General features: G+C 38.7%; 3 protein-coding genes and 1 long non-coding RNA gene across 6 annotated transcripts; 2 read left to right on the forward strand and 2 right to left on the reverse strand.

Moving 5' to 3' along the window:
• Positions 1–2,418: 2,418 nt before the first annotated feature.
• On the reverse strand, positions 2,419–28,923 carry PPP6C (protein phosphatase 6 catalytic subunit). The gene is made up of 7 exons (XM_010956144.3): positions 28,668–28,923; positions 14,296–14,391; positions 9,236–9,301; positions 8,088–8,229; positions 5,471–5,550; positions 5,096–5,305; positions 2,419–4,196 (listed from the first exon to the last, which is right to left on the reverse strand). Exons 1-7 carry the CDS (start codon positions 28,740–28,742, stop codon positions 3,948–3,950), a joined length of 918 nt encoding a protein of 305 aa, XP_010954446.1. The 5' UTR covers positions 28,743–28,923; the 3' UTR covers positions 2,419–3,947.
• A 181-nt stretch (positions 28,924–29,104) lies between these two features.
• Positions 29,105–46,619, forward strand: RABEPK (Rab9 effector protein with kelch motifs). 3 transcript variants are annotated; one of them, XM_045517542.2, is made up of 8 exons: positions 29,105–29,124; positions 34,754–34,812; positions 37,245–37,402; positions 38,737–38,889; positions 42,874–43,119; positions 43,870–44,019; positions 45,888–46,037; positions 46,308–46,619. In XM_045517542.2, exons 1-8 carry the CDS (start codon positions 29,110–29,112, stop codon positions 46,595–46,597), a joined length of 1,221 nt encoding a protein of 406 aa, XP_045373498.2. In that variant the 5' UTR covers positions 29,105–29,109; the 3' UTR covers positions 46,598–46,619. The 3 variants fall into 3 exon arrangements, with proteins under 3 accessions (XP_045373498.2, XP_045373499.2, XP_045373502.2); XM_045517543.2 differs by having other exon boundaries at positions 29,106–29,124; positions 42,874–43,035; XM_045517546.2 differs by lacking the exon at positions 29,105–29,124 and adding an exon at positions 33,218–33,303.
• Positions 46,620–47,738: 1,119 nt separating this feature from the next.
• Positions 47,739–52,174, reverse strand: HSPA5 (heat shock protein family A (Hsp70) member 5). The gene is made up of 9 exons (XM_010956142.3): positions 52,028–52,174; positions 51,726–51,945; positions 51,396–51,627; positions 50,841–50,978; positions 50,394–50,506; positions 49,909–50,299; positions 49,554–49,791; positions 49,072–49,239; positions 47,739–48,643 (listed from the first exon to the last, which is right to left on the reverse strand). The coding sequence occupies exons 2-9, from the start codon at positions 51,845–51,847 to the stop codon at positions 48,081–48,083; spliced, it is 1,965 nt and encodes a 654-aa protein (XP_010954444.1). The 5' UTR covers positions 51,848–51,945; positions 52,028–52,174; the 3' UTR covers positions 47,739–48,080.
• Positions 52,175–52,322: 148 nt separating this feature from the next.
• On the forward strand, positions 52,323–55,362 carry LOC141577497 (uncharacterized). The gene is made up of 2 exons (XR_012506548.1): positions 52,323–52,819; positions 54,247–55,362. It is a non-coding gene; the product is annotated as an uncharacterized LOC141577497 (long non-coding RNA).
• The last annotated feature ends 2,500 nt before the right edge of the window (positions 55,363–57,862 follow it).

Below are 57,862 nucleotides of genomic sequence, written 5' to 3' on the forward strand. Positions count from 1 at the left end.
TGGGATGCCCTAAAGGGGTTCAAGTTCCAGATCTCCTGTGTAACCTTGGGCAAGTTACCTATCCTTTCTAGACCTGTTTCCTCATCTGAAGAAAAAAGAAGGAGAGAGAGAGAGAGAATAGTCATAGAGCCATAGTAAGGACAACATAAAATAGGGCACATACAGCATTTAGCCAAGAGTGCTCAATAAAGGTTAGCTGCTATCACTGCCTGGCAGAACTGCGGGTTTTACCTAGATTGATCCTAAACCCTATATTCTTTCCACTATTCCATAATGCTTCCATGCCATCTTCTATATCCCATTCCCATTTGTATAAAAAAGCAAAATGCTGAGAATAGTGAGTGCCCAGGAATTGAGTGGAATATACTTACATAATAAGTATTTTTGTTGACACACACACAAAAAGTTAATAAATTTCATGCATTTCAGAATCAAGAAAACACTTGAATGATCCAAGCCAACATAAGCTTACTATCATGAGGGTAAGAAAAGCACATATTCACCAACTGATCAAAAAGGAAATAGAAAATTAGTAAGAGGGAAATAAGGAACTAACCTTCCCCAAGCATCTCCCGTGCTTGGCTTCATGCTAGGGGATTTTCCAAATGCTTCTTTTTGATGTTTTACTACTGTATATTTCGTTAACATGACTGCACGCTATTTAAATACACAACTGAAAGAGTTGAGACGATCTCATGCAGCATGGTTCTGGGCACTGGATCCAGGACATAACAGTGAATATTGCTTTAAAAGAACTGGAACACTCATCTGAGTCAAATGCAGAACAACAAAAAGTTTCATTTCTGTTTACTAGTCAAGCAACCAAGTGAAGGAATAAGCATTTTTTAATTTAAGCTGTTATATAAAATGCTAACTTCTTGTCGGGAAATACTACAGACTATGCATTAGATAAAAATTTTTGACAAACTTCCTATAATCTTTTTATTAATTTACACTGAGAGAATATAGCACCTTTCATTCAAAGAACTGAAGGTGCTTTACAAACATCAGCATTTAGAAAACAAGTACATTAAAAAAAATCTGGACTCTTGCTGTTAAATCTCTTTGACTCCAGATACACAATTTTTTGGAAGCTGATGGAAAGGAATTCTATTTCCGACAATGAAAGAGGCTCAGAAAGAGTTCGGATTTGCTTTCACAGTACAGGCATTTTCCAAAACCTGGTGCTGGGCTTACAAAGCAAAAACACACAAATCTTAATGCAATGAACAATACTTCAAAACTTATTTCAAAATCAAACTTCAGGGTTTAAGACATCAAAATCTTCCAACAGTTCTAGACATCCAGATGCAGTAAGAGCTGGTGCAGGTTGCATATCAGAGATGTGCTCTTGATCCAGGCTTTTTAGGATCACACCCAAATGAACACATTTTAAGTGTTGAGGTTTTTCAAGAAAAAACATTAACCTATAAAAAGCTAGCCAAGAGCACATCACACAAATGAGAAAAAGGGAGTAATTGGCAATTAAAAGTAGACAGTTCTCACTAAAGCCTAGGACATTTTATTAGAAACCAAGTATATCATAGGCAGATAAAAATAGTTATTACTCCCATTAATACAACAAAAGGGATTTTACATTCAGCCTAGATACAGGGAGTAACAGAGCCTCCTGCCTACAAATCTGCGACTTGCAAGTACCTTCCGCCACATGATTACTCTGTATAGTACATAGCCCTTATTTATCAGAGGGATCCAAATACTCCTTTTAGGCTTACAAAGTCCAATACATTCACTCTCTCTTCCCTTTACATGTCTAATAGTAGAAACTATTTTCTTCCATGCAAAAAGCCGTTATTCAGTCAAAAAGGAAAAATCAGACAAAACAGAGATGGCAGTTAAGGAATGGACAAAATATTATTGGCACATGCCCAACTAGTGACAAACAAACAAAGTACACCATGACTTAAAAATGAAAGTCACATTACATGGATAACTAAAACAACTCCATCAATCTAAGCTAAGAAGTGTCAAATGGGAAGGATGGGCTGAGGGTTACCGATTGTATTGGTACAACTTAAAAGCAGAAGAGCGCAAGCACTTAAATACAATTTATGGTAACAGGAAAAAAAAAAAAAACTGCAGAGAGCTGTTCAAAGACTACACCAAGTTGTCTGCATCAATTTCCAGTGTTTCACAATTAGTAAAATACATAGCTACATATCCCTGTAAGACAAAAATACCTTTCCCCCTGAATTACACTGGCATCAGGGCAGCAACACAAAGCTACTGACCCAACAGTTCAAGTGTGTGCAGCAAATGTCTTAGCCACTTCTTTCATCTAACTATACAATTAAAAACTATATAAGGAGCTGGGTAGTTGGGGAGGTGGGAATCAAAACAGTATTGTGCTCATTCAATAAAAGAAAATCCCTGATGAAAAATTATGTGCCAAGAAGCTTAGACTATAAATTTTATTGCATTTTAGGTAACCTGGAAGTTCTTATCCTGAAGGGGAAAAGTTGGTTTTCAAAACTACCTGAACAGATGCTAAAGTGCTTTATTAATTGGCTGGCTTCACAAAGATTTCCTGGAATGACAAAAATTAATTATAATAGTAAAGGGATACCAATTATTTCACAAAATGGTAAATTCCAACATCATTTATGACCACAGTCATAAGAGACACTGGAACACTCGTCCTTATTAAGTGGACAGTTGCATATCAAGAACTGATCACCACAACCCTTTGGATAGTCAAATTACTTACACAAAGCCAAAACATGGTATCACAGACCTTTACAAAAAAGGACAATTTGTTTTTTTCTACACTTTAAAAAATCTGCTTCAGATTACAATTCACAAATACAAGAGTCTTGACTTAGCAACCTTTCCAGTTTCAGTTAAAAAAACGAACACTTTCTAAAAGTTAAGGTCAAGTGTTACAGCAAGAGAAGAATGATTCCTATTGAAAAGTACATATATTTTACTTAATGATACTCATGATAGATTGTAAACTGGGTTGATCACATTCTACTCAATTGGTATCAAATGAACACATCAGCATTACAAGTATTAAATGTTTTCCTGTTACTAGAGAGGATATAAACCAAAACATTAATATGGCAGTTATTTCTTTAGGCACAGTTTAGTGATTTTTTTTTTAAATAAACAGTACTGAATCTCAGTTGAAGTTTTAAACTTAATAACCAAAGGGTCAAGAACTCTGATTAGGAAAAAAGAAAAAGTAGTAACTTTAAGCTAACAATGTACGCTGTTTAAAATTTCTAACACTTTAACCTATCTGGGCTTTAAGATTACTTTATTAAAAAATACAAGGAATCTGCAAAAAGATCAATACAATTATCTTAACGTACAAAGTCATAAGCTGTAGCAGTTTTTAACTAAAATTTAAAAACACAACAAGAAGGGCAGCCCTTTAGACCAATTTATTTTATATCCATTTAAAATATCATCCAACAAAGGACAATGAAGTTTACAGCCGGGACAGGTATACAGAACTCGAGGCATTTGCAGTCCATCGTGCCCACTGAGTAACAACTTTGCTGCTGAAATTTCTTAAAACTTACCAAACTAAAACAAAAGGCTTAATAATACAAAAGGAGGAGTATTTCAGTGTAGCCTGTCTTGTCAATTGGCTTTTTAAAAAAAGGAAACACATCCTGTTTCCCTCAGACCAGTAAATAAGCAAGAGCCACATGCAGCAGTGTGAGTATTAAGACATTTCTCAAGTCTTCTCAAATGAGTCCAAGGTGGGGACGGGATGGGGGGAGAAAATTGATAGAAAAACATTGCTATAGACACCATAACAAACAATAAATTTAGATAATTTAAAATTAAAAAAAAAAAGGCAAGAGGCAGCATTTCAGCAGCAAAGTGCTCAATAAAAAGTATATTGTAGAGGGTAATACACAAAAGTTGGGGTAAGAAGAGGGTAGGAAAATGGGTCAGCAGGATGGGCGAAGGCCTCAAAGGAAATACGGCGTCGTCGTTCTGGGCGGAATAACACGTTCTGAATCTGGAACTGCCCGGAATAACTTTGGTTCTCTTGTATTTACGTCTTTGAAGACCATTATTGAAGCAATATTTCCACAACGATAGCAGTAATTAGGAGCAGACCATACTGTTACCAGCTTCTCATCAAACATAAATTTATAGCCTTCATGCACTAGTTGGTGTGCTCTGCAGATGAGTTTTAAGTTGTTGATATGAACAAACTGCAATTTAGAAAGGTTTTGTTAAGTATCCAGCATTTTTTTTAAATCAACCTACGTAGATAAGAAAATCATTTAAATAAAGCATAAATCCTTTAACTACTAAAGTTCTCGTGATTATAGAACCCATTCTACAGCTGTCCCCACTAATTTCCATAGTTATAGGCAAATAGAGCCATTTTGTCCTGACTTACAGAAATAACAGTCACATAAGTAGTTAGAAGTTTCTGAAAGAAAAGCACTCTGTAAATACTATCAGATATGAAATAAAGTCTTTTCATGACTTAATAATAAATATATGACTATCAATATCTATCATTTATTGAGGGTTTAGTATAGTTCTTACAAAACATCTGAAAGATTTATTATCTTTCTCTTCCAACTTAAGGAAAGAGAGGCTTACGATGAATAACTACCTAAGTTATGTTGAACCTAGCTCTCTGACTCTTATGCTGGACTACCTCCCAGTGTAAGTTCACTGTGTATGTATATATATTTTTAACGGAAAATAGATGAACCTCAGAAAAATTGCCTATTCACTATACATACATACATCAAATCATTATGTTGTACACCTAAAACTAATACAATGTTATATGTCAATTATATCTCAATTGAAAACATATGTACTAAAATACATATTCTTATGTATATATAAAAGTTGCCTACCCTGCCCTTGCTATCTCATTACTTAATTGCAGTATTTGAAAGAAAAGGAACATTTATTTTATACATACTACCAAGTGGATGCTAAAGGAGGTGATCTATCATGTGACCTCATTTAACTACTAAGGAAAGAGATACATGATAAATACACAAGAAATCTGATAGCCACAGCCACCAGTTCTTTATGAAGTCTATTAGCAACCAACAAACTACTTTTCCAAAAATGTTGGCTTTACCTCATTTGTGACCTTTGCGCCAAAAAGCCAACCTGCTCCTCGGGGACTGATTGCCCAAGTATCCACATCTTCAGGATCTGACCAAACCAGATCACAAAATGCTCCTTTATGAGGAATTTCCTGATTCCGTTCAATGGTTCGAATTTGATCCAGTGTTTTGATATCAGGAGATAAACCACCATGAACACACAAAATCTGCTCATCTATTAACTAACAAAAAAGGATAATAAAGAGGTGAATGTATATTAATAAACTTGGTCATATCTAAATTCATCAATGAACACTAATAATACAATTGAGACAGCAGATAAAAATATGCAAAGTGTAACTGGCAGGAAAATATCTGAGCTTTTTAAAAGACTTATATAAACTTACAGCTGCTACTGTGAGCATGTCGAAAACTTTGGTACAGTATCTCCAGGCGTTAGCATTCCCATACTTGGTTTGGCACTCATCTGTGACAGAAATAGAAGAGTTCTCATTAATGAAGTTCCGAATCTGCTGATAAAAATAAAGACTACATCTAATACTAGGACAACAGAAATTCAGCTTAAACTAGGATGGCAAGTCATATTTAGCCCTAGTAGGTCCTCCATGTAGAGACAGAGGAGACTAATGTCCACCTAGTCTAAGAATGTGGACCTGCTGTTCATTCCAGAAGTGGCCCTAAGAAGCAGCTGAAATTACTGGTCAAAATGCTATGATCAAGAAGAGCTAAATATAAATCAATAAAAAAAGTTAAAAAAGAAGAGCTAAATATTAATTTCCCATAACCCAAAGAAAATGTTTTTGACTACTATGTTACTAATACTAGGCAATTCTATCAAAAAGTGCAATGTATTTAATGTCACTCATTACCTTATTTTAGCAGAATAACCAAACAAATCAGAGGACTCAACTACAGAAGCATAAACAATTCCCATGTCAACACTTCTCAGGCCTAGGTTGTCTCTTCTGAGATTTTCTGGAAGTTGTGAATATTTGAATTCCAGTAAGTACACCTGCAGTCATCACTAAGGACAGACTGCCAATCAATTCTTACATATTCCCAGCTGAACATTCTCCTGCTGTCTACAATAGTTAATAGGGTACACATCTCTTCTTTCAACTAATACCATGGAAGTTCTGCTCTTTAGCTTCTTTAGTTTTAAAAAAAATTGACATCACTATTGCCCTAAGTACAGCTGAAAATGATCTAGGATATAAAACTGTGGGGTATGGTCAATCCTCATGATTTTCTAATTTATACCTCTATGTGAAGCAGACAAATCTTGCCAACAGACAGTTCCAACACTGAGCTCAGTTTACCAGCAGGAATCTTGTATTTTTCACCTTCACACATAAGCAAAGCACTTGGTTTACAGTAACTGCTCAGCATACATTAATCAGTGTGAACTGAAGGCCCAATATAATTAACAGCTATACATGGACATTTTTACTACTTTAAAATCAATGTTAAGTTCCATGATGACTAAAATTATCTCTCTCCTGAGAAGCAGATGGGCTTCCTCTTATTAAACAAAATCATCAATGAGCACTAGAGCATAGCCTGTAAACAAAAAATTCAGCACTAGACGTTGTGCTGTTGTCATTTTCTTCAGTCAAGGTATCTTGATTAAAATGTTCTCCTCCCCCCGCCCTTTTTCCCCTTTTGCTCTACAATGATAATGCTAGTCAAATTCTGGAGTGTAATTATACGTATAACATGAACCTCTGAAAGCTGGAGCCAGTTGCTTTCACTGAGCTAACACCACATTACATATTATCCAATATATTGATTATTTTGCAAAAGAATCAAAAAAATTTATTCCAAATGGTACTTGGAGTTCTGTGAATGAAAATCAGAAGTAACTTGTAGAAAAGAGACAAATATTAGCCATCCAACTTTTCAATTACTATTAACAGTTATATAAACAATAAATCAGCAAAATTTCTCAATTTAGTAATTGATAATGGCTGACATGAGTAAGAGAGTTCAGCTTATCTTTACAGTGACAGAAGATAATTCAAAATACATAGTCTATAAAGGGTTATGAGATTAATATTTTCAAATCTCTCAGTATCTGCCTTAATTGTGCTTAAGGAAAACCCATATTAATAATCTCAACAGTTTTGCTATCTAAAGTCCTTGAAAGAACCTCCTAACCTTAGTTTTTAAAACTTTCAACCATATAAAACTTTTATAGAAGAGGTTACTCTGTTTTCAATGGCTGAGTTCTGTCTCTGACCCTGGAGGTCCTCGTATTCTCTGAGGCAAGCACACAGGATTATAGCACACCCACACAGTAAAATATAATGCAGTTATAAAAAAAAATCAAGGAAGTGAAAAAGCTGGTCACAATATTAAGTGAAAAAAGCAGGTATGATCCCATTTTAGCATGGTGTGCGTGTATACATACGTATGTATACAAACACACACCCATGTACATATATATAGAATACATTCTCAAACTGAGTGTACAGAACATTCCCCTTCAACAGATTCTAAGGTCCCACCCCAAAAGGTCTGCAGTGGTGCCTGAAATCTACATTTTTAAAAAGCACTCCAGATAATACCAATAAGGTAAACTGAGAACTAAACTTTGAGGCATTGGTCTAGAAAGATGTACACCAAAAAGTTAAGAATGGCTCTCTCCAACTACTAGGTACAAAATAAATAAAACTACAAGGATATATCGTACAACACAGGGAATATACTTAATATTTTATAGTAACTTTCAAAGTAGTATAAGGTATAAAAAATTGAATCACTATAGCATACATCTGAAGTTAATATAATATTGTAAATCAACTATACTTCAATTAAAAACAAGAATATTTCTCTACACAGTAAGATACTTTTCAATCAATTAGGGGAGGAGAGGAAGTTAAAGGTGAGAAAGCGGGAAAAGATTATCTGTATTTTCTAATTTTCCTATAAAAAGAACATGTATGACTTGTTTGGCTTTTTTCCCCAAACAATATTCAGAATGAGAGAAACAGAAGGTCTTACCATAAAATCCATACACCTGTGTTATCTGTCTACTCTCATGATTTCCTCGCAAAAGTGTGATACGATCAGGCCATTTAGCCTTTAGTGCAAGAAGGTAAGTGAAGGTCTCCAAACTATAGTAACCTCTGTCTACAAAGTCACCCTGTAAAGTAAGAGTTTACAGTTACAAGCAATACAATAGTAACAATACTTTTTAAATATTATACCAAAGTGCACGAACTCAGAGACACAGCCTAAAATAACAAAAATCAAAGTTACACACTGAATTATTTGGAAACTGGGTTTTAACAAAAAGGTGAAATGGAAAAATAAACTGTCCCTACTAAATGTTTGTGCTAGTCTTATGCTACAGGAGGCCTACAGCAACCTGCTGTGCAATTCTTTTTCCCTACAAGACCACCATTTTTTCAATTCTCTATTATCTACACTAATAAATGTTTCTAAAAGATCACGTGTGAATTAAAATTTTTTTAATGAATTTCAAAAATCTTTTTAACTGAATCAGAAGATCTGCCAACCTGAAGAGAAGTTTTTTTTTGTAAAAGCAAATACCATAATTATAACAGTGTTCTACATTCACCTTTGTATTTAACAACTGCATATAATAACATGCTATTTATACTTCCCATTAATGTTTTACTTGGGCCAATATTAGACCAATAGGAAAACAGCTAAAATAACAGGAAAGTAACCCAGAAATTTTCAGAAGAAAGGAAAATAATAGAAGAATTCAGAAAAAGTTCAATAGTAACATTATATTCCAAAAGGAAAGTAAGCAAAAATCTACCTTAATAGCAAATGTGTAGTATACATGTATATTCATTGATCCACAGATTAGAAAACAGATGATAATGAATGCTCAACAAACTGATAAAATAACAGTAAACTGAAGATTTATGCCTTAAACCCATGGTCCTGAGCTATTTTCCTGCCTAACCATTACTGAGGACTACAATCCAGCCTTATATATAGCAGTTTGCTAAAGCAATTATTCTCAACTAGAGGACACGGCAAAAGGTAGAAAAGTACAGAATTACTTTTTCATAAATTTAAATAGTGACTGTCACATGGCAATGAAATTATATAATTTGCACATAATAACTCAGATCCCTCCCATTTAAAATTTGGTATCACTGGTGTTTACATACCATAAATATGTAGTTTGTGTCAGGAACCTGACCTCCAGTTCTGAATAGTTCACAAAGGTCATAAAACTATAAAAGAAAGGCAATATATGCTCATTACAAATTCCTGTGAAGGAGTAAAATATTAAAACTGAGACCAAACTGTGTAAAGAAGCAGTTAATTAGGGGATTTCAAATATTTACATTTATAAAAAGGAATAAAGTGAAAGCAAAACTGCCAAGCACACACAGCTCCCAAGCCTTACCACTCCCCCCCAAAAAAAGCACTGAAATGAGGCTCACAGTTACCATTATTGCCATGCCTAGCTGATTAATGTTATAAGCATTCCCTTCTCAAATTTCTTTCATACATCTCCTCATCTACCACATGAGAACTTAAAATCATTTATCAGTTACCAAACTTGCCAATAAGCTTACCCAATCACCTCACCCCATATTCAGCATCTATTTTAATGAGACAAAAGATAAGGAAACAAGTGGATAAGAATTTCTTCCAAAGAATGACTTTACACGATAGTGTCCTGAAGACATCAGCCTACCCTCTTAAACTCTACTTTTGCAGATGTGTACCCTTAGGCTCATCTTCTCAATAATCAGTAAAAAAGAACAGTGTATTTCATCATATACTATTTGACCAAAAACTAACAAAATGTGCATTTGGTAACTTCAGTCAACTAGATTATCCTAGTCCTAATTCCTAAAGAAAACTTCAGTTTTTCTGAAAAGGATTTTGGATTAAAGGAATTGACTGTAATATAGTATATACAGTAGTTACCAACTGTAACTAATAATTTCCTTCACATGTATCTTTTACACTTGAAAATAAATGTACTACTTAAACTTGTAATACTTAAAACAGTACAGGAATCATAATCATAGTGAACAAAACTGAAATTTAAATGTTAACTACTGAAATAAACAAAGTACTACCCTTTCCAACAATGTTTCATAAATCTGGAGTTGTTACTTGCTTAGATTAAAAAAAACTTCAGGAAGTTTAAAATAAAACTTTCTTATCTTCTTAAAATTAACAAGTAAACAAATGAAACAAATTCCATTTCAGTCAAGTAGTAGACTATTATTTATTCAAAATATTTGCTGTCCATTTCTGCTAAGTGGAGTTCCTCCCTTTGAAGGAATATACTTCACACTTCTCACCCCACAGATGTGTATGTGATGTGTATTTGTATCATATATCATATATATATATGAACACAATCACACATAGTATGAGCAGTAAAAAAAGAAATACATGTATATACACACACTCACACACACACACATACTCTCAGTGTGTATACTCTCGTCTAGTAATTCCACTTCTGTGACTATACCCTAAACGCAAAAAAAAAGTGTATGTATCTAAAGAAAATGTGTCACAGCATCATTTACAATAACAGAAGAAACAACCTTCATGACTAACATAAGGGAATATTTTAATAAAGTATGATCTACCAACTCAAGGACGTGGAACTTATGTGGTCATAAATAATGATTATAATGGAAACTGTGTAGCAAAGTGGGAAAATGATTAGGGAAAAGACTGGAACACAAAACCATACCTATAACTATACAATTTACTATGTAAAACTTGAGTATGCATACACACAAAGTCAGAAAGGAATCATTAAAAAGTTTTATAAAACAGTTGTTTTTTATAAAAGTGTAGTAAAAGAGTCCTTAAACTTTTCTACTGATGTTTACAGATACACACTTTCTTGAATAAAAACTTTGTAAGTTTCCACTTAACCTATATATATTTGGATGATCAAAAATTCTGCTTCAGGGACCCACAGTTCCTACACCATATTGGAATTTTTTCCCGAAATTCTTGAATATAATAAACATTTACTGAGAACATGTGCAGAAAATTAACCTTGTCATAAATCACTGGGAAGCCCATCTCATCATTTTACAAATAATTTCTACCATCTATGTTTTTCACGTCATAGATACACCGTAAATGTTCTCATTTTAAAATAGAATCAATCCTGAGAAGCAGATTTTATTTCATCATTAGAAGCAAGGGAACAACTAGCCAATTCAGTTTTTAAACTTCTGGGTTTCAGGACCCATTTATAGTCTTAAAAATTACATGTTCCTGAAAAGCTTTGTTTAAATGTTAAATCAATCAGTATTTACCATATTAGAAATTGAAAACAATCATTTTAATGTTTAAATTTATTTTTAAAATCAGTAACTCACTAAGTAGTAATATACACATTTTTGACGAAAAATAAATCGTTTTCCAAAACAAAACAAAACAAATTTGAGAAGAGTGGCACTGCTTTACATTTTTGCAAATCTCTTTAATGTCTGGCTAAAAAGAGCACATGGATTCTCACAACCTGTCTTTGCATCTAATCTGTTGAGATATGCTGATTAAAGCATATGAAGAAAGCCCAGCTTCACACAGATGTGTTACAAAAGGGAGGAGTATTTTAATAACCTTTAGAGGTTTATGGTGTATATTTTTCTTTTAATACATCAAAACCTGACAACTCTTCTCTTTTCAAACTCTGTTAGATAAGTTAGTCTAATACTTTGAGTGGATAAACACACTGGTCATTTGGAAAATGGAAATAACATTTCATCATACATCATCAAAAAACATATTAATACCATCACTTGTCTCATCAGAAAAGTCTTTTAAGTATCAGTAGCTGACAGCCTCATGGTGGTGAACTCAGATTTTCTAAAATTCCAGTATTTCACTTGAAAACTCAAATTTTGTCACTGGCAACGAACACCATCAACTGTTTTCCTTGAAGTGACTGGCTCACTTCCCTCACGTTTGCAAAAAATGTTTGCCAAAAACCTATAGTTTGTCATTAATTCTCTAAAGTAAAAATAGCATCCCATTAAAAAAGAGGCTATTTCAGCTGGTGATGCAAAGAGTTACACAAATATTTTTCTTTGAGCAAAGCATCTTTCCTTAGTATACAGTAGGTATGCTTTATGCCTACTTCCTCTTTCATGACAGGGACAATTCAAAAGATGTATCTACTCAAGGGCTGAGAGTTAACATTACTGCTTCATCAAGGACATTTTTAAGTGGTACTGGCATTTTATTTTACTGTACATGTATGCAGTGTGAAGAACACAATGACAACCAGCATGGGCTGGTGACACTCCCTTAAATTGATACTGAGATGCCAGCAATTTTGATTCTGTGCCACCTTAAAGGCCCTCAAGGGTCCACAGGCCGTATTTAAAGAACTGAAGAGCTAGCTGAAGTAGCTTCTTAAACAGCTAGTGTGTAGCCAAAACAGGACTTAAACCAAGCTGAAGTCTACAGCCTCCTCACTAGAATATAATGTTTCAATGCTTCTCAGCAGTATATGCTTGCCAACATTTTATAATGAGTTTATTTATACTCATAACCCAATCCTGCCGTTCCAGAACTGGCCCAAGGGGAAGACAACTGTACAAGTCCCTAAAGACACATCTTACATTTGACTTAGTCTGCAGACATTTAGGAACTCCTCAAGTCTCATGCTTTCAATGAGCAATTGATTTAAAGGATCAAGCACAAGTCAATTTGGTGATAATCTTAAAATAACATGGGCTACCAGGCACCCAAATGAGTTTCAAATCTCAGCTCTGTTCATTAGCAGCTATACGTATTTGGGCTAATTTCTCAATCTTTCAGTCTCAGTTTCCTTTACAAAATGATCCAGTGTCATAGGACTCTTGAAAAAAATCTGACATGGAATAGGTGAAAAAGCACTTTGTTAACCTCAAAACACAAGATAAATGAAAGCAAAACTGAATATTTGACTGAAGACATATAATATAAAAGAGCAATTTTATTAATTAATTTTCGTAATTCGAAGTTGTCTACCTTCCTGACCTTTGATCATGACTAATTCACATACTGAAGAGTCCTTGGTAACACAGGTAAACCCTTCAACTTTAATATTATAATCAAGAGAAAATATTACTTGTTTTATTCCAGCTTTTAGAAATGTGTTAAGGCATTGCTTGTATTAATATTCTTTATGTTAGCAAAATGCAAATGTTTATTATCCTTTTGGAAAGAAGTTACAGGGAAATTAAGAAATACACTCAAGTCTACTCTAGAGAACTAGAACTTGAACAGATCAAAGATGACATAATGGGGCCTCTACTCAGAAGTTGATAACATTCAGATATCAGATTTATTATATCATCAACCATCCATAGAACAGATTGAAAAACCAAAAAGAGTCCTCTGAGTTGTCAAAACAGGACTTTACTCATAGAGCAGCCTCCAATCACAACCCATCTACATACGTTTCTGCTCCTTTAGGCAGTCATATTTAAGGTAGTCATATTTTTCAAGTCCTGCTGGCATTCATAAATACTATACTGTCCACGATATATTATATGCCTTATAGCCCCAATTCCACTGCATGCATACAGCAGGCTGTTAAGTGTTCTGTTCAGCTTTCATTTCCCAGTAAAACAGAAAAAACTACAAATACACAGGTTTTCAACTAGGCTAAACACTGACAGTAAAAGTCTAGAGATGAGGGGTACTCCTCCTGTCACTGCTCTGAAACTCTCAAAAACAAACAAAAACCCGGAAGATGAAAAACTGAACTGTCTTTCTCATCTCATTCTAGCAGAGACTTGCTGTGAAATCATGCACCAACAATGCTATCTCTCTGAACTCCTATTTCCATTTCTACTAAGGAAATGAAAAATTTTCAATAAAATATGATATAAGTGAACAGAATGAATAGAGAAGAAATGAACAGAATGAACAGACAATTAGTGCCTAAACTAAAGCCTTTCCTATCAATTATAGTAACTAAGAGCAGTCCACATGTGTTTTATATCTCCCCTGTCCACAGAGCAATAATGCTTCACTCTATTCATTTTGTAGGCGTAATTTCAACAAACTCCATGAATAATCTGACCACTGCTTTTTATTCACTGTAACAATGACCAGTAATCATTAGTGTCACACAGACTGAGGTACCCTAGCTAACCACTAGCTTTTTTTTTTTTTTAATATTTTGCAGCACAAGTGGACTAAGGACAGTACAACAGCTAAAAATCTGCTCATGAAATTTTACCTGTCCATGTATGTCTCCACACACTGTTACTGGTGTTGATACTGGTTGGACATTTGACTCTTCCAGGAGGAGGTCACAAACATAGTCACATAGCCGCTGTAAAAAGAGAAAATAAAATGCAACCTTTTACCACAATATTAAAATTAAGGATCGAATGCAAAAAAGACAAGAACTAACATATTGTGTCATAGGAAAGGAAACTACCCGTTGGTGATTCTGGGATTTGATTTCTGTGAGGATTCACCCTCTTCTCCCAATGCCTATTCCACAATGCAAACTCCCTGACCACACAGATAGTAGGTTCTAGAAGACAAACAGCTTTGCAAGGAACTGTAAAATGATGCTTTTCACCAAAAAATGTAAGAGTAAATAACTTTAACAGGAAAAGTTTTTTACTGCTAATCTTTAAAGTAAATTGCAAACCATGCACATACCAAACACAACCCAGCAATTACACTCTTGGCAATGAAAGTCGACGATCACATAAAAATCTGTACACAAATGTTCATAGAAACCTAATTCATAATAGCCAAAAACTGGAAATAAATCAGATGTCTTTCAAAAGTGAATAGTTAAGCAAATCGTAGTACATTCACACCATGGAATACTATTCAGCATTAAAAAGAAACAAACTATTGACACATGACAATCTGGATAAATTTCAAGGGATTTATGAGTGGGAGGGAAAAAAAAAATCCCAACAGGTTACATACTGCATGATTCCATTTATATAACATTCTTGAAATAACAAAACTTATAGAAATGGAGACCAGATTGGTGATTGCCAGGGGTTTAGGAGTTAGGGGCAGCAGGAAGGAAGAGAGTGTATATAAAAAGGACAACATGTGGAATCCTTGTGATGTGTCCTGAATGTGATGTTGGATACATGAGACTACAGATATAATAAAAGTGCATAAGCCTAAATACACACACCCAAATGAATACAAGTAAAACTGGGGAAATATGAACAAGATTGTGTGGTGTATCAATGTCAATATCCTGGTTGTGGTATTCGTACTATAGTTCTACAAGATGTTACTACTAGGGAAAACCGGGTAAAAGATACATGGGACCTCTTGACATTATTTCTTATAACTGCATACAAATCTACAATTATCTCAAAATAAAAATGTTACCTAAAATTCATTAACTACAAAATGTAAATCTAAAATTGAGGAGTCACTCTACCTTTTAAAAAGAACTCTAAATGTTTGCACTTTAAAAGTATTTATCCTCTGAAAGCACTAAAATCAAAGGATTTCTCACAACACCGCTCTAGAGAAGGAAGTGCATAGTCGGCTATGTGTAAAGAACAGGAGGGGAAACTTCCTTCCATGTGAGACCAGTTTATATTAGTCAGAGGCCCTACTAGATTTTATGAAGGTCTGCCAAGAAAGGAAAAATTAAACTACTCAAGCACAACAAAATTATTTTACACATCAATTAAGGAATCTAAATGCAACAATTCACTTAAATATGAGACACATTTTAACAGTTATAGCAACACTGTACACAGAGGCAAGCACAGAAGAGAACCAAAATGGGAGGAAGGAAGACGAAGAAAAAGGCCCCCCAAAAGAAAATGAGGGGAAATTGAGCTGTTTAGAAATTTTCAAATTAAAGTGGTTTACTCTTATTCCTAGGATAAGTTCCCAATCTTCAAGTAGCACCTCAATGGCAAGATCTTCGTTTTGGCCTGGAATCCTTCTGGCCCTGAGTAGCGAGCTCCTCCTTGTGCTGGATTCCCACAACACTCAGATGCTTCAAAAAACAATTCTTAGTCCATCCATTATTCATAATAGGAATAGATACTGGAGAGTGAAACAAAGTTTCTGAACTTAGAGCCTTAACTTTATAATGAAAGATGGTCACCAAGGTTCCTTCAGTTCCCATAAGCATGTGTTAAACAAACACTTCAGCTTTTTCCTCCCTACGTAGGGAAAAGCCCAGTTCTTCCTTACTGTGTGTTTCTCTCCTATGTATCTTCTTTACTACTCACACAGAACATTCAAATTTCTGACACTCCTGGTCACCAAATCTGTGGAGGTTTTCTCCCTCTACAACATTCAATTCTCTGCAATACCAGCTGAGTATCCTACAATTTAACTCAATTCTGACACTATCTACTAGAGATAGTAGAGCAGAGATCAAATATCAACTCTACTTCTTACTACCTACTACTTAGCTTACTGTCAGTTACTTAGCTGTGTAACCCTGAGCAAGTTATTTGATCTCTCTGTGCGTTTCCACATCCACAAAATAGAGATACCAACCTGGAGATATTCTAAGGATTAAATAAGACGGTGCATGCAAAGAGCTATGGAGTTTTATACACAAACACAGGCATATGCACATACACACACAGTCACACAATCTACTACATATAAATGTACAATGAATTATAAAACATGAGCTAGAATGATGTATATCAAATCCAAAATAGCAGTTGCTAGAGATGTCAAACAAAAGGAATTCCACTTTTGTCTTTAAGACAAACAACCCAATTTGTAAAATGAGCAAAGGACTTGAATAAATATATTTCCAAAGAAGAAATACAAATGGCCAATACCCACATGAAAAGATGCTCAGTATCATTAGTCATTAGGAAAATAAATGCAAATCAAAATCACAACGGGATACTATTTCACACATACTAGGATGACTAAAATTATTTAAAGATGGAAAACAAGTGTTGGCAAAGATATGGAGAAACTGGCACCTTCACATATTTCTGGTAGGAGTATAAATGGTGCACCCAGAATGGAAAGGAGTTTGGCAGTTCCTCAAACACTAAACACAGAATTACCATATGACCCATCATTTCCACTTCTGGGTATATACTCCAAAGAATTGAAAGCAGAAAGCAGATACTTGTACACCAATGTTCACTGCAGCATTATTCACAATAGACAAAAGATGGAAACAACTCAAGGGTCCATCAACAGATGAACAGATAAACAAAATGTGGTATATATCTGTACAATGAAACATTACTCAGCCACAGAAAGGAATGAACTACAGATACATGTTACAACATACATGACTCTTGAAAACATCATGCTAAGTGAAATAAGCCAACTGGCCACCTAATATATGATTCAATTTATCTGAAATGTCTAGGATGGGCAAATCCATAGAGATAAAAAATAGATTAAGTGGTTGCTTAGGGCTGGGGTTTGGTGGAGGGGGAAATGGGGAGCTACTGCTACTGTGTATCGTTTCTCTTTGGAATAATAATAATGTTCTAAAGTTGGTTATAGTAATGGTTGCACAACTCTGTAAACATATTAAAATGTACTGGGGAAAAACCACTGAATTATACACTTTAAAAATGAACTTTATGGGGGGAGGGTATAGCTCAGTGGTAGAGTGCGTGTCTAGCATGTACGAAGTCCTGGGTCCAATCCCCAGCACCTCTGCTAAAAAAAAAAGTAAACCTAATTAACTCTCCTACAAAATAAAAATTTTAAAAATAATAAAAATTATCTTTAAAAAAGAACTTTATGATAATGTGACCTATATCTTAATAAAATTGTTATTTTTAATTAATAATATGTATTACCTGTTAAAAAATAATTACCACCTTGACCATAACCACTCAAATCTATTCCTTGTGGATAGAGATGGCTGTGCTTCCAATCAATTTCAAAAGCTCACTATTGTACAGCATCCTATTTCTATTATAATCCATTAGACCTGTGCCATAATTTCTTATTATCTGTATAGCAATTAGCTCCCAAAGTTTATAATCTACTACTTTTTTTTAAACTCTAACTCATTTTCATCTAGCTTAAGGGTAGTTCCAAAAAATAAATATGCCATGATTGCCCTGTATTTTTTTATAGTCTTTCATTATCGCCCCCCTTCTCATCATTATACTTTTAAATGTGCTTTCTAAAACTATACAATTTTTTTAGAGCGTCCTAGCATTTTTTTATTGTGCTAAATAGACAAAACATAAAACGTATCATTTTAACCATCTTTAGATGAACATATGTTGAATTTCATAGTGGCATTAAGTACATTCACATTGTTGTACTACCATAGCCATCTATCTCCAGAACTTTTTTCTAAATTCAATTTTAAAAACTATACAAGATTTTAAATAAAATAATACAGTGATGTTTTAAAATACCTATCTCAGGATCTTACCCATCTTTTTTAGGTAAAATGTGTTGCCCAATTAATATTTGCAATTTTTTTCAGGTACGTTCACCAAATCCCTCAAAGAGAATTCCACCAAGGTATTTGTAGAAGTGCTTTGCTGCAATTTGTACAAGAGAGTGCAGAGTTTTCTGTTTCTTGCCAAGAAGTCTGCGTGTTCTCAGGCACTTGTCCCACCCACACTCTCTTTCAGATTTCACATCTTTTAAGAACAGTGTTAACTTCCATCAGTGAAGGTCAGAGCCCATACCGAACACATCTTCTGATCTCTCCATTTGTCCACCGTTACTTGTAAATTTGGTGGCTCCACTGTGCACATCACTTTAAAAATCCTTAAGATGTTACCCAAACAAACAAACCTATTATAAACTCCATGTGAATTAAGCCAAACTATACCCTAGAGGGGCCTGTCCACACCCAGCCTTATACTGCCCTCCTTTCCCAATTGCTTTTTTCCCAAATTGCACTTTAATACTGTGCCATCATGTTCAAAAATCAACTGCATTTCTTTACACTAACGATGAATCAACAGAAAAAGAAAGTAAAGAATCAATCCCCTTTAAAATAGTACCCAAAGTAATAAAATACCTAGGAATAAATCTAACCAAGGAGGTGAAAGAATTATACATGGAAAACTATAAAACACTGATTAAGGAAATTAAAGAAGACTTTAAAAAGTGGAAAGATATCCCATGCTCCTGGATTGGAAGAATCAATATTGTTAAAATGGTCATACTGCCCTAGGCAATCTACAGATTTAATGCAATCCCTATCAAATTACCCAGGATATATTTCACAGAACTAGAACAAATCATAATAAAATTTATATGGAACCAAAAAAGACCTAGAACTGCCAAAACATTACTGAAGAAAAACAAAGAGGCTGGAGGAATAACTCTCCCACACTTCAGACAACACTATAGAGCTACAGTAATCAAAAGAACATGGTATAGGTACAAAAACAGACATATGGACTGACGGAACAGAATAGAGGGCCCAGAAATGAACGCACAAACTTTTGGTCAACTAATCTTTGACAAAGGTGGCAAGAATATGCAATAGAATAAAGACAGTCTCTTCAGCAAATGGTGTTGGGAAAACCAGACAACAGCATGTAAAGCAGTGAAGCTAGAACACTCCCTTACACCATACACAAAAATAAACTCAAAATGGATCAAAGACTTAAACATAAGACAAGATACAATAAACCTCCTAGAAGAAAATATAGGCAAAACATTATCTGACATACCTCTCAAAAATGTTCTCCTAGGGCAGTCTACCCAAGCAATAGAAATAAAAGCAAGAATATACAAATGGGACCTAATTAAACTTACAAGCTTCTGCACAGCAAAGGAAACCATAAATAAAACAAAACGACAACCTACAGAATGGGAGAAAATTTTTGCACATGAAACTGACAAAGGCTTGATCTCCAGAATATATAAGCAGCTCATACGACTTAATAAGAAAAAAACAAACAACCCAATCCAAAAATGGGCAGAAGACCTAAACAAGCAATTCTCCAAGGAAGAAATACAAATGCTCAATAGGCACATGAAAAAATGCTCAATATCACTAATTATCAGAGAAATGCAAATCAAAACTATAATGAGGTATCACCTCACACCAGTTAGAATGGCCATCATTCAAAAGTCCACAAATGACAAATGCTGGAGAGGCTGTGGAGAAAAGGGAACCCTCCTACACTGTTGGCGAGAATGCAGTTTGGTGCAGCCATTGTGGAAAACAGTATGGAGATTCCTCAAAAGGGGGACTAGGAATAGACTTACCATAGGACCCAGTCATCCCGCTCCTGGGCATATATCCAGAAGGAACCCTACTTCAAAAAGACACCTGCACCCCAATGTTCATAGCAGCACTATTACAATAGCCAAGACATGGAAACAGCCTAAATGTCCATCAACAGATGACTGGATAAAGAAGATGTGGTATATTTATACAATGGAATACTATTCAGCCATAAAAACCGACAACATAACGCCATTTGCAGCAACATGGATGTTCCTGGAGAATGTCATTCTAAGTGAAGTTAGAAGAGAAAGAAAAATACCATATGAGATTGCTCATATGTAGAATCTGAAAAAAAAAAAAAAGAACATAAATACAAAACAGAAACAGACTCATAGACACAGAATACAAACTTGTGGTTGCTGGGGGCGGGGGGAAGGGACAGACTGGGAGTTTAAAATTTGTAGATACTGACAGGCATATGTAGAATAGATAAACAAGATTATACTGTATAGCACAGGGAAATATATACAAGATCTTGTGGTAGTTCACAGCAAAAACAAAATGTGACAATGAACATATGTATGTTCATGTATAACTGAAAAATTCTGCTCTACACTGGAATTTGACACAACATTGTAAAATGACTATAACTCAATTAAAAAATGTTAAAATAAAAAAAAAAGAATAAGGCTAAAAAAAAAAAATACTGTGCCATCAACCCACAGTAAAGGACATTAAAGGAAACAGTCCTCTACAGAGCTTGTTTTGTGTGGACTATAGAAACAAGGGACATGAGATGCTGTGATTAAATAGTTGCCTTCAAGGAGGACCAGAGGAGAAATGTCTGTCTCTCTGCTTCTTCTATCAGGGATAGGTGTGATCTTCCTGAGAAGCTTGTTTTTATCACCTTACAACTCTGTAAATTTTTTAATTGATCAGATTCCATCTTTCTATAAGCTCCTAAGTAGCTTGAGGCCTAATTTTAAAGAAGTAACCTGCTTACAGATGAATGGATAAAAAGGATGTAATACACACACACAATGAAATACTATTCAGACATAAAAAAGAACAAAATTTTGCCATTTGCAGCAACATGGATGGATTTGGAGGGCATTATGCTAAGTGAAAATAAGTCGGACAGAAAAAGACAAATACAGTATGGTATCACTTACATGTGAAATCTAAAAAATACAACAAACTAGTGAATATAACAAAAAAGAAGCAGATTCACAGATATAGAGAACAAACTAGTGGTTACCAGCGGGTGGGGGAGGAGCAACACAGGAGTGGGGGAGTGGGAGGTACAAACTACTGGGTGTAAGACAGGCTCGAGGCTGTACTGTACAGCATGGGGAATACAGCCAATATTTCGTAGTAATTATAAATGAAAAGTAACTTTAAAATTGTATTAATTTTTTAATTAAAAAAGTAATTTGGTCATCATAGCTTTTATTTTATTTACTATTCTTACTTTTCCTATTGGCTCCATCTTGGTTTCCTATATTTATTTTCTCATCTCATTTTTCTTACTTATTCTGAATGTAATTTATCTTGCTATACTGACTGCTCTATATCCTTTTTAGAACAAAGTCAGTTATCATTTAACATTTTGAAACTAATCATAGCACAGATTCCATGGCTCCCATTCTGAATATGCCAGAATTTGCACTCATATACAACTGGCTCTCATAGCCCATAATACCTCCTGAACTGCAAGTCACCTCTGGTGACTGGCCCATATCCCCAGTGCTGCCTAATTTCAGTTTGCACTTCATGCCAAAACGTAGACATAAATAAATTTCTTTAAATACACTAGAAATGAGCAGTACAGGAAAATTAATCTGATTAAAACAGTTCCAAGACAAAGAAGAAAAGCCTCCACTTACACATGCTCTTCTAACGTTAGTTTAGTAGCTTCTTTCTGCAATATGCTTTTCTAGGAAACAAGGATACATTCAACATTGCGACCCAATTTATTAGAAAACTAACCAGATGTCTTTTAATAGCGTTTGTTAATCCCATAGATGAAGTTGGTTTTTTGCATATCAGTGAGTTGAAGTGGAATTTTCTATTCTTTAGTATATGTAAAACAGTTTTAAGCTTTGTGTTGATAATGAGTAAAATGTTGCTTGTTATGAAATTTTATCTTGATATGAACTTGAAATTGGATATTGGAATGATTTGGAAGATAAATCAGTCGAATTTTTTTAGACCTTTAGACCTGTGGACAATACAAAAATAAACCAAAGAATATCACTGTGAAACCCTGCCAATCTCAAAAGCCAACAAGCATCTAGGGAACACATGGAAACTACTTAGGCAGCATCTTCAACCAGAGGCCAGGCACACTAACTCGAATAAAGTAACAGCTGCCTCCTATAACTGCCACTTCTGCTGTCCCAACTGAGGATTCAGAGCACTAAGCCTCTGAGCCAAAGCCATTGCCTCTCATCTCTCCAGTTCAGCAGTAGCTGACAAGTTCACATCAAGCATACACAAAAATAAGAAGTCCATGAAATCTCAGTACAAACTCTACATACATCAGCCAACTACACACACAGGGACCTCACGGAGCCCAGCCTTGCCATGGGAGAGGCTCCTCCAAAGCCCTTCACAGCTCTGTTTCACTGCTTGGTTTGTAGGAAGCATGGTTTCTCTTACTGCTCCAAAACAGTCACTAAGGTAAGATTCTCAACCTTATTCCAAATTTAGGGCAAACTACACCCATATCTCCCCATGGTGCCCTTGAACCCTTGAACAAGTAGAGGTTCGTGGCCCCCATTCTTAGGAGACCCTCCGTCCCTTCTCTACCTTTTCCTCAAGATACCTGTTTACAGATCCATCCTACTCTCTGCTCCTGTCTCCCTGTTCCTTTTTGTCCCTCAAATACACTGGGTTTTAAATTTTTGTAATTCTTTGTTTAGCTGATCTTGCTATCTAAAATATACTATTTCCTTTATTTACTTTTAAATTCTGGTATTTAAAAATCCCTTATCTTAAGAAATAAAAATCTATCTAAAATTACATTTTACACAGCTTTTGTATAGAGTCTCTACTGTAATACAAACCATTGGGAATGGAGAGTGAGAATCTAAAATGATAATGATATTCATCCTTACAATCCAGAAGGAAATATCTATATCTTCAGTCTAAACCAGAGTTTCTCAACCACGGCCCTGCTGGTAATACTTTGCTGTGGGGAGCTGCTGTCCTGTGCATTATAGGATGATTAGCAACATCTGGCCTCTACACCCACTAGATAGCCACAGCAACCCTATCAGTGAAAAATCTAAAAATGTTTCCAGACATTGCCAAACACCTTCTTGGGGTGCAAAATCACCCCCAGTTGAGAACCACTGGTCTAGACCTTTCTCTTGAATTTAATACTATTAGAATAGTGTCTGGAGCACATTTGGCAATCAATAAATATTTGTTACCTAACGGATCTGTTTATCCACAGTTGTCTAAACATCTCTCCTTCAATGGCTTGACTTGGCAGCATCTCAAGTTCAGTATGGCCCAAACCAAACTCCCTTGCATTCCTTAATCTAGCTATAGTATTTACTAAGTAATCCATGCGAGAAACTAAGAGATCACAATGAACTCTTCTCTTTCCCTTATAACCTAGTCATAACCTGTCAACAAATCCTATTATACCTTCTTCATTTCCTGTTAAACACCACAACCACATGGCTTACTTCAAAAGCTCTCATGTCACCTGGTCCATTGCCTCTATGACATTTTTGTCCCATTCCAATCCATGTTGCTGGAATAATATTTCTAAAACATACTGTCACTGTCCCCCTTAAAAGCCTCCCAAGGACTCTCTATGGTAGTGTTTCCCAAACTCCATTCAGATGTCATCTTCATGATTTTGTCATGTTCCTACTACATACAACAGTGTATCCTTCTAATAATTTTCTTTGAATCTACTTTTCTTTTTAGTTAGCCACATTTTAAAAAATATCACAAAGTCATAGTGTTATTTATTTGTTTTTCCCTAAAATAGAAAAAGTGTTTATCCATGAACTACCTAAAAGGTAAAAATCCAAGTTCATTGGTCTAGTCTTCCATGACTTGGCCTCTGCCTGTCTTCCCTGCAGCCACACCAAACTACTTCAAATTCCCTGACCAGCCATGTTCTTTCAGACTAAGTTATACCACTGCACATGGTATTTCTTCTGCTTCATGTTCTTTCCTTCCCATTTTGTCTACCTGAACAAACTGCTCATCCTCTCATAGCTCCTCCTCTGTGAAAATATCTGTGGCTCCAGAGTTAGATGCTGCTTCTTCTATGTTCCCCAAAATTCTGGACAGCCCTCTATTTTAGCACCTACCACACCAGGCAGTGATAATTTACTACCTCTCTATCCCCCTTACTATTTTGAGAGTCCCTCAAAGATAGAAGTATTGAAGTCTATCCACAGTACCCACAGGGAACAGTGGACAGGAGACATTTAAAGAAATGTTTGTTGTAAAGCAGTACAGTTTGATTCGACAAACCTTAACTGACTGACTATCATACACATGGCAGTGCTCTAAGACTGTGGACAATACAAAAATAAACTACATACGATTCTGGCCCTGCAAGCTTACAGTCCAATGGTAGAGACAGACACATTTACTATCATACAAAACAGAACAATACAGGGGTAGTAGGTAGTAAAATGGAACAAAAAGTGCTAATGGGCAAAAGGTCAGAAAAGAAAGAATGGGAATTTTTAATAGCAAATAAATTCAGGTATGTACTCTGCTGAGTCACTGAGGCAAAAATCACTTAAACCTTATCAAGTCCTGGCTCTGGTATCTGTTCTGCCTATCACAATGACAGAAGGGACATGAAGGTGTTCTGAAAACTATAAATAGCTATGTAAATTCTAACTGTTACTAATAATTCTGACTGGAATCCAGGAGCCCTGCATGGAGAAAGTGACATATGAGCTACAGCTAAAAAGGGGCGTGGAGGGTATCGTATAGTGGAAGCATAAGTGGTCGTTATGGACGTGAACCCTAGAGCCAGACTGCCTAGGTTTGAATCTCAGCTCCTTCACTTCCTTACTAGCTGTATGACGTTGGAAAGTTACTTAATCTGTCTGTGTTTCAGCTACCTGCCTATAAAATGGGGCAAGTATTAGTACCCAGCTCACAGAGTATCAAGTGATTTAATATTCTTGCTATATAAGCATTAAATAAGTAGGTGAAAGAAACAGACTAAGGAGAAGCAAAGATGCAGGGATGTATAAGACACATTGTTCCAAGAGAGCAATCCAATCTGTGCTCAGAATGGAAGGTTTAAAAAAAAGTGATGAAATGGAAGACATACTTAGAAAAGCATACTATTTTTCTCATCCTAAAAAGGCTATTAACTGTATCAGAAAGAGCTCTGCACAAAGAGGCTTTCCAACTTAATTCACTGATTAGCTGGACATCCTCAGGCAGATCATAAACTCTATGTAGCTCAGTTCCCCTCAGTAAAGTGAGAAGGACACAGAACTAGATAAACTGCATCTTGCTCAGCTCTGAAATTCTAAGGAAGGGGCTGACGCGTCATTAGAAGTGTGCACTGTCCCATAGGAAACCTACATCCACATATAGCTACTAAGCACCTGAAAAGAGCCAACGGCGCTTCACTAAATCTCAGAAAAAAGCAAAGGAGAATCCTTTGAAGCTTTATGGAGACATTTCAGAGATACAACTTTACAGAGCAGGTAGCCTTATACAGAAAACTCAAGAGATGGCTCAGACTAAACAAAAAAGTGAGTTCCAAAAAGATTACATTAACTATTAATTCATAAAAGTAGTTGTTTTTCTTTATGTTGCGTCTCGGAGATAGACACTAGTATTCTCCCAACCTCTACCAAGGAAATTTCCTCCTGTTCTTCAGTTAAAAAAAAACTGAACACTAACTCAGTGTGCAATTTCTTTATTTACATGGCACCTTTAATTTAGAACTACTGGAGAGATCAGACAATCCCCAAGTGATAGAACCCTTCCCTTGCCAAAATACTTAAGTGTAAGTATTCCGTAAACATGTCTTTTATTATTCATTCTACCACTTAGCCAGATATGGAATCTGTATTTTCTATGATTCTCTCTGAAATCTTTATTGTCAATGAGAATCACATGAGCTCTTTTTTTTCTTAATTATGGTTTGGTTATGCTTTGGTCCACTCATTTTCACACATTTCATCCTTATTTCTTTAAGCCAGTTATGTAGATTTGATCCAGAACTAGTGATTTGACCACTTTCAATTTAGATATAGAAAAATAATGATTAGATCCAGAACATACTATGCATTTATTATTTTATTTAGTACCTCCAACTTCCAATCAATCTAAAACACAAGTGAATTTCTATTTTTCTACCAGAAGAAAATCTTTTCCATAATGATATCTTTCCTTCCTTTGATATTACTTTATTTTGGCTTTAAAGCCTCAGAAAAAGTGCTCCTGCAATACTTTCCTGGCCTGCCTAATTTTAGTTTGCACTTCGTGCCAAAACGTAGACACAAATAAATTTCTTTAAATACACTAGAAATGAGCAGTACAGGAAAATTAATCTGATAAAAAGTTCCAAGACAGAGAAGAAAAGCCTCCACTTACACAGATTAAATTCAAATTTCTTTTTCTTCTAGTAGTTGCGCAGAAAATTTTAAGTTTATTAAAAAACAGATACACACTAAGTGCAGTCCAATTGTGTTGCAAAGGGAAATGAAATAATTTAATATCTATAGTCTCTTAAATTGGGAAGGAAACACAACGTTTATCAAACTAAGAGGTCTAAAAAAAATTCGACTGATTTATCTTCCAAATCATCCCAATATCCAATTCAAGTTCATATCATGATAAAATTTCATAACAAGCAACATTTTACTCATTATCAACACAAAGCTTAAAACTGTTTTACATATACTAAAGAATAGAAAATTCCACTTCAACTCACTGATATGCAAAAACCAACTTCACCTATGGGATTAACAAACGTTATTAAAAGACATCTGGTTAGTTTTCTAATAAATTGGGTCGCAATGTTGGTTGTATCCTTGTTTCCTAGAAAAGCATATTGCAGAAGGAAGCTACAAAACTAACGTTAGAAGAGCATGAAAGCTACATTTCTACTAATACTGGCTTTGTCCCCGTTTTAATTAAATTAACCTGTTAATAGGAGGAAAGTGGACAAGAATGATTCCTCTATCAAATAGCATGTATAATTAACATAAAAGTACAAATAATTTATATTCACAACAACTCCTGTGGCCTTAAACATAATGCACATTAGTTGACCGATGTTAAGTATCAACTCCCTGTACCAAGAGATGGCGAAACAAGAAACCAGTAATATCTTCCCCTAGAGAAAAAAGTCACGGACAAAGATAAATTGCTTTAAATCTACAGCTTAAAGAATAAAAAGAACTCAGAACTATCGTTTACCCACTTACAACACAGCAAATCAAAGTTAACTGAACAAATAAAACAAGCACTAGCACTAACCGCCTAGACTCTGCTAGACACCTAAGCACTCACTGGTTTTGACAAGCGCATTGAAACACTTGTCAAAAGAGCAGTATCTCCAAGACTTACATTCCTTCATCCTCACATTGATTCCTTTATCCAAACATACGTTTACTGTTACTAGGACTCTGCAGTACAAGGAACAACTCATCTCCTTTGAAAAACCAAGAGAGTGAAATCTTGAGCTAAGAAGGGAACTGGGGGGAACAACCTAAAAGGCAGAAAAATATTTGTATTTATTGAGAGCCTACTACTTTATCCACTTAAATTAGTTCAACGCACTCGAAAATGGGTTCTTATTGGAATTAGCAGAAGGAAACTAACACTCCTAAACAAGCACCTGGGAGAAGTGATCGGGAAGAGGGACGACTTGACATTCTCTCACATCCCCATCAAACCGCTCGAGCTCCTCGTCTGCCCTCTTCCCATTCCAATTTCTCAGGAGCCTAATCACACGGGGCTCCGTTCCGGGAGCGGGCGGCATCTCCTGTCAGACGCCGGCCACCCCGCGCGCCCCTGTCACCACCTTGGCGGGGGTCGGGGGGGAACGACGACCCCAGGCCTCTGCCCGCGGGGGCTCGGCTCGGACTCCGGGAAACCGAGGGTCGGAGTGAAGGAAGTGGAGCCTTGTAAGCAAAGCTGTTACAGCTCGGAGCCCTGGGGCAGCTCCAAGTCCAGGAGGGGCAACCCTGGGGGCAGAGGCCGCGACACCCCTCGGAATCCCAGCCCAGGGAACCGGGACAGCACTCGGGGAACTCGGGCTCCCCCTGCTCCCCGCGTAACGCCAAGTCCGACCGGTCGCTTCGCACCGCGCTAGGCCCTCCACCGTGACGGGACGGGATATCCGCGGGGGTCCCGCGGAGTGAGGAAGGGCGGGCCGGCGGGCGCCCCACTGCCGGAAGGGGCGAACCCCGAAAGTAGCGCTCCCGCCAGGCCGGGCTCACCTTCAGGTCGTTCTCCGGCAAGTACTTGCATAGCCGGGCTATCTCCACATACTTGTCCAAGTCTAGGGGCGCCATTTTAGAAATAACAAGCCCCGGCAACAGCGGCGGCGGCGGCTGTACTAGCAGCGGCAGCGGCGGAGGCCGAAGCCGGAACCCTTCCTACGTCACGTCCGGCCCGTGAGAGGCGTCTGCGCAGCGGCGTAAAGCTTGACCCGATTTTCCCCGCTGCCTCGGCACGCCCTGCGCCCTCTCCCGCTGAACCCAGACTGCAGGCCCCTAGAGGCCCCCTGGGTCCAGGGGAGGAAACCTGCTGAGACCCGTAGTTTTTCTGCCGCAGGGAGTGCTGGGATTTGTAGTTTTCCGCCGTGGCCAAACACTCCTCTTTTTCCCTCCTTCCCTTCCTGTAGACTTGCACCTCTGGGGACCCAGCGAGGCTTACCTGATGCAAAACGGCGAAGTAGGTGACGCCAGCCATTCCCTGTTTCCTCACTCCGACCCTTTTAAGCTTTCCCTCACCAGAATAGCTTCAGTTAAAAATTGGGTAAGCTTGTTTGCCCCTTTCCAAGGCCTTGTGAAAACCTTGCCTAAACCCATGGCAGAAATGTCAGGCTACCAGCTTGCCAGCCTGGAAAGAAAGGAAACAAATATTAAAGCGCCTCTTATTCTAAACGCTATACAAATGCTGTTTTTCCGCCTAATCCTCATAATGATTAATAGGAAAGGAAGGCTCAGAGAGGGTAAGTAACTTGCCCAGATCTCACAGGGAATAGGCAGAGGAGCCAAACTGGAACAGATCTGGGTGGTTTAAGTATACTTCAATGTGAGTCCTACGAGGGCAGGGAAGTTTTTTGTTGTAATTGTACCTCCAGCACCAAGCACAGGAACCGACAGTATATTGTCAACATTCCATCAGTCAACAGCCATTAATTGAACACTTAACTATGTGCTAGGTAGAGCTGTAGGCGCTTGGGATATTCAGCAAACAGAATAGACAAAGATATCTGTCCTCAACCTGCAGCTATATTCTAGTACAGGAGACAAAACATAAACAGCAAATACAATAACTGTAGAGCGTATTAGAAAGTGATAAGTGCTCGGGGAAAAGAACAGCAGGGTAAGGGAGACCTAGTGATGCATTTTTAAGAACCAACAAAGTTGGGGGTAGGGGTTACAGTTCAGTGGTAGAGCACATGCTTAGTATGCAGAGGCCCTAAGACAGAAGCATGTCTAGAATCTTTGGGAAATGGCAAGAAGATTAGTGTGGTTGGGTCAAGGTGAGAGGAAATGAGAAAAAAGAACGTTGCTTTTTACTTTGAATGTAACGGGCAATTATGGCAGGGATTTGAGCAGGGAAGTAACATGATCGAACTCATTTTAAAAGGATTGCTTCAGTTGCTGTATAAGACTGTAGGAGGCAATGATTGCAGCCGAAAGACCAGTTAGGAGACTGTTAGATAATCCAATAGTAGCAGGAGCCCAGTAAATATTTGTTGTTCAAGTGACCCTAGACTGGAACCTCTTGCCCTAAAGTGTATTTTGGCAACATTTGGCTAAACTTTATTGAGGTCTCTGGGTGAAGTTCTTTGTATTATTCTTTCAGCTATTCTGTAAGTATGAAATTGTCTCAAAGTAGAATTAATTTTTAAAAGTTTGTTGTAGAATGGTGCCCACAAGCATATATTTCTTCATTTATTGGATAGTTACATAGTACCTATGATGTGGATGAGACAAACATGATCTCTGCCCTGTGGGACTTACAATCTGATAACAAACATATAAAAGAGCAAATAATTAATTACTGAGTATGATTAATGGTGAAAAGAGAAAGAAGGGGCACTGTAAGAAAAATGGGATTGAAGAGGCCTACTTCAGGTTGGCAATACAAGGGAGGTAAATTGTGCAGACTCAAACACCAAATGGCCAGAGTTCAAGTCCAGCCTCTATTACTCCCTGTGTGACTTTGACAAAGTTGTTCATCGTTTTTCTGCTCCAGTTTTCTCAGCTCCAATATGGAGATAATAACAGTGTCTGCCTCATATGGAGATGATAAGAATACTTACCTTCTAGGCTTGTGCTGAAGTTTAATAGAATCAACATACGGAAATGGTTTAAAACAATGTCATGTACAGGGGAGAGGGTATAGCTCAGTGGTAGAATGCATGTGCTTAGCATGCACAAGACCCTGGGTTCAATCCCCAGTCCTTCCATTAAAAAAAGCAATAGTAATAAATTAACCTAATTACCTCCCCCCCCAAAAAAAACCCAATGTCGTGTACAGTGAGTGCAGTATGAGTGTTAGCTCTGAACATTGGCTAGGCAGGAAAGGCCTTTCTGAAGAGGTGAGATAACATTTAAGACTTCAGGGGGGAAAAAAAGTATAGGGATAATACGGTTAGAGTTTTTGGAGAAAAAAATACCAAATGAGGAAAAGATGCTCAAAAATGCTTTTTTTTTTTTTTAACAATCTACTTTGAACAGCTGACAATTCACTTGTTCTCTGTGAACCTCAGTAACTGAGAATTAATCCTACTCAAGATACTTTCTCAGAATTGGGAAGGGAGACAAATAGGGAGATGGATATGAACATGCTTTACAAACTGTAAATTACTTGAAAGGAAGGTGTCACTAGCATCATTGCTTCCCTTACTGATAAGTCAGTGAACAAGTAGGTAATGAAAGATGTTATGCCCTTCCAATGAAAATAGGGGGCAGTCCTCACATTATCAAACTGTCTGGCAGTAAGAAGCTCCCTCCTGAAGACGCACCTCATTCAGTTAACCTCACTCTTGACATTCACAGCAGAGAGAAAGGAAGGAATTGTCCTCAGTGTTGGGCGAGTTCTTAGATAAGGTAATAGACACATTGGGTGGTTTGTTACAGAGACAGCCTACAGAGCTTGCTGACTAGAATATGTTCTCAATCTTCTTTGTACGAAACAGAATATCCAGGCTCCTGGTTCTGCCATTTATGTGGATTAGTCGTTTTAGCTTCTCTGGGCCTTGAATTCCAGTTTAAAAATAGATTTCAAAAGTTCATTCCAACACTTTCTGAAATGTGATTTCTAGTCTAAAAGCATAGGTCTCACAATGAAAACTGACTGCTAGTTTGCCCACAAACCTCTTCCAATTTTTCTTGTCTACATGCAACTCCAGCATGGCATCTTGAAATGGATCTAGCCTAAAGACATTCTGCAGCCCCTGAGCCAGAATCTCCATCTAGATGCACATGGATATATGGCAGAGCCAACCTGGCCTTAGTTTTCTTTGCTGAAGGAGAGCAGGAAACTCCTCTTTGGCAGATAGTCAGTGGAGATTTTTCCATTAATATGGGAACTCAGCAAGACTCCGGGTATTTGAAATAGGTTATTTGAGCAGTGAAGAGGGCTGCAGACAGTGAATTCCATGTTGTCAATAAATTTTTGTTATGGTTTCAAGTAGCTAAAAGATTTACCAAGTTGGTCTCTCACCAGTACCATAAAATCCTCTCAACTGCTCCCTCTTTGAGGTAGGTAATTACCATTCCCATTCTAGAGCTGAGGAACCTCTGTACAGCAGGAGCTCCTGAGGTTTCCTTCCTAAGCTGTTTCCTCCATTTCCTGGGATACAACTGGCTTCAGCCCTCCTAAGTGGTTATGGGGTTCTCTGAAACATAGACACAGGTGAGCCACCTTTCCACTTTCAGGAAGCCACAGGGAACCTATGGTTATGAAGGAGACCAGAAATAATGCAGATGAACACCTCAAACTCAGGACTGGCGTCTAGAATTCATTTCCAGCTAGGAATAATAGCATTACATTTTACAGAGGACCAGTTCTGTTGCCAGCCACTGGGCACTGAGCACTTTATATACAGTAGCTTATGTATTCCCCACCATAACCATGTCACAAAAGTCTTATTAGCTCCGTTTTACAGATGGGCGACACTGGTGCCCAGAGGAAAGTAACTTCCCCAAGAATAGATACTTTCCTTGATGAACTTTTTATTCCGTACACTTTTTAAAAAACGTACCTAGTTATTTGTTTTTCTATTTAATCTCTCTCTTTAGTTAGACTGTAAACTCCAGAAGGCCAGGGGCCGGGTTTGCCTGGTTCAGCATAGTGCCTGCCATAGTTACAGACACTAATTATGGAATGAGTCGGCTATTTAAGGCTCCAAAGCTTGAACTGGCCCAAAGACTGCGCACGGAGATTTCACACTTAGGAAAGCACATTTAACACACTCCCTTTCAGAAACCATTTCTAACAACCGCTGGAACTGAAAATATCCTAGCTCCTTTAGGACAGCCCAGCTGCCAAGGGGATTTGGGTCACCTAAGTGGATGCCCAATCCCTGGCGTTTCGCTTGTAAATCGTTTACAAGTAGCCATGGCTTATTGACTCCGCGGGGAGGTAGGGCCCCAAGGACGACCCGGCCAGTTCAGCTCCGGAGAAACACACAGCGGGGTGGACACCCTGGGCCGCGAGGACCTCTCTCCACCCCCTTCCAAAGGCGCGCCCAAGGGGACGAGTCCTGGGGACAGGGAGGCGGGGAAGCGGTTGGCCGCGGCGCTCTTCCGGGACCTGGGGGAGGAGCGAAGGTCCAGGTCCCGCCCCTATTGGGGCGGAGCCACGGCCCGGGACTGGCCTGAGCAGCCGCAGGTAATGCGGTCCGGAGCTTGGGGGTCTCCAGGCCCAGGGTTTGAACCGGTCACGGGTGGGGGCGGCTGTATCCTTTAGGGGAGTGGAGCTGGGCCGGGTGGAAGGCGCTAAGGAAACCTATTCGGGCTCCCTTACATTGAGGGAGAGGAACCAGCCTGTTCTCTCCTGACCCTGTCTTCTATGCCCTACCGCTGCCATGCGGGGTTGGGACTGGGGGATGGGCCTGGCAGGGGCGGCTGCTGGAAGTCCTGGTCCATATGAAGTTTACCCCACTGAGCTTTGGGCTTTGGAAACAGCAGTCAGTGGCTTAGGCTGAAGGTTGGATTTACCCATTCACCTCTCAGAAATCTCATCCATTTTCTTTATACCGGGCCCATTGCATCCATTTTCTTTATACCGGGCCCATTGATAGGTTCTCTGAATCTGAGAGGCCCAGCTCTCTTGGAATCTGGTCCAGTGGAATTTAGTCTACAATCTGGCCTAGAGACTTTTAAATAGATAATTACATTCAGGGTGATCCTAATAGATACCTTCAGAGGAGAAGAAAGTAACTTGAGGATGTACAAGGAGTGCAGAAAGTCAGGGAAGGTTTTACTGAGGAGGGGACATTTGAGCTGGGCTTTGGAGTTTGACTATGAGTTTGCTAGTTGACGAGAAGGGAAAGGATATTTCAGGTAAAGGAAGCAGTACAGAATGCAAGTTATGAAAGGGCCTGCCATTTTAGAGGAACAAATATAGTAAGAACAGCCCACTATAGCAAGAAATTGTAGAGGTGAGTTCCTGAAAAGAAGATTGAGGCCAAAAGGCTTTGAATGTCATGCTGAGGCCAGGATTTATCCTAGAGTTCAGTACTTCTCAGCCGTTTAAAATGGTGTATCTTTTGATGAACATAAACACCTTATAATGTCTGAAAATGATTTAAATATATACCCCTCCCCCATGAAAACCACATACATACAGAAAATTTTAGCCAAAAAAAAAAAAAAAATCCTGTAATTGGATTAAGAAAGTTGTGTTATGGCAGGGAGGGTAGAGTGCTATGCATGCACGAGGTCATGGGTTTAATCGCTAATACCCCTGTTAAACAAATAAACCTGATTGCCTTTCCCCCATTTAAAAAAAAAAAGGGTTGTGTTATAGTTGCCTCCCCAAAAGATAAGTTTATATCAAAAAGTTGGTAATGGTTATTAAAATTAATCAGGCCCTAGAAATTGGTACATCAACAGGAAAGTTTTTTGGGAAGTGGGCATAGCTCAGTGGTGGAGCACATGCTTAGTATGCATGAGGTCCCAAGTTCATCCCTAGTACCTTCATTGAATGAATGAATGAATGAATGAATGAATGAATAAAACAGGATAGTTTCTAAAGAGGGAAGTAACCTGATTTGTTGTGTTCTATGTTTTAGGTAGAAGACAAATGTCTAAAAAGTGCCTTTCTTTCTTATGTATAGGACACCATGAAGCAGCTGCCAGTCTTGGAGCCTGGCGAAAAGCCCAGGAAAGCAACATGGTTTGTAAGGAAGAATTCAGACAGAAACACATGAGTTTTTGTTTCATTTATAAGTAGTTTACTAACATATTTGGTCATCTATGAAAAAGGGTAGAGATGAAACTGTCTGCAGTTTCTGGTAATTAGACTCACACTGTCTGAGAAAGTCTTCAGAGGAAAGATAGTGGGGCAATAATTATCACAGAGCAGATGTTGATTTTATTAAAATCCATTTACCAGCAAGAATAAGGCACTGACCATCTGGCATCCTCAGCTCCAACACTGTGTCTTCCCCCAAGCCGTGACTCACTTTTTTCAGATTTTCAAGGAATTGGGTTGGAATAAAACTGACTTCGCTGTTTCTTGACTGCTGGTTCAACCAGCCCTTCATTCAACAACAGACACTGGCCCATCAGGGGCAGCTGCTTTGTAGGTGCTGAAGGTATAAAGGTGAATAGACTCAGAGTAGTGGGGGCTGCAGACTAAGCAGGTGATGGTGATGAAAAGTGATCAGTGCTGAAGCAGGGCTCACAGAAGGCTCTAGAGAGGAAGCAATACTTCTGCTGGACCTTGGAGGAGAGCCACTGTTCTGGCTTCCTTGTGTCCACTCTTGCTCTGTCTCCATCATTAATCTGATCATGGTATTCCCTGGCTTAAAACCCTCTGGGGCCTCGCCATTGGTCTAGGATAAAAACCAGAGTCATTAAAATGGCCCACTGGGCCCTGCATGATATGTCCCTGCCTCAAGTCCCTTAACTCATCCTGTTTTTTTCCTCTTCCTGTAACATTGCAGTCCCATTCATGAACTAGATGTGCTGGTCTCTCTACCTGGATCACTCTTTCCCCTTCTCTTTTTTTCTTCTCTTTGCCCAGCTAACTTCTACTCATATTTCAGATCCCAGACCAAATGGTGCTTCTTCAGGAAGCTTTCTCTGACCCCTCCCCAACCTCTCCGAACAGTGTAGGGTCCCCTATGATATGTTGTCATATTATATGTTCTATGCTCCTTTATAGCACAATTGAAATGAAATTGATATTTGTGAAATTATCTGTTTAATGTTTTTCTTCCCCATGAGTCTGTCATGTCTATGAAGGCAGGGACTTCTTTTGTCTTACTCACCATGTAGCTGAATAGCTGTGTGCTCTTGAATGAGTTATTTAAATTTTCTAAGCCTCACGTCCTCAGTTGTAAAACTCAAATGATGATTTTAGTACTGTTCTCAAAAGGGTTTTGTGCAGATTCAGTGAAACCAGGGTTGTAATGAATTTAGCAGCAGGCATGGTACATTGTTAGAAACCCTTCGGGTGGTAATGGAATATGTGAATCTGGATGTCAGAAGAGGGATCTGGAACAGAAATAGAGATTTGGAAATCACTGATGAACAATATGTAGATGGGTGATAACTGAAGCCGTCAGTGAGCGTCAAATTGATCAGGTAAGCAAACTAGACTGAGGAGAAGAGAAAAGAATCCATGAGGGTTGGGGGAAACCTGGAGGGAAAGAAGTCAGAGTAGGAAACAGAAAGCACAGCCAGACAGGTGGGAAGAGAATCAAAAGGGAGGGGTGTAGGGAAGCCAGCTAAGGAGAAAGGTATGAGAAGGAGGTAAGAGCCCAGAGTACCAAATGCCAGAGAGATCAAATAAGACTGAACCTGAAAAACAGCTACAGAATTTTCTTTTCCAACTAGGAAGCTTCAAGTGTGCTTTCTCTGTCACCATTCAGAATAACTTTAGAGAGCAGAGTGAATGGGTCCTGTATTTGATTTTTTCAAAGTCCTAACTTTGGCTTCCATCAGGTCGAGCTTTATGAGTAATCTGGAAAAGGTCTTAAAAATCAGTGAATTGTGGAGAATATTTGTTGGCAGAGTGAAGCATCACTGGCTAGTGGCAAGAGCTTTGGGACCATTGGTTCCTATGTGATTGCACATAAAGCTCGCCATCACTTACTGAGTCTGTAACAAGATTGCACCTTACTCTTCACAGGTGAGAACTATTGCTATCTTCATTTCACAAATGAGGAAACTAAGGTTCGGAAAAGGTTAAGAGATTTCCAAAAAGTCACATATCTAGAAAGCACCTGAACTGGGATCTGAACTAGATCTGTCTGAATTTGCAAACTGTGCTCCTAACTACTGACCTGAGCCTGGACAGACCACTTAACATTTCCGGGTATCAGTTTCCCCATCTACCAAATGGGGACAATTACTAACCCAGGGCATCTCCACTAGATTAATGTGAAATGAAAGTAGTGACAAAACTGAAAAGTCAAAGGTCATGTGCAAGTGGAAGGTACCGTTGTTAATCAAGGAAATGCTACTTTGCTGGATATGACTTAAATGTCTGTGTATGTATAAGACCCTTCATCCTGGTTACTGTTCCATGAGGAGTGGAAAGAACACACTGCTGCATTTAGTCTCTGCTCAGGCCTCCTGAATACATCTTTCCTTCCTCAGGTACACCTTGACCTTGACTGGAGACAGCCCCTGTGCTCGGGTTGGCCACAGCTGCTCATATTTACCCCCTGTTGGTGACTCCAAGAGTGGGAAGGTCTTCATTGTTGGGGGAGCAGATCCAAACAGGAGCTTCTCAGATGTGCACACCATGGATCTGGGTAAGACCAGCAGCTGAGAAGTCCTATGGCCAGAGAGCAGGGTTTTGTGCTGCCAGCCATGACCATTCTTAAGAATGCTGGTTCAGACCAGACAGCAGGATTTTCCTCTAAGAAGATGAACATCACATCAGAAGAAACCTGGTGTTTTGTTACATGTTTTATTGGGTCCATGTAACATTGCTGTTATTGTTTTGATCTCAGTTGTTTACTAACCAAATGTACAGGAGCCTGCATATAAAACTTGAAATGGTTTGGCCTTTCTTGATAATTTTGAAGATCTGACATCAGTAGGCCTGTATGTCTACATGGTGACAGTTATTTGTACCTGAGCTGCCACCTATCAGTGGGGCTCTCATTCTCCAGTTTCCTCCAATCCTGCACAGGAATTTGAATTTCTACACCTTGCTCTAGGAAATCAAAGGTAAATTAATCTCTTTCCACTCTCAAGAAGCTCATTGTCCAGTTCAGTTACAACTCTGTTGTGACCTGTTACTTACTAGTTTTGTGACTGGCTAAACCACCTAAACCTCCTGGGTTTCAGTGTCCCTTAAAGTGGGGGAAATAACTTGCTTCACTTGGCATTTATAAACAGGATAATGCCTGTGAAGTTCTTATCTAAGCTGCTTACTGATTAAAATAACTAATCAGTTAGGTGTTAAGAGACTGTGAAGTTGTTTTATAAAGCCAGGAATCATTTAGTTGCAGGTAACAGAAACTCTCTTAAACCAGCAAAAAAAAAAAAAAAAAAGGAGGGGGGAGACTCCAAGGGCAGGAAATTTGGCCTAGCCTCAGGCCTCAGGAGAGTGGAAGCAGGAACTGGAAAGCTGTCGAAGACTGTCTACTTCCTCCCTCACTCTCTCTGGGGGGATCTGCTTCTTTATGTAGGTGTTTCATTCTTCTCTTCTGCGTACTTGGGCTTTGTCTGCTTCTCCACACCCAAATAGAAGATGGCCACCCAAATCCAGAAATCTGTTTGAATTCCAAATTCTTGGGAGAGAGGATCTGATTGGCCCATTTTGGGTCCAGTGGCTACCTTTGACCTTATCAGCTAAGTCTAGAAAGTCAAAGTGTAGTACAACCAAGTCTTCTGGACTTGTCCCTGGAGTTGGGAGAGTGGGGACAGTTCCCATACAAGAGGGTTATGGACTAGGTAGACAGTCCCCAAAGTGTCTGCTGTAGAACTTTTTGTAGGTTGACCACATTCCCTTTAAGTGATCTGATGGTTGTTCACTTATGCTTTTGACCCTTTTCTCCTTACTACCCTCCCCCAAGTTTGTCAACCAGTATAAGCATTGATAGCCCTGAATCTAGGAACTTGATGAAATGTTTTCTAGGAACGCACCAGTGGGATTTAGCCACCTCGGAGGGCCTCTTGCCCCGGTACGAGCATGCCAGCTTCGTTCCCTCCTGCACGCCTCACAGCATCTGGGTGTTTGGAGGTGCCAACCAGTCAGGAAATCGAAATTGCCTACAAGTTCTGAATCCTGGTAAGTAGCCAAAGGTTATTTTACTTACCAAAATAAATTGGAATAAATCCAATTCCAGTTCCTGTACCAAACCCCGTTTGGATTGTACTGACTAATCCATTTAACTTTGCTGACCTTGTAAAAAATAGGAATTTTAACTTCTAACAGAATCTGAAAATAATAAAATTCCATTTTGTTTTCCTCGTAATGTGTACAATGATCAATTCCTTAAAAGCCAAAGCTAGAAGAGACTTCAGAGAACAGCTATGCCAAGTGGGCAAATCAGGTCCAGCGAGGGGAAGTGACTTTCCTAAAGTCACCAGAGAGTCAGTGACTGAAGCAGGTAGAACCCAAGTCACCTACATCAGAGGTGTCAAATGGGGGCAGTTGTGCCTGCCTAGGGACATTTGGCCATGTCTGGAAACATTTTTTAGTTATCACACCTCAGGGCAGGGTGTTGCTACTGGCATCTAGTGGGTAGATGCCAGAGATGCCATATGTCCTGTAATGCACAGGACAGGCCCCCACAGTAAAGAATCATCTGGTCAAGGTGGGTGGGGTATAGCTCAGTGGTAGAGCGCGTATGTAGCATTCATGAGGTCCTGGGTTCAATCTCTAGTACCTCCATTAAACATTTTTTTGTGTGTAAAAAAGAATGATCTGATCTAAAATGTCAATAGTGCCAAAGTTAAGAAACCCTGACCTAGATCCTCCTAGTATGTTTCTTTTATTCAAAAAGTGCAAAGTTCCTGACCAGTCTCATTGGCAGCTTTATCATAGATGAAGCGGTTCAGGAGCATCACTACTGAAAGGATATTGCTGAACCACCTGCAGGAGGTAGACTTGACTTTTTGTCAGATAGATTTCTTTTCTCTTTGTAAATATGGTTTATATTCATTGTAAAATATTTGAAAAGTGTAAATAAGTGGACAAAAGCCATCCACAATCCTATGACATTAAGGCTTTTAATAGTTTCTGTGTACTTCCTTTCTGTCTTTTCTCTGCATTTAAAAAAAATTTTAATAGGCCCAATTCTATGATATTAAGACTTGTACACCAGAAACTGACACATTGTAACTGACTATACTTCAATTAAAAAAAAAAAAAAAAGACTTGTTCATCAGCCCTGCAAAGTGACGACTTCCAGGCCTCCACATAGGAAGCTTACACTTGTATATCTCTAGCCCTGATACTCAGAGGCCTGAAACTGTGATATACCTAAATTTTAAGTTTCCTTTTTTGGGAGGATATATTCCATTCAAGGAGTTATAAGGGGTACCATGTGGTACCCATTGGGGATTTTGTTTATATATGTTTTCATTGAAATATAGTCAGTTTACAATGTTGTGTCAATTTCTAGTGTACAGCATAATGCTTCAGTCATATATGAGCATACATATATTCGTTTTCATCTTCTACAAGATATTGAATATAGTTCCCTGTGTTATACAGTATAATCTTGTTGTTTGTCTATTTTCTCTGCGTTTTTATAAGCCTGAGATCATACTGTTTCATCACTAAACTATTGTGTCTTTTTCTTTTTAATTTCATAATTACCACAGAAATGATTCCCTATTAACAACAAGGCTTTGTTAAAATCATTTTTAATGGCTCTGTAATGCTCAGTTTTATGACAATACCTTAATTGCTCTGTTTTTTTTAAACATTTACGTTGTCTTCAGATTTTTATCATTGTAAATAACAAAGCAGTGAACATCTTTGTTCAGAAGTCATTGACTGTATTTCAAATTGTTGTCTTAGCATTCATGCCCAGAAATTTTTATACATAAAACTAGATAAAACACTGAACTTTAAGGCTTTTAGTACATGCTACCAAATTGCTCTCCAAAAATATTTTTCCAACTTACCCTCTCTCCAAGCATGTTTAATACTGCTAATTATCACTGCTAATTTGATAGGTTAAAAAAACACTTGTATCTAATTGTTTAAGTATGCATTTTGTTAATTACTAATAACCTGGACATTTTTCACATGGCAGTCAACTCTTGCCCAGTTTCCTCTTATCAACAGTAGATTTATTTGTACAGTAGTTGGTCTTGTCTGTCACTTTGGGATAGTAATAATTCCTACCTTGTTAAGTTTGGCAAGAATTTAAAGTAACTCAAATCTGGCATGTAGTTAATGCTCAGTCGTCATTGTTGTGGTTGATGTAACTATGGTTTGGCAGATGGAAATCAGTTCTGGAACTCTGGCCTTTGATTTTCAATGATGGAATCTATTTAAATAAAATACAGTAAGAATTTGGAAAGCTTCTGTCAAAGGAATTGATTTTTCCACCAGATCCTTTTTCTCTCCTAGAAAGTATAATTTGACACCATGCCCAAGAAATATGAAAAATGTTGTGAGTCATTAGTTGCTCTTGTTACTAAGGCAAGTCCCCCAACTGGCTTGGGACTCCTTCCTGATTATTTGTACTAGTGTTTGACTTGGCAGCAACACGATCCCAGGATCTTCTTACCCTGGAGGTTGGACACCTTCTAACTCCCTCTCAGAGCCAAAAGCTCTCCAAGATCTGTAGCTGCAGAGACAATTGCATTTTTAAAAAAATTTAATTGAAGTATAGTCAGTTTACAGTGTTGTGTTACTTTCTGGTATACAGCATAGTGTTCAGTTATATATATATTTTATATATATATATATATATATATTATATATATGTATATATATAATATATATATATTCCTTTTCATATTCTTCTCCATTATAAGCTATTACAAGGTATTGAATATAGTTCCCTGTGCTATGTAGTAGGATCTTGCTGTTTATCTATTTTATGTATAGTATTTAGTGTCTGTAAATCCCAAACTCCCAATTTATTCCTCCACTCCCATCTCCCCCCTGCCCCAGCCCCCTAGGTAACCATAAGTTTGTTTTCTATGTCTGTGAGTCTGTTTCTGTTTTATAAATAAGTTCATTGAGACAATTACATTTTGCTTTGGATATAGGCTGAGACTTGCTTGGTCTCTAGGCTCATATTCTGAGTTTCACACCTATTACAAATGCTTCATGGGGCACTTTGTATACTGAGTGAAGAAGACCTTTGCAATAGGCACAGAATTTCTCAGGCAAGAAATAATTCCTGGTCTGTTATAGTGGAGTGAGTATGGGAGTTTTGACAGATGTGTGTTCAAAGCCCTGCTCTATTACTCACCAACACAATGACCTGGGGAAAAGGATTTACACTTTCTGAGCTTCAGTTCCCTCATGTGCAAAGGAAGAAATGCTTTCCACCTGCCTCCCAGGGTTGAGTGAGGATAGTGGGGATGGCAGAGTGCTCAGGGAAGCGGTTCTGCACAAGGAAGGTGCTCAGTTACTGTATGTGTTTCTATAAAATTCATGCTTCATTTCGAAAAGAAGGAAGCTTCTATACACTATCCAGGTGGTGAAGTTTTACTCTCAAGACAGAAGAGTGGAAAATACATAGATCTTGGTGTTACTGAATCAGAATTTGAATCCCAGCTTAATCTATCTTTGCTTTAATTCCTTATCTGTAAAATGGGGAAACTAATATTTATTTAGCACTTACCGATTAGTAGGGACTATTACTACCACTACTGAAACTGATAATATTGTCTACTTTCCTTTAATGGCCACATATCCTGAGAAACTCGGCACATTTGGTTTCTCGCATCTAGTGGAAATGAATTTTAGCAGACATTGGGCTCTTCTGAGTGGGCATAGGGCAGGGTAGTCAGCAAAGGGGAAGAGGATTCAGAGAGGATGTTTGAAGGCCTCCAAAAACAAACTGACCTCATTCTTAATTATACTTGTGACTTTTCAATCTTGGGAATTTGAGTCTATCTAGGCAAATTCTAAGGATTGCCCCCTACCCTCCTTGACTTTAGTGGCATGAGATCCCTGCCTGGATCTACGCTGTCCCCACTGGGGATTGGGGTTCGAAAGGTGACCCAGCCCAGCCCCAGAGTCAATGTCAGATTCCCCTAAGCCTGGGTGTTTTTGATGCCTGCCTTCTCTCTGGATCAGAAACTGGTACTTGGACCACGCCAGAGGTGACGAGCCCACCACCATCCCCAAGAACATTCCACATGTCATCGGCAGCCATTGGAAACCAGCTGTATGTCTTTGGGGGCGGAGAGAGAGGTGCCCAGCCGGTGCAGGATGTGAAGCTGCATGTGTTTGATGCAAGTATGGACTGCGGGGCACCCTGGGGCTGCCACTTACCTGGTCAGGGCCACCCAGCCTGCAGCTTACCTGACGTAGGAAGCAGAGGTTAGAAAATGACAACATGGCTCTGTCTCACTTCTAGACTTCTTCAGTGTATCTCTTAGCTGATAGCTTCTACCCATAGTGAAACTTGCATTTAAAAAGGAGTAATTGATCAATTTAAAAAATTTTAAACAGTATGGTTTATAAGGTAAAAAATGTACAAGTTTCCCCTTAAGCCTTTCCTTCCCACTTCCCAGACACAGGTACACACTGTTAGCCATTCCTAAGAATTGACTGGTACAAAGCCTCATGGTTATTCCATGAAATATCCCAGTTTTAACACCAAATCCCATGTTCTAACCATTATCCTATACAACCATTTCAGCAGGCCCTGCTAACTTTAAAAGTAGTCTATTCCCCCCCACCACTGTTCCAGCAATTTAATTAAGGGTATTGTCTTAAAAAAGAGAAGACTCTGAAGCAGGCTCCTCTTTAACTCTGGGGCAGTTCTAGGTTGAAGAAACTTAAGGGAGGTCTTTTTTTAAATCAAAGCAAATTGTGGTTTCCTTAATGCTCAGTAGAAGGGCCAGGCATATTAGGTAGTGAATGCTTTGGCTCTGGAAGTGTGCCATCTGATGCTGTGAAGGCTGTAGAGGGAAGGGGGCCAGGGTTGGGTTGGCAAATCAGAGTGAAAGATCTACAGGTTGCTATCTGCTTGGAGCATCTCTGCTTGCTGGGAGGTGAGATGGGTGTATTCCTCGTGTCCTTGCTTTGTAGCTTTGTCATCTGATGTCAATGAATTTATTTTCTTAGACACCTTGACCTGGTCACAGCCAGAGACACTTGGAAATCCTCCATCCCCCCGGCACGGTCACGTGATGGTGGCAGCAGGGACAAAGCTCTTCATCCATGGAGGCTTGGCAGGGGACAAATTCTATGATGATCTCCATTGCATTGATATCAGTAAGTTGGATGGATAGCACAGGGGCTCATCTACTTAGAATTAAATAAAATGTGCTTTGACAGACTATAGCCTTGCTTCTAGGCGTGGGTAAACTTGACTAGTCAGCAGAATCTTCACTAGATTCTGTCAAATGTGACCTGAACAATAATGAAAATTAATAGCAATAAAACAAGTATTTCCTGAGCGTTTGCCATGTCCCTACCCATTAACTATTTCTTACCCTTCCAATAACCCTGCTTTTTCATTATAATTCATTATGCTTTGTGTTTCCCGACTGGATTTCCTTAGAGCATTAGCTGTTACCCTCATGCCCGTGAGGGGCTTGGATAACTTCTGGAGTGTGTCTTGAGGTGGACAACCAGAACTGTGATGATAAATGGTTAAAAAACACTGGGAAGAGGAAAGTTAGGGAGAACGTGAGAATTGTTTTTAAGTATCTGAAGGACTGATGTGCCCTCAAGAGCCTGGACTCTTTTCTGGGTCATTCTTTCAGACTATGAGCTCCCTTAGGGCAGGGACTTTATTTCTTTTGTGCCCTGTGTATTTCCAGCACTGAGCACAGTGTCTGGCAGGCTGCGGGTGGTGAGTGCATATCTATTGATGAGTGGACGGATGACAAATGAACGTGTTCTGCATTGCTCCAGACTACAAGAATTGAAACTGTGGGCAGAAGGCATGAGAACTGCTGTGCAGTGTGTCAGGCTGCCCTGCCAAACAATGGGTTCTCTGGTCTGGTGACATCTGAAGCCACGTGACACTGGCTGGGATCCCTGCATTGGCTAGGATATTTGGCTGGACTTGGTGATTCTCCCTTCTAATTCTGCGATGCTGGACTCCTGCCTTGAACTGACAGATGGAAAATATCTTCACAGAAGCGTTCCTTGCAGGCAGTTGAACAGGGTTTTAATGCTTTTTTTTTTTTTTTTTAAAAAGAAAGTCTTTTTCTCTTGCATGAGGAACTACTTCCTGGCTATTTTTCCTTTCTTACCCGAGTGGTTTTCTAAACCTAAAATCCAGTGATACCTTGTCTCAATTAAATGCTTGTCTGAAAGGTACAAATATCCCTGCAGAAATAGGTTGGGAGTAGGTGCTGAGTGAGGCATAGAGAACACAGGTTTTGGAGTCAGACCTGAGTACAATTCTAGATCTGCCGCTTGCTAGCTGTGGGATCTTAGACAAGTCTCTTTCCCTCTCTTACCCTGTTTCTTTATCTGTAAGAAGAAGGTAAGTTAGGCAGAAATAAGAGCAATTTCATATGACTGTTTTGAGAATAAAGTAAGCAAAATATTTAAAGTGTCTAGCCATTGCTTACAAAGTTGCTTTCTAAGGAAATGTTAGTATTTAAAATATACAGGCGTGTATGCACACACACAAAACACACACACACACACACACACTTGGAACCTCACCTCCTTCTGGGCTCCAAAATAGTTGATGATGACAGTCACCAAAGATTGCATCACATTCCTCAGGATGCTCCAAAGACCACCTACATCAGAATCACCTGGGATGCTTGTTAAAACCAGAGATTATGGTGGGAAGGATATAGCTCGGTGGTAGTGTGTGCTTAGCATGCATGAGGTCCTGGGCTCAATCCCTAGTACTTCCATTAAAAAAAAATGAAAAAAAAAAAACCAAAAATTATAGATTACTGAGCCCACCCCTAGCCCGCTTCCCTGAACTACCCAAACAGAATTTCAAGCTCCCCCAGGTAATTTCGGTGTACACTAAACCTTACTATATTCTCTCTGAGCTCTTAATGAATGATGTTCATTGACTGGTTTGCTAGCTTGTAGGAGTCTGACAGTTAAGGCTGAAACCACATTCTGCGCCATGTTGTGCCAGAACATGTTCTTTCTCTTGGCAGGTGACATGAAGTGGCAGAAGCTAAGTCCCACCGGGGCAGCTCCCACAGGCTGCGCTGCCCACTCAGCTGTGGCTGTGGGGAAACACGTATATGTCTTTGGAGGCATGACTCCCACAGGAGCACTGGACACAATGTACCAGTATCATATAGGTGAGCACCTGTTCACTGTGTGTCTTTAAACAAAAGTGAACATTCTTTGAAAAGTATCACAATACTTACGTTTTTCAGTTTGGTCCCTTTACATCTAAATCCAAAGGAATGAAAACCACCTTTTTAGGGAATGACATCAAAACAGTAACAATGCCATTAGGTTTTTCCCCTTTTATTGACTGTTTCTGTTAGGGCTCAAATGATACAGCACACCACTGAGCATTTCTGGAAATTTCTAAACACAGTGACTTTTTTTTCCCCCCAACATAGACAAGCAGCACTGGACCTTGCTTAAATTTGATACTTTTCTACCCCCTGGACGATTGGACCATTCCATGTGTATCATTCCATGGCCAGTGATGTGTACTTCTGAGAAAGAAGATTCAAATGCTGCCACGCTACACTGTGATGCTGAGAAAGGAGATTCCACTGAGAAAGGAGTAAGCCGAGGTGGTGACTCACATGAAGAAAGTCAGACTGACACACTTTGCTTTGTATTTGGTGGGATGAATACAGAAGGGGAAATCTATGATGACTGTATTGTGACTGTAGTTGATTAATAAAAAACCCACATTTTTATTACTTTTAAATGTCAATTACTTTCAGAAAAGCTTAATTCTTAGTTGTTTTAAAGCCCCAGAGTATTTTCTGCACTATATATTATATCCCTCTTGCTCTTACTACTTAGGTGTCGAAGAGATAAACTAGATAGCCCAGTGCAAAAACCTCTATTATATAAAGGGTTTTACCAGCAATACAATCCAGATAATTGAGTAATTGATTGGTTAAGAATACAAATCACAAGAATGTTGCAGAATCGTAATTGCTACATCCAACAAAAGCTGTAGAAATCACAGTGGACGTTAACACGTTGAAGTGCTTTCAATATTCATTAGCTGCTTCTCAGAAAGAGAAGCAGACTGTTGTCACATGGTAGTGAGAGCCACTGGGGTCAGGGATGAAGACTGGCCCTTGTCTTTCCCAACTACTCCCTACCCTACTCCACACAGCACTGCAGGTCATTTTGTGTGCAACTTGGCCTGAAGACCTTCTGTCCAAATGCTCTGGGGCAATGCAGCAGACAGAGGTCCAGGCCTCTGAGTTTAACAATCATTGCCAGGTCAGTTCCACTTCTGCCCAGTTCCGCAAATTAACCCTTCAGCTGGTTGCCCACCTATAAAATTTCCATCTTTGGACTGAATTGGACTTCATGTTAGCATGAGAGTCTGCCCTTTATTGATCACTTATTAAATTGTACTTGGGCTAAATGTAAGGTCGCTACCCTAGACCCCACTCCTGTACCACTAACAGCTAATGTTCAAAATATACCTTCACGTCCTAAAATTACGAGCTGAATGCAAGTGTGTAAGGTTAACATCAGTGATCCATCACTCAAGTCTCAAGAGAATCCAAGCAACTATAAAGCATCATTAGTAATAAAAAGCCACCAGAAGATTTCAAAAAGATAAAGGGAAATAGGAAATTTCAATTATGTTCAGGAAAACTCCACCTTCGGGCATGGTGAACTGGCCCTTGCCTAGTTAAGGATATAGATGAACCTCCCACTCCTTTTCTTAAATTGGATTAAGTTAGACAGTTTTCCTGAAATGACTGAATAAAAATGTTTCCTTACCTCAAAACACTTCCAACAGAATAAGTGACTGACCTAATTAGAAGCATATCACAAAAATTAGACCAGTGTAAATAACAAACATTTATTGGTATCACTTATGGTAGAAAAAAGTTCCTACACCAGATGCACATGACCCAATTGTTAAATAGAACATTTTCAAGGTGAACACACGCCCTAACCCAGCTTTTTTACCCATTTTGATGATAGCCAATTCCTCCTCTCCCCCCACCCCAAGACATGTGAGCAACTGCTAATGAAAAGCAGTAAACAGCCACTTGGGCTATAGCATTTTCAACTCCACTCCAAGGTGAAGATTCCAATTACATTCGAGACGTAAGTTCTCTCAATTTTCTCCTAACGAAAGTTCCTGAGTCCAGTATTTACAATATTACAGCACTAGCAGAGCAGCGTTACAACTCATCTTTGTCTGCTGGTTCCTCATCACCAGTTGGGGGAGGGCCTGCACTTCCATAGAGTTTGCTGATAATTGGCTGAACAATTTCTTCTAGCTCCTTCTTTTTAGCTTTGAAATCTTCAATGTCAGCATCTTGGTGACTTTCTAACCACTCAATCTTTTCCTCCACGGCTTTTTCCATGGTCTCCTTATCTTCGGAAGAAAGTTTACCTCCCAGCTTTTCTTTATCTCCAATCTGATTCTTTAGAGAGTAGGCATAGCTTTCCAATTCATTTCTGGTGTCAATGCGCTCCTTGAGCTTTTTGTCTTCCTCAGCAAACTTCTCAGCATCATTAACCATCCTTTCAATTTCTTCAGGTGTCAGGCGATTTTGGTCATTGGTAATCGTGATCTTATTTTTGTTGCCTGTACCTTTGTCTTCAGCTGTCACTCGAAGAATGCCATTCACATCTATCTCAAAGGTGACTTCGATCTGTGGGACCCCACGGGGAGCAGGAGGAATTCCAGTCAGATCAAAAGTTCCCAGAAGGTGATTGTCTTTCGTCAGGGGTCGTTCACCTAGAAGTCATACACAAAAAAACTTGTTGAGTTGTTACTGACAAATATTAGTACATCTGGATCCCTACATTTCAGTCTGTTAGAGCCTGTAGTGGCAAGGGCACTCTATCAGGCTAGAGGTGGGTCAGTACTGGGTCTGTAGGGAGCAGTGAGTTAAGTTACCAGGTACTCTACAGCAGTATGAAATCTTTTCTTGTTCTTATATTCCAGAAGCCAGTTCAGAACATATTTTTAACGGGAAAGAGAGCCAGATAGCTAAGTAAAGAAATGGATTTTAATACTAGCTCTACCAAACTCAACACTTTTTAAATTAGGGAACCCTACCTGAAAACAGCAGGTATTTCTTTCCCTAATCATTTCAAGAGTATATTAAAAGAAGTCATGCTCTTCAACTACATACTATGTTATTAACAAATGTAAGCAATTACCTTCATAGACCTTGATGGTAACAGTCGGCTGATTATCAGATGCTGTAGAAAAGATCTGAGACTTCTTGGTGGGCACCACAGTGTTCCTTGGAATCAGTTTGGTCATGACACCTCCCACGGTTTCAATACCAAGTGTAAGGGGACACACATCAAGCAGTACCAGATCACCTACAAAGGTAAGTTAATCAAGGTAAGTTCTAATTCAGGAGTCATAGCAGCAATACCAGTCTCCCCATGAACAGTGTAACTTGATCTTCATCTTGCCATTTGGTTAGGTTCTATGCAAAACCAATTTAGAAGCAGTCAATTAAACACAGTTGTTAAAGGATCTTGAGACTGTATCAGGTCTTGTCCTCACTGTATCCTTTACTAGCTCTGCGCCCTCTTTGCTCATATTCTATTGCTTTCTAAAGCAACAGCTAATCATACTCTTCCCATCAAGCTACTGAAGCACTGTGGAAGATGCTGTGACACTGACTGACCTGTATCTTGATCACCAGAGAGTACACCAGCCTGGACAGCAGCACCATACGCTACAGCCTCATCTGGGTTAATGCCACGGGATGGCTCCTTGCCATTGAAGAACTCTTTAACCAGTTGTTGAATCTTTGGGATTCGAGTAGAGCCACCAACAAGAACAATTTCATCAATATCAGACTTCTTTAAATCAGAATCTTCCAGCACTTTCTGGACAGGCTTCATGGTAGAACGGAACAGGTCCTAGAATAAGAAACACAATTATTGTGATGATGCCTGTCACACCCAGATAGAGTCGAAATACCTAAATGCATTGTCCCAAACTCAGAGATTTAGCAAGGCAAAAAACAAAAACCATACCATGTTTAGCTCTTCAAATTTGGCCCGAGTCAAGGTTTCAGAGAAGTCCTCTCCTTCATAGAAGGACTCAATTTCGATTCTTGCTTGATGTTGAGAAGACAGGGCCCGTTTCGCCTTCTCTACCTCACGCCGGAGTTTCTGCACAGCTCTGTTGTCTTTCCGCACATCTTTGCCAGTCTTTTTTTTGTAAAGCTTGATGAAGTGCTCCATGACACGCTGGTCAAAGTCTTCTCCACCCAGATGAGTATCTCCATTAGTGGCCACGACTTCAAAGACACCATTATCAATGGTGAGAAGAGACACATCAAAGGTTCCACCACCCAGGTCAAACACCAGGATGTTCTTCTCCCCTTCCCTCTTATCCAGGCCATAAGCAATAGCAGCTGCTGTACTGTTAAGAGGATGAGAAAGAAGAAAAAAGTTTAGTTAAGTTTACATTTCCCCATTTGGCAAATATGCCAAAAACTTTTGAATTTAACACTTACGGCTCATTGATGATCCTCATAACATTCAATCCAGCAATAGTTCCAGCGTCTTTGGTTGCCTGGCGTTGGGCATCGTTGAAATAGGCAGGTACAGTAACAACTGCATGAGTAACCTAAAAAAATAAGAAAAGGTAATTAAATGTATTTTATCACACGGTTTAACCCTTATTTAAGTCAAACCATCACTTTAGTTTCTAAGCCAGCTTATTTTTAAGGTGGGTGTAATATATAATTTCAAACCCATGAATTTGCAAGCATTGAGTAATATACACATAAAAAGTCCCTAGTATTTTGTTTGGCCTTCAGAAAAGCGCACAAGTAACTAAAACTGATACACATGGATGTCATTCAGTTTCAATTTATTAAAACGATGAAGGCATCTATATATCACAATCAATTCAGAATAGTAATAATAAAACTTCTCGACATCGTTCTAGAAATACTTACCTTCTTTCCCAAATAAGCCTCAGCAGTTTCCTTCATTTTAGTGAGAACCATGGCAGAAATTTCTTCAGGAGCAAATGTCTTTGTTTGTCCACCTCCAATATCAACTTGAATGTATGGTTTAGTTTTCTTTTCAACCACCTATTTTAAAGAATAACTATTTTCAGACATACTAGCAATGACATCTCAAACTTTAAAAGAGGATTGTCTGAGACCCATTTCCTCCCATATAGTTTGGCTTACTTTGGTCTTTGGAGCTGAATACTGAGCAGAAATACTTAAGGAGTACAGGTCCCTTACAATTACAAACCTCTTCAGTTTTCATCAGTCTCTTAATTCTAAACTATTGTGGACAGAGTAGTTATGTGTGAAATTCCTTTGCCATCCTTACTGTCTTAAGTTCTGTAACACACTAACAGCATTAAATAAACCTTATTATATAGACACCACGTCTGCATCCTTTTTGGTGGTCTCTACACTGTCCTTCAATAACTTCTTACTTCTAAATACTTCAACCAGCACTACCCAATTTATCTCGTGAGAAAACCCCGGTCGCACCTTGAAAGGCAAGAACTTGATGTCCTGCTGCACAGACGGGTCGTTCCACGTCCGACCAATGAGCCGCTTGGCGTCGAAGACCGTGTTCTCAGGATTGGAGGTGAGTTGGTTCTTGGCTGCATCGCCGATCAGACGCTCCCCTTCAGGAGTGAAGGCCACGTAAGACGGCGTGATGCGGTTGCCCTGATCGTTGGCGATGATCTCCACGCGGCCGTTCTTGAACACCCCCACGCTGGCGTTAAAACCGATCGGAAGAAATCAGCACCGCGATGCTCACTGCAGCCCAGGAAGCCACGCCCCATTCTCCCAGTTTCCACAAACCCCGCTTACCAGGAGTAGGTGGTGCCCAGGTCGATACCGACCACCGTGCCTACATCCTCTTTCTTGTCCTCCTCCTCGGCCAGCGCCGCGCCGAGCAGCAGCAGCACCGCAGCCACCAGGGAGAGCTTCATCTTGGCGGCGCTCTAGGCCAGTCAGTCAGCAGGCAGGTAGGACTTCGCAGACAAACCAGTCACAGGCCGCAGCACGGGAGCGCACCGAGGTTATCGAGCTGAGGGCGACAGAACCCGGGGTCAGGAGGAGCAGAAGATTGGGCAAAGGGCAGGTCAGAAAAGGCAGGCCACGGCGCTTACCTCTCACACGCACAAAAAGACTAAGTCGCTATGTCTGTGATGTGTGGGTCAGCGTCTACCGCGCCGTCGTCGACTCCACTTATATACCCTCCCCCCAGCCCCGTCGTGGAGGCCGCCGATTGGAGAAGGTGCTGCTCGTTGGAGGCCGCTGATTGGTCCAGACCACCAAGCTGGCCGCCGCGGATTCGAAGCGGCCTCCTCCGCAACTAACGTCACCGCTACGCCCCTCAAGCTGACTCATTGGCTGCTGGACGCGCCCAACGGCCACCAATGGGAGGAAACATCCGCCCCGTGCGCTGGCCTCATTGGTTTAGCATCTGCCTGTCCATGGCTCGACCTCTCACCTCGAGGCAGTTTCCGCCGGTAATCGCTGAGGACCCGCCCTCACGCTGGGCTCCCAGGGGCCGGAGTCAGTCCAGCGTGCGTGATTTCCCCCGAGGTGCTGGGAGTTGAGTCCCTTGCTTTTCCGCTACCCGCCTGCCTGCCCCTTCTCCGTCCCTTGCCTCTTTTCCTTTCTCCTCTCAGCCTTCATCCTGTGTCAGGCAGGCCGGTGTCAGCATAGGTGCTGTGATCACAGAACAAATTTCTCTGCCCTTGGTAGCCACTATGGGTACTAGAGTTTCCAAGCCCCAGAATCTTTTGTTGCTCACCCGGCCGCAGCCTTCGAGCTGGGGCCTGCTCTGGGCATTGTCGTCGCGAATCATGGCTTCTCCTAGTCAGTTATGTCGCCCCGGCACCCCTGCCCCGCAATCCTTGTCTATACCAGGCCGCTCCACGTTCCCCTGCCCCACGGTAAGTAGCAGGACAGGCCTGGCCAAAGTAATCGAGTCCTAGCCCTGAGTCCCTCTCCCCACTGTGGCATCCCTCTCCCTACTTATTAAGAGCTTACTAATGCCATCGCTCGCACCCTGGGATGTATCATTTTTCTAGCTTGTCTTGTCTTCTCCCCTGCCCATCGTTTCCTTTTGTGGCTCAGGTTATCATTTACAAGCCTTTCTCATTCTTTATTGATACCTTTCTATCTTCACTCCTCCTGGAAAAGGTCTGACTGTACTTAAACGTATTTGGTAGACAAAGACGTATGATAACATCATCCTATAGCAAAAAATATAGAGGCTACTATTATTTCAGGCTTACTATATGCCAAGCATTATTGTTTCCTGTGTCATTCGGTCCTTACGGCTTAATACTTGGCATTTCCCATTTTCCAGATGAGAAAAATTGAGACTGAAACAGATTAAATAACTATCTTAAAGTCAGAGCTGATGAGTGATGGAGTTACAATTGATACTCAAGTTATCTTGACTCTGTACCTAAAGCTGTTAGCAATTTAAAAAAATTAAGTTCATTTCATTAAAAAATTGTTTTGGAGGATCTTCTATAGACAAGCCGAAGGCCTGATACAAAATATTTTGAGATATTTACAGAAAATTGGAACTTGTCATAGTTAGGAACTGATGACGCCAGTATTTTTTCCACTAAATGGTTTATTGAGGTTCATTGGTATGTGCAATATTGTGTCCAAATAGCACTGAAACATCTTACATACTGTTGACTAAGATGCTGAACCTAAGAGTCACTACTCAAGAATTTTCCTTTCTCCTTTAGTGCTCCTCAAAGGTTACACTGGTGACTCAGAGTTGACTCCATTCTTACTATAGAAGTTGCATCATCCATGTCTTTCAACAGGGTTTGTAACACTGCAGTAACACTAACCCTTCTTCAAGTTACATCAGTCCATTATCAAGATAGATATTACCATTCTGCCATGTTACAGCAATGTATCATTCCAAGCAAATTTTCTGATATATCATAGTCCATATCCATTAAAAACAGCTCTCAATTTCGGCCTCGCCCTTGATTGGAATAACCTTTGCAACTCTCCTTTTTCTAAGATTTAGAAAACTGATATTTGGCTAACTTCTAAAGGGAGTTGAGTATATTGGTGTTTGTGGTATCTTTTTAAAAACCAAGTATATTGGGTATATTGTATATATAGTATATTCTAAAGTGTGTATATTATAGTATATTCTAAAGTGCAGTCATTTATGGATTGAATGGGAAGGTGCACAGATCTAGTGTGCTGAATGTTAAATGCCGATAATAATATCAGTGCCAAGTTATCAATATTTAAATAAGTGCAAGACACTATGCTAAATGCTTTAAGTGCATTATGTCTTTCAATCCTTATGAAAGCATTTTTTTAACCCCGATTTTAGGGCTAAGGAATCTGAAGCTCCAAGAGATAAAGAAACCTGCCCAGAAGAACACACAGCTGAGATATGGAGCCAGGATTTGAGCCGCAGCAGTTTAATTTTTAATTTCTGTAATCTAGGATGTCACCCTGAGCTTCAGGTTTATAAGACTTATATTTTGTTTTAGGATATAGAGTAGTAGCTCTGTTTTTAATGGATAATAGGCTATGATATATCACTAGTTTGTGTATATTTTGGTAATGGGTGATAGACAAGTGTAGATTTTATCCAGTAAATTAGACCAGTTCATTTCACTTGTGCTCTTATGAGTAAGAAAATAGGTTTCTATTTCCCATCTGATCTCAGAACATGAAGCAGAGTTAGGACTGATTAGGATTGGGTGTCATTTAGCTCCTAAATCTTCCTTTCTGAAAGAGAGTTAAAGGCATAGAGCAAGCAGGAAAAGGAAAAGGAAAAGGCGTATGTAATTGACAAGTTGAATGTTTAGACCCTGATAATTGAGAATTTTCCATATGCTTTGTTAGAGAGAATATTCAGCTGGGAGATAGGGCCACACACCTTGGAAAAAACCAACCTCACAGAGCCTCAGTTTCTTCATCTACTGAATGTCAGGGATTTCTGTCTTAGTGACTTGTTTCAAAGATCAAATGGGATACTGTATGTAAAAGCTGTAGAATGGTGGTGATGCTATTACTTATTATGTAAATATACTGTAAGAAATTTTAGAAGTTATTCAAGAAAACCACCACTTGGGAGTCAGTTTTTAAGATTTCTTTCAATGGGAGATAATAAGTTTGGTGATTGCACTGAATTTGACAAAGGTTTTTTGGAAATGCTTTTAAAAGTGCTGCATCTAACTGCTCTCTTATATTGGCCACATATATGTCTTTTTTTAATTAAGAAACTGGGAGTAATTCCTCAAACTTCATTAAACAACATGGGAATAAAAGAAAAGTATCTCCATAACACCTGAGCTGGGAGCAATACAAGGTATAAATCATGAAGGGTTTTTCAGTACTTCTGAAAGTTGTGTTCTATTCAATAAGTTTCTTTATTTGTCTTTACTTTTTAAAAGTGAATTTAATACTTAATAAAGAACCTTCCTCACACAAATAAAAAGTATCAAATAGTGCATTTTCTCTTCTTCACATGATTTTTTGGTGGAAGGCATTTAGAAGGGCATGCTGTGTCAGTGTGATAAAGGAAAGACCATGAGGTTTGCAGGCATAAAAACTCTTATGAGTTCCAGTTCTGTCACTTAACTAGCTGTGACTTAAGGCAAGTCACTTAATCCCCCACGATGCTCTGTTTACTAGTCTGTAAAATGGATAAAATTCTGCCCCATCACAAGGCTATTGTTACGATTAAGGCATTTGATTAATTGTAAAGCATTTTAATTTTATATATAAAATGTTAGTATTTATTTTTCTTCTGTCCTAAGTTTCCTTTGAAGTAAAATAAGCTGCTAAGGATGAAGAACTACCTCTATAGAATTTGGTAATATTTGATACAGGTCTTAAATTTCTAAATTTGTAAAATAGGAAATATTTGTACATGGTATGAATATCAAAGGGTACAATATACAGTATGCAATGCAATGAAAATAATTCTGCCTGCCATCCAGTCCCCAGCCCTGTTACTGTACACTAGTGAATGTAACCACTTGTCACCACTTTCTTATGTTGCCTTCTAGAGATGTTTTATTCATATGGCGTGTGTGTGTCCCTGTTTTAAAACCAGTGGTGGAGCATACTATACACATGGTTCTGTTTCTTTATCCACTTTAGCTGTATTTCTTGGAGATTGTTACAAATCAGCTACCTCTTTTTTTTAAATGTCAATAGTAGGTGCCCTTAATTGAGTATGTACTATGAGCTGGGTGTTTTACATATTTTAAACTTTTTTATTATAAATTACAACGTGAATACAGAAAATACAAATGTACAGTTTAATGAAAAAGCAGAAGGTGAATCCCTAGTCAGTCAATATCCAGATCAAGAAATAGAATGTTGTTAGTACCCAGAAGTCTTCATTTCCCCCCTAAGCTGATCAAAATCCCCTCCATTAAAAAGTTATTTTTCTTTATTGTTATATTCTTTAGAATTAAAACACGGAAATATACCTCCTCAAACACCATGATTTAGTGTCACCTGTTTTTTTTTTTTACTTGATGTAAATGGAATCCAAGAGTATGTATACTTTTGTGTCTGACTTCTTTCTCTCAATATTGTTTTGAAGTTTTATCCTTATTGTTATGTATAGCTCTAATTCATTCGTTATCAACTGCATAATATCCCAAGATATCACAATTTATGTTGTATTTAGTGTTTTGTCTATTATGAACAATGCTGCTATGGACATTCTTCTCCATGTTTCTTGGTATGCACATACATGAACTCCTCTATGGTCTATGACCAGGATTAGAATTTATGGATCAAAAGGTTTAAATATCTTCAGCTTTAGAAAATCATGTCAAACTGCTCTTCAAATGTACACTATCATCAGAGTTCCAGGTGTTCACATGATTGTCAACATTTGATACAAACTCTTTATTTGACAGTCTGGGCCATGTCCTGGCTTCTCATTGTGGTTTTAATTTTAATTTCCCTGATCACAAATGGAGTTGTGTACTTTTTCATATTTTTATTGGCTATTTTAATTTCTTCTTTTGTGAAGTTGCCAATTTCTCTGTTGAGTTTCTTATTTTGTAATTAGTTAGTCATTTATATTCTAAATATAAGTCATTTTTTCAGTTATATGTATTGCAAGTATCTTCTCTCCACTCTGTAGCATTTGCTTTTATTCCTTTACTGGTGCTTTTAAAAACCTTTTACTTTTGAAAGCAGTGCAGACTTGCAGAAAGTTACAAAAACAGTAGAATCCCATGTACCTTCACTCAATTTTCTCTAATAGTGACATCTTATATAGTTGGAAAAACTAGGAAATTGACATTGGTACACTATTTTCAACTAGAGTACACATCACATTCAGTTTTCACCATCTTTTTAGCCTGCATGTGTGTGTATGTTTGTATATAGTTCTATACAGTTTTATGTATAGATTCCTGTAACCATCACCAAAATCAAGTTATAGAACTTAATGCTATTTTTGATGAGCAGATATTTGACAAACAAAACTTACAGTTTTTTCTTTTATGATTGTGCTTTTTTTGTCTTGGTTAAGAAATCTTTCCTTATCCTGAGATCAAGAAGATATTCTTTTTAATTATCTGCTAAAAACTTATTTTTTTAAACTGTTTCTTTTAGATCTACATAATTCACTTGGAATTTATGTTTTTGTATATGTGAGTTGTATGTAGTGTGAGTAAAAATAATTTTTTTCCACATGGATACTCAGTTGTCCCAGCACCATTTTTCATATTAGTATATTTGTTAGCATCTGTCTTAATTTCTGTAGCTATATACAGTTGGCCCTTGAACAACATAAGTTCGAACTGCATGGGTCCACTTATAGCCTGGGTTGTTTTCAATAGTAAATAGTGTAATACTACACAATTTGAAATTGATTGAATTTGTGGATGTAGAACTGTGGATACAGAGAGCCAAGGAGTGTCTGGCTAGTCTTCACATTTTGTATTTCCATATAAATCTTAGAATTA

The sequence above is a fragment of the Camelus bactrianus genome, chromosome 4 (genome assembly GCF_048773025.1).
Source record: "Camelus bactrianus isolate YW-2024 breed Bactrian camel chromosome 4, ASM4877302v1, whole genome shotgun sequence".
Lineage (NCBI taxonomy): Eukaryota > Metazoa > Chordata > Mammalia > Artiodactyla > Camelidae > Camelus > Camelus bactrianus.

What these genes read in the sequence shown, in the direction of transcription:
- PPP6C (XM_010956144.3), bottom strand. Translation starts at nt 28,742, where the DNA reads ATGGCGCCCCTAGACTTGGACAAGTATGTGGAGATAGCCCGGCTATGC. An exon ending in TGCCGGAGAACGACCTGAAG is followed by an intron (nt 14,392 to 28,667) that starts GTGAGCCCGGCC and finishes CTCTTTTTACAG; the next exon opens with CGGCTATGTGACTATGTTTG. An exon ending in GTGGAGACATACATGGACAG is followed by an intron (nt 9,302 to 14,295) that starts GTAAAATTTCAT and finishes TTTCTTTTATAG; the next exon opens with TTTTATGACCTTTGTGAACT.
- RABEPK (XM_045517542.2), top strand. An exon ending in CCTACAAGTTCTGAATCCTG is followed by an intron (nt 38,890 to 42,873) that starts GTAAGTAGCCAA and finishes TCTCTGGATCAG; the next exon opens with AAACTGGTACTTGGACCACG. An exon ending in ACCTGACGTAGGAAGCAGAG is followed by an intron (nt 43,120 to 43,869) that starts GTTAGAAAATGA and finishes TTATTTTCTTAG; the next exon opens with ACACCTTGACCTGGTCACAG.
- HSPA5 (XM_010956142.3), bottom strand. Translation starts at nt 51,847, where the DNA reads ATGAAGCTCTCCCTGGTGGCTGCGGTGCTGCTGCTGCTCGGCGCGGCG. An exon ending in TCAAGTTCTTGCCTTTCAAG is followed by an intron (nt 50,979 to 51,395) that starts GTGCGACCGGGG and finishes TCTTTAAAATAG; the next exon opens with GTGGTTGAAAAGAAAACTAA. An exon ending in CTCTGGTGATCAAGATACAG is followed by an intron (nt 49,240 to 49,553) that starts GTCAGTCAGTGT and finishes TTACCTTTGTAG; the next exon opens with GTGATCTGGTACTGCTTGAT.